This window comes from Porites lutea, chromosome 2 (genome assembly GCF_958299795.1).
Source record: "Porites lutea chromosome 2, jaPorLute2.1, whole genome shotgun sequence".
In the NCBI taxonomy this organism is placed as follows: Eukaryota; Metazoa; Cnidaria; class Anthozoa; order Scleractinia; family Poritidae; genus Porites; species Porites lutea.
Genome location: NC_133202.1, coordinates 2,321,315 through 2,393,116, shown reverse-complemented (window position 1 = coordinate 2,393,116; position 71,802 = coordinate 2,321,315). Strand labels below are relative to the sequence as shown.

Genomic DNA, 71,802 nt, shown 5'->3' with positions numbered 1-71,802 from the left:
AAGGTTATCATCCAAACTTGCTTCATAACTGGAAATCTTCATTTAAAAGTAATTTAAGTTTTTTAGAAATAGTACTGAGCACTTAAAGGATTACTTAAAGGTACAACGTTATTTCACTTTACCTAACTGAGACCATTTTAAGCTAAATAATTTACATTTTGTACGAACACTGATTTATATCTTGCATATTGAAACAGCTGTCGCGAGACTCGCAAATGAAAACACTTTTTTATACTATAAGGAAAATGCTGTTTAATGCTTGGTACTAGCTAAGGAAAGGTTATTAATCATTTAAACACACAACGGTTATTTCATGCATTCATTTATGTTCATACCTTTTTTGAGATTAGACTAAGTCTGTTTGGGCTTTTCATCACCATTCTTCAAGGATGACATTGTGTGCGTAATTGATAATAACAACACTGTCGAGTTTTATTTTCGGAAATAAATTCTATCCAATGAGCAATACATTAAACGATAAATAGAACTATCTGGGAAGGAGTTTGGTTCTCTCATGGGAGCGATTTACCGGCCTTTGTTTACCACTGGTTTATTTTTTTGTTGGTGAGTACAAAGCTTAACTTTGCACAACACATCGCGGCGATCAGTTGCGCTAGAGACACTTCCTAGTACTAATGTATACAAGAAGAACCTTAAAGACATTTCATCGCGTTCTTTTGAGTTTTTACATTATTTTTCACATATGCTTGGTTTACAAGTCAGGATGGATGGGGAGAAACGCTTTTCTGTGTTTATTGCAGCTGTTAGCTCTACATCGAATGTGCAGTTTAAGGGAGGCTTTGTTGAAGTTACTTGAGGATGAGGCAAAATGCCACGCCATTTTTCTAGGGAATTTTCAAAATCATTTTCTATCCCTTATAAAAAACAATTAATGGAGCTGCGGGTTAAGGAGAACCAATGGAATTAGAGGTACTAACTGAAATCATTGCTCGGATATATTAGCATTGAAATGCAGTTTGCGTGCTATGTACGATAAATCAGGAATCTTCAGTATGTGCGAATACACGGAAAAATAATTGCCCTTTTTACACTGCATTTATTCTGGTCGAAGGACCCTGAATTTAATGACAGTACCACTTAACACCCCCATGAAATTTAAGGTGTACGTTTACATGACTGTATCTTGCGAAGAAAATAAAATATCTCGTAGAGATGTGATCACTTTTAGCACGTCTTGGAGTCTTACTTTAGAGAAAACGAACTGAATAATGCCGAAATAAGGAACGTAAATGAAATAAACGAACAAACAATCTTTGTCTGTAATGGTTCAAGGAACAATTTGCTCTCTTAAGGCAAAGCTGTAAGTATTCTATATAAATGTTTTCGCCCCATTTAAAATTTTTACGTTACTGAAGTTAAGTTTTAGCTTATGGGATATGTTTTCCTTTCAATGGATGACATAATCAAAAAAGCAAAAAGGTGGTCTTTGTTAAACTTTCTGGTGCCAACAGAATAAATAGAAAAAACTGAACTAAGGCCAGGTTAAGCACCAATCGATAAAAAAAAGTTATTCTCTCTCATAAAATTACTCCACTTTTAATGCAGTCTCTCAATCTGTCTAACCCATTCGCTCCTGAACCGTCCGTGGTGCGGATCCACGTCCTCCGTACTACTTGTGACGTAATCAGTTTTAAGGACAACTTTGTCATCTAACATGTGCAGGGGGGAGAGATCTTCCAAACCATGTCAGAATGAGCACGATTTAGAGAAGGAGGTAAAAGGTAAAAACTCGGCAAGTAAAGTTGTCATGAAAATTCCGATGAAAAGGCTTTCCCCTGACCGAAATAAAGAATTAGAGAAGGCGAAGCAAGAAAAGCGACAGAAGATGGGAGGGGAGAAAGTAAAAGGTAAAGAGCGAAAATTCTAAGTTTTGCTTTCTGCGCATGCTCGAACTTTGGAAGCTGATAATTTGCATCTGAGGCAGAAGCCTCCGGGAAGTGCTCGACCTATAAACGGTAAATTGGGCAGTTTTGGTTTATAGACAGAGAGTGGCAGAAAAAAAAAACGGCTCGAATAGCCTCAAAAGGCAAAATTCACGATCAATAAGCGAATGGGTTAATGAAGTTCGTCAACTTCCACATATGATAAAACAACCCTACTCGTTTCAGTGCTTTGGGTCCTGAGATTTACAAAACTCTCATAAAATCTTACTTATTATACTTTAAATAAGGCGATGTTAGGAATCTAGGAGATCGGATTTCTAAGATATATCAGTGTTCTCAAGTTAAGCGAACGCAAGTCAAAACTGAGAATCAATTTTGTACTCTGATGGAAGTAACATGGCTGATTTTACAGTCAGGAATATATATAATATTTTTTACCGATATTTCGGAAGGCACAGCCTTCCTTCTTCAGGGTCTCACATACAATGATGAGGTTAGGCTAAGACGTTACAATTTGAAAATTAAAGAATAGCGTGCAATATGATACTATAATAACACGTGAAAATTTAAATAAGAAAACAGTGAACGTTACAAGTATGTGAAAACAAAAACAGTTGAAGTAGTGATATGAAAGAAATTTGAAATGTAAAACTAGTATTTATAAATGATTACAAGCAGAAGAAATAAAGAATGTATTACATTTCATCTTTTTTATTGATACCTAATGGTTTAAGAGTTTTCCTCTCTCGACGAGGTATGCTTGTCTAGCTTTTCGTACACTGTCTCTATTAGATTTACTGAGCTGTAGTGGAATAAGTGTGATGTCGTTAGCAGAGTGATCATTACTAAGAAAGTGTTCTGAGACTGTGGTAAGTTTAGAGATATTAGATGGGTTGTCAACTGGTCTGCGCTGTTCGTTGGAACGGTCGTTTGATTTTAAACCTATGTATTGTTGGAGCCGTGGTTGCATTGTATCATATAAAATCATCCTTGCTTCTTCTGCTTAATATTTTCAATTATTGCTGATTAGATCTCGCTATAATCATGCAGTACTACCGTGACGAGAAGGCCGTTTGAGTTTGTTTTTCATAGTACAGCCGGAATTTCTCGAGTTTACTGTAAGACTGGCCCCGGTTGTTCAAAAGTTGGATAGCGCTATCCATCGGATAAATCTCTATCCAGTGGATTAGTATCAGTAAAACCAATTGCACTGGATCACTGCAATCGACCTTAATTGACTGTGGCCTGATCTAAAAACATCCCATTTTTTTGTTTTTCTTGGTTGGTACATTAAAATTTAGTTAACGGTAAAAATTTAGGCTTTTCATAATCGACACTGTTGGTTAACTCTAGAAACAATATTAATTGAAAGGGACGAGCATTTCCGCACACCTTTCTATTCCGCATTTTAAATTTTTGTCTGGTGTAAGCAAACTTCATAAACCGCACGTAAGGCTCGCAGACAGGGTTGTCGGAAATTGAAGTTCTGTTTGCATTCCTGTAATTTATACGCGTATCTCACGGAGAAGACAAGGCAAAGTGTTATCAGTCAAGAGTTAACAGAACAACCAATTTAGAAAGACATAATAATGGCTTTAATTTTAGGAGCGGTTAATTAAATGCTTTTTTATTCCTAAGTTATTAAACGCGACAATTTTGTCTGGGCTGCCATTCATCTGCGAAATAAAACCATGGAGATCTTTTCTTAAAGAAACCTACAAACTCGACGTTGCCGAGCGCGCTGGTCATGCGAAAAAATCGGGTAGGAAATTTAAAATAAGTACAATATTTTAACAGAATAGAAAGCTATGAACAAATAGAAAAACAGGATTTACAGCTAACTTAAACTCTACTTGAAACGACGTTTTATTAACATGAGGACATCTAACTTCAAATTATTTGGTACTATTTGCGTGTAAACCGAATGGCGATGAAATATCCCGGTTCAAATTATGCAGTAGGATATATACCGTGAGTTTTGAGTAACTACATATTTTATTTACGGCATTTCATATATTCCTATATTTCGGTAAACTGCGCAAAACAATAGCAGAGTCAAGAAAACAATCACGATCTAGGTTCACTTTCTTTCCATTACGGACTGGCCACTAACACACGTTTCACCTTACCAAACGTGTATTTTAAAGACAAAATATGAATTTACTTTCTGTGCGCAGTTGTTACCAAAATAGCTTATTGTTGTCTTAAATGTTAAGGCGATTCGATTTGACGTTTCTGACATTTCTTCAATACACAGTTTTATTACATCCATTTGGAAATCACAGGTGATCCTTGCAATCTGATTGGCTCAGAGTGATGTGATTTATTCACGAATCGCACTATTTTGTGCTCTAAATCGCATCTTTTTTTCAAGCAATGAGAAAGTAGCACTTAAACAAAACAACCAATCAGATTTCAAGGATCATTCACAGTAACCAATCAAATTGCAGGAAAACAAAAAACAAATAAAGGCAATATTGTGTGGCAAACTTTGTGCAAGTTTTTTGTTGCCAAAACTTTCTTTGTACAAAGGCAAAAATGGACGAATTTAATTACTTACAGTTTCTTAATGATGATAGTGAGCTCCTTGAGGCTGAAGAAGTACTTTTAGGAGAGTTTCCGACATTCAGTGTCCAGTTTGACGAATATTTTGATAATTTTTCCTCCACATCCGCTCTGGATGCGTGCGATCCCGAGTCCAGCAACAAAGAGACAAATCCAGAGCCAACTCAGAAAGTACAAAATGTTGATTCTACAAGGTTCCCTGAAATCTCAAGCGAAGAAATTGAAGAGCTCAAGGCTGTTGCCGTCAACAAAAATACCTCCCGCTCGACAAAACAGTGGATGAATGTATTCAAAAGTTGGTGCCAGTCTCGTCATCTAGAAAATGTAAACATAGAAACAATGGCGCCGGAAGAGCTTGACAACATCCTGAGCAAGTTCTACGCCGAAGTAAAAAAAAGGGACGGAGATGATTACGAGCCGGAATCCCTTAAAATCATGCAGAGTGCCATTGAAAGGTATTGAAAGGAGAAGAATTATCCACTGAGCATCGTACGATCGAGGGAGTTTCACAACTCACAAGAAATCCTCCACGCGAAGGCAATTTCTCTGCGACAACAAGGAAAGGGGAAAAGACCAAACAAATCTCAGCCTCTCACTTCGGAGGAAGAGTCTTCCCTCTGGCTAAAAGGTCAGCTTGGTGATTTTAACGGAAAAGTCTTGACCAATGTTAACTTCAAAAACTTGACTGAGCAACTTGGATTCAGAGGTCGCCAGGAGCACTATGACGCCTACGTAGAGGACTTCGTTATAAGACAACAAGAAGACGGCAGCGAAGTTGTAGAATTCCGTGAAGGTCCCACTAAAACACGAAGCGGTGGTCTAACAATATCGCGAAGAACAACACCACAAGCTATGTATTCCACCGATGGCGGAAAAACTGATCCAGTGCGCCTTTTCAAGCTTTGGTTATCCAAGCGACCCGACGGAATGAAAGATAAAGGGCCACTGTACCTGAGCGTTATAAATCGTCCCAAATCAAATGATATCTGGTACATCAAAATTAGAATGGGCGAAAATACCATCGGCAACATCATGAAATCCATGGCCTCCTGTCTTAAGACGAACAAAAAACTGACCAACCACAGCATGAGAAAAACGTTGGTGTCCAAATTGAAAAAGTCTGGTCAGCCGCGCAACGTTATTTGTGAAATAACAGGCCATGCACGTGAATCTTCGTTGGACGACTACGATGAAATAGACGAGAATCAACGGAAAGAACTGTCTCACATAATTAGCGGATTTAAAGTAGTGCCAAATGAAAACGGTCCCAACGACGTTTCCAATCAAAACAGTACAGCTGCAAAGGCACCAACAATTCAAAACACAGTCCAACAGCCAGTCCTACACCAACGAGCACCACTGGTTCCTATTAATCGCGCCCAACAGCAAGGTCAAATGCACCAGGCCATAGAATTCCTGAATCCTGATTTTCAGGCTGCTGGTTTAGCAGGATTTCCGCCAAGTTGTCCCTCACAGTTTCAGTACCGCATGGCAACGTTGACTTGTGCTGGTAATACTTCTGCTTCATCGCAGAATTACACCGGCTGTACTTTCAAAACGCGATGCCTCAGCCACAACCGCAGAAGAAGCGAAGGGCTTATATTATTGAGTCAGACGACGAGGATTAAACTTTGAAGAAGACTATTTTTGCAGCGACAAGATTTTAGAACTGCTTGAACATTTGCACGAATGAAGTTTTTGCGCTCCAATGGGTTTTTTGTAAAGTGACATCTGTCATTTTGTTTTGTTGACATGGCAAGTACATGTAAACGCGTTTCCGGTTCCGCTTTTTACGAACCAGCCTTTTGGACCAATAAATTCCAATAAATGCAGATTTAAAAAAAATGAGTGATTTCAAAATGGATGTAATAAAGTGGTAATTGAACTTCGTGTCGTGCAATTTTGGTCTGAAATCATACGCGTGATTTCAAATCGAACTCGCGCTGCGCGCTCGTTCGATTTCGAAATCACGCGTATGATTTCAGACCAAATTGCACTCCACTCAGTTCAATTACCATTATAAATTATTCGCAAAAGAAAAGAGGAGAACGTAGGATAAATGATAGATTATTTCCATTTTCTTTCCGGTCAGTTATTCGTCTAGTAAAGTTTGCAACTTTAAAACATCTGTCCAAAAAAGGCACGTCTTTTTGCGTCGCTGAAGTAGCTATAAATTTGCCCGTGTCCGTATTCTCTATTTCGGACTTCTTCTTTGGACATTCTGCTTTTACAAGGGCTATTAACCCTCGCTTACAAGGAACTTACGTTTTATTTTGTTTTATAAATATAGATATAGATATTTTTGTTTTTGTTTGTATTTTTCCCTTTTTCTGACATCAGTGTATTTCATGATTGAGATTATATTGTAATTTCTGTCATTATCGGGTCGGCAGGTTGATAAATAAAGGCGCAAAGAACAAGATAAGAAAGCTCTCGTAGACAGGCATTAACTAAAACATTGTTTTGATTGGTTTATGTGAATTTAACACACTGGAGGAGTGAAAGTTAGCCAACTTACCTTAGCACCAGGGTTTTTTTTCTCGCGTGCGGCTTCTCGCTCGTTTTAGCCCTGTCAGACGCCATTTTAAAACGTGGGTGTAGCAGGGAGTTATGGGTACGCAACGTAGAGGGTGGCCTGAGAACTAAAAGGAAAACGTGTACAAACAGGGTCATCGGACTGTCCACCTTAGAAAAAATCTGCTGTGTTCACAATAGTATGGCGAGCATATAACACTCAGGCAACCTGCCCGGACAACAAGTGTGAATTGAACAGAGCCTTACATACAATAGTTTTGAAGAATGACATTGTAACGGAGAAAAAACTGAAATTTGGACACATACCGGTAAAACAATTCATTAAAGATAATAAGCTCTAGACAAATGTAAAATTTACGTGGAAATTATCAACAAGAGCTGACTTGGCCAAACAATTTAAAATATTGGCCTCATTCATTTCAGCTTCGTTGAGCCTTGTTGGCTGGCCACCATTAAAATAACAACCCGAGTTGAAATTAAAATGTCGGAAAAACCGTGAATTGGCACGTCAACCGCTTGCGATAATAGAAAAACTTCAGTTACTGTCATCTTAAACGACAGTTAATGAGAACTTATATTAATATCGGTAAATATCTGCTTGAAAACTAGTTCACTAACCAAAACAACCGGCATTTGATCGTTAGTGAGTAAAACTGATGTATAGGCTTTCAAAAACACAAGTTTTATTCCGGAAATTGAATTTCCAATACTCCTTCGATAAACACAGTCAAGCAGAAATAGCCTCCTTTGTGAGAATAAAAAGTTTAATATAAAAATGCCTGAATAGATGAAAACACCAATTTTAAAAAGACAATTATCTCGGACTAAGTTTAGTAGCATTAACAAATTATCACGATATGAAAGAAGTAATAAAACGTTCAAATTCTGTGCTCCATCAACAACTAAATTTAGCGAAATAACATGAAAGCAACTAAGAACATACATTGTGCAATCTGGAACACTTCATCCTTAGCGCAGCGAGCAAAGAAGATTTAAGGTATTGTTGTCGAAACCTGTCGAAAAATCGACTTAAAAGGTAAGGAGCACGTTTTTCCTGGTGAAAATTGGCCGCGATTTTGAACAACACTGTTACTGACAAAAAAAAGGTAATAATCAAAATTTCAAGAAAAAAACACCTTCTAAAAAGGAAGAAGTTTGATTTCAATAAAATGCACTCACTGTAATATTTCGTCCACAATCTAACGAACGTTAAAGATACCTGTGTGAGTTTTTCCAGACAAGTGGGCATAAGAGCTATTTTACTACAGAACTACTACTGCCTCTGCTAGTACCACTGTATTTAATTTCTAACTGTTCTCATATTCCTTTGCAGGCGTTTTGTAGTGTATGTTTTTAATCCACATATAGCCACTGTATTCTTCTTAAATTAGTAACGTGTTTCGTTATGTTATGATATGTAAACTTAGTGATGCCTTTTTGGTATGAATTCCAGCTATTGAGATAAAAACCTAAATTGCATTTTGGTTTCAGCCTACTTATCTATTTCCTGCTCGGCATAACTTGGCACCAGATATGTATTTCTTAAGAACAAAAGTGTCTAAAAGGACAATAATGTATTTAATCACTTTTCAGAAAACAAAAAAAAGCTAACAAATACACATGTTGAAGGCTTTCGTAAGATGAAGCTTAGCATGACGTTTTGAGCCTGTCATTCAGTCCTAGGTTAACTTAGAATTTCATCTTTTGTCTTCTCAAACTACCAAAACCTGAATCTTTGATGAAAACATTTTAGAACTTTTTAAGAAAAGTACTTCTAAAACTATAGAAACAACATAGCTTGTTAAATGGTTTCACTAACTACGCTTAGTGGTCTCACTGATAATTTCAGAATTTGCAAAGTAAAAGGTTCGATAGTTTTTGCTAAAATTTAAAATGGTTTACAAAGTAACATTTTTTAGCTGCATTTTTCTTTAACTTCTCTGCCTTGTAGTGGAAACATTGAATGCCAACCTTCGATCTTTGAGCGGTGACGCCAGAAGCGACTGCCACCCTCGTCAACCAATTACATTTGTTTTGAAGTTCGTTTAAAAGTAATCGCGAGGAATAATCTAGATTCACTCGATACGACCACAGTTACATTGCTAGGACAATAATAAACTTAATTAAATCAGAGGAAAAGAACAAGGTATTGTTTGCAAAGAGAAGAAAGAGAAAAATCCCATCGTATTAAAATACCGTGACGATCGAAATTAAAAAAAAAAGAGTCGCTAAAAGTGTTTTCGATAAAGCATGTTTCGCCTAGGTACTTTTTTTGTCTTCTCGGGCTAATACTACAATACAACTTCCGCGTGACATCAAAATTTTGTTATAAAATATATTGGCTGGGAACAAAATAATACAAAAATATATTGTTATGAACATTATGACGTGGTTAAGATTTCGTCTGTCTAAGCCCACATAGATACAACACACGTGAGCACTCGTAAACATGTATTTTTTTTTTACTGTGAATCATCATTACGTTCAGGTAGGTTGCCATTCTTTTTTCTCTCCAGTATTCTAATTCACATTTAAATTTTAGAAAAGTTCTTTCCGCTACGCCAAGAGTGATTTAGAAATGGAATTGTAATCTCGATTGTTCAATACAAAATTATTTTTCCTAGTTGTTTCGATGCCTACAATACCTGTCTTTTTCTAGACGAAAAACAAACTTCAGGGAGTCTCTGAAAACTTGAAAATAGACTAATTTTTCAAGCAGGGTGTAGCACATTTAACTAGCGAAGAACGTAACTCTGTGACTTGTGTTTGTTGTAGATAACGTTGAACGAACAAGGAACAAACCTGAGGATACTCTTACTCCTCAAAGGTAGGCTAGAATCTTAAAAGATAATTAACTTTTCCACAATAGCTTATTAATTTTGCACAGAAGCAAAAACAGTGTAATGACATATATCCTCGGGCACAGTACTTTCTTATTTAAAGAACGAAATTGAAATGTCATGAAACGGAAGACAACTGATTGAAATGGAACAAACACTGTCGACGTTAAGTTTATTACTTGACAGAAAGATAAAAATTTCAAACTCTAATTTGAGCTTTGGGACGATTCTGCTTCGTTTCAAATAAAACTCAAGGTACAACTTGAACAAGCTTTTTACGGTGAAAAATATGGTACTTCTGGAAAACATCCGTTTATACCTAAAAAAAAAAACCAGAGGATGAAAACACGGTGCTCTAAAAATCTGTTGTTCCAATCTCAAAGTTCCTTCTGGATGGAGTGGAAACCTGGTTCTCCATTTTCGCGCTACTTAACTTCGGTTCCAGCTGGACTTTTGAAGCATAACAGGTAACGGCAGAGACTGGATTCAGTAGAATTTATACTTTGACAGAATAATATTCTTAAATTATCTATATACCTAAAACTACAGCTAAGTTATATTAGGTGTATTGTCTTCGTTGGAAACGGCCTAACAAATCAGAATGACATCTGCTCTTCCAAGACTGGAATGACCAGTGTCTTCACTCTAAGTGCGGTAGCCGTGTGGACTTTTTTGCGGAGTTTTCGCACCTTGATTTAACTACAAACAACGCGCAAATTGCTTGTTGCAAAAGCTGACTTTCTCTGATCACTCTCAACGCAACGCTGCAACGCCGAGTGAGCAAACTGACGTTAATATTCGATACGACGTTGCCATGACGTTGCCGGTCTGAAATGTATAAAATAGAGTTTTGTTCAGCGACCTGTGTCTGTGTCTGAGTTTTCATCACAGGAATACCAAGTAAAATCCCCAGTATTCCTCCAGAAGTTGTTATTTATTTCCCTTGGTTATTCAAAAATTGGCTGTAAATCAGCTGTTTTCTTCACTGTTGTTTTTAATCATGAAGTGGAGAATGTATTAGGGCAAGAATATTGACACTGATTTAATCAGCATCGTAGCAGTGGGTTGGAGGAGAAAGACAACACTTTTCAATTTGAATGATATTACACTGCCAACTGAAAATACTTTGGCTGATACTTTTCCTTTTATGTAGCTGAATTAGTACACATATCACTCACAGAAAGCGAACAGGCGCATAAATGAGCCAAAACGGATAACAGATTACACAGTGAGCGAAATTTTGCATATTATCCGCCCTGCAAACGAACATAATCTGAAGTACTTTTTTTTCAATCTATTACAATGTTTTCGGTCAAAACGGATAGTTCTTTGCATACTAAAGTAAAGATGAAATGAAGAATAAAGATGAAAAGTCTGCGAACAAAGAGATACCATCTGTATCTAAAATTCAGTAAATCGTTATCATTCTTCAATTGCAAAAATTCAACTGGGACGTGATGGATTTTTCAGAGTATTCAGGCGAGATGACGGATGTTTAAACCCCGCGCGTGAAACGAGTTTAATACTTTCCACACATTTTAACGCATTTTTTATTTGATGCCTAGCGCAACGGGATAATTCTTTACAAAGGGCTAAAATACTACTCGCTTATAATTATGAAGATATACATGAAACCAATTTCCTTTATTCAGCTTGGTCATTGTTTACAGCAAAATGTTAAGAAATCAAAAACTTAGTTAAACATAAGAGGGTCACATAGATGACAGCGTTAAAACTAGAAAAATAATTCAAGACAGGAATCAAACATGCGAAAAAGATGCAGTGAACCAAAACACAACATTTGCTTTATCCGTTAGATAAACAGCAATCTAAGTGTATAAATCCCTGCTGTGAAATGCATTAGCAAACAAACTTCTTTCAAATGGACAATTTACACATGGTGACGTATCTTTGAGATCTAACATTAGACTTATTTAAATACATTACCCTTCATTGAAAAAGGCTAGCGAATTAAACCAGTACCAGATACGGGCCGAGTTTACACTCCATGCGGGTCAAAACATCATCTACGATAACTGCTTCTTGACGAACAAGGTAAGTACAGAGAACGGGCTGTAAACTTGACTTTAAGCGGCAGGTCAAGAATGCGAAGGTCCTAGCCATTTTGCCGAAAAGGTTTGGATTTCATGTTATGAACTACGTACACCATGAAAGATACAGTATAAGAGAAAGGGTTCAAAAGGGAGTGGTAGGCTAGCGACATGGGCCGGTACCGTCTGTCAAATATTCTAACTGCTTGGAAAACCGCTTAGAAGCACTCGCATAGAAACACAGACAAACAGGGAAAGTATCTACATGCTGAAAAGTGAAAAGTTTCCCTTAATTTTCTGAATCATTCGACCTCGGACACAACGATTTTACCGCAAAAAATGAACGAACATGAAAGACGTGCAGTTGTAGTTAAAGTTATCGTCCGATCAAGCAAATGAATTAAAAACAGCATGATTTAAAGGGAAACGCTTTGTGATCACTGAAATGTATGACAAGAATGCTGTCAACCCAAGGATATTCGTCATTTGAAAGATAAAAGTTTGCTTTCAGTTGTCTTGCAATATTCAATAGCCGTGAGTGACATCATAATGTTGCCTTTCAAATGTAAGAACTCTTTACAAACATAACTTTTTGATAAAAGAAACAAACGAACAGCTGAAAGACTTGCAGAAGGTAGTCTGAGTCTGTGGTAGCGAAACAGGAAATCTGGAAGTAAATTTACCATCAGAGCGAGATTGAAAGCGTACAATGTCGTTGTTATAGGGCTGGCCGGCTACGTCACATCATAGTTACGGACGCGTTAAAGACCAAGATAGAACCTATAAGAAAGAGTTTCGCACGAAAAAGAGCTTAACATTTAATTTTTCCCAACAAACAAATTAAAAACACAAAAACCTTTGTTTCTAAAACGATATGATAATTAATTCTTATTAATTCATGTATGTGGTTGCTGTGCAATGTAAGTCACAGTTTGCTGTGGAGGAGGAGGGGGGGAAGATGGTGGGGAGGGGTTATTTGGGGAGGGTGAGATGGGGTATCTTGCGTCAAATGCTTGATGCTTAAAACTTAATGCTTTAAACTAAAAAGCAAATCATCATTTTAATCCAGAGAAATCGACTTAATTTAGCACCTCTTTTCTTTGAAAACTAGTCCACGAAACGCACAATTGTAAAAAACGCGCTATCCCTGTTCGCCTTGAACACTCTAAAGCACGTTACTGTAATAAATAAAGTGAAGAGGATTCAAAAGTTTTATTTGCCGTATCATTTGTTGACATTTAGATCATTATTATCTTTTTTTACATTTCGCAAAATTCCTTGTACGTCTCTCACCACGCTTCACTGCCGCGGGGCAATCGTGAAAATTCCGTTTATAATACAATGTCGTTAAAATTCCTTAATTTCTTCAATAACTGATCATCGTAGAAGCCACAGTCATATAAACGATAAATTTTCAATGTCAAAGCGATTATCAGAATTTGGTTACTCCAATCACAATCAGTTGCAGCTAGGATTGAGTATATTAAAGTAGGAGCTGGAACCAAACGCATTACTCCTGCACATAAGTCCTTTGTGGGGTGGACAGCAGAGTTTTCAAGATCAAAGCGAGGCAGCTGTAGAGCGTTGATGCGTGGGTTCAGTTAATTGTGAACAAATAATAAGGCACTCCTTTACAAATGTGGTCTAATATACTTTCATACACTTCTTCACAAGTTATGGCGAGACATACCACTTATTAACCGAGAGTGAGGTCATTACTTGAGGGAAAAACTTCGGAGGTCAATACATCAAGGCCGAGGTCTAATATTCCTTGTAATGACCGATCGGACGAGGTTAATAAGTTATTTATTAATTGGCCTTGTTGGCGCTATTGAGCCTGCGATCAATTAAAACCAATGACTAGTCAGCGGATAACTTAATAAAACACGTCGCCTTAGTGAGTTATACATTTGAACCCGCGATACAGTCACGTAAAACTGGTCAGCGGATAACCTATTCTGGTAGCTGTCAATTGATCAGAGATAACATGGATGTCCACGATCAAGATAAACACAGATTGTATTTGCCTTGGACAGCTAGCTGTCTTGCCCGCTTAGAAGCCAATCAGAGCAGGCGTACTATTGTAGCCATATAATGTTTAACACGCTAACTTTTTAATCTGTGGACGAATTACTGTGGTGTTACCATTCGAATCAAACCTCTTAGGCAGATATTTTGCAACGTATTAATTGCTTTGTGCGATTTTCGAAGAAAATGTAGTGAAATGCGCTGGACATTCTACAGGGCCTTGTGAACACGCACATACTGGGCATGAACATGTTTTGTTTGAGTCCGTAGTCCGGCACGACCGTCTTCTACAGTTTAGCAGATCTCAGCATTCTTCGTCGTAGAAAACTGATTTAATCTCGAAAATAATACAAAATGGTGGGAAGGTTTCAAGGCATCAGCCAGTAAAGCGCGGGACAGAGCCAATAATCAGAACTGAAAATGGAATGAGGATGCTGGATCTCTTCCATGACTTTTTGAATTAACTGAGTTTTTTTACGTCCATTAAACTTTTTTCTCATTGCCCTCCATTTTGCGCCACTCGAAACACGAAGAAAATTCTCTTTCTTTCTTGACTAAAACTTATGATCTGATATCTATAAAAGTAGCCTACAAAAAAGACTATCCGGATTTACCTTTTATCTACATGTTCTTGCGATAAGACACTCCGTTTATATCTACAACTTCACCAAAATAGTAATAATTTTGTACCCAAAATAAAACTACTTTTAGGTGCCCGAGGCCTTTTTTGCTTGAGCATGTGAAAAACGGGCGGCGAAATCGCAAATATAAGATGTCGGACCGGCACGACGACAGTACTTATTTCATGGTAGATATTTTGAAAACAGATCTCTCAATCCAGGGTGGAAAAAACATAATCCCCCTTAAAACTGGATTTATATACCGCACCTTCGGTGAGTGAAATTAAACTAAAGAAAGCAGCTAAAAATGGTCGATTTTGAAAGAACGTCTTTGAAATTTCAACATAAAAGCTACAAAGGGTAGCTGTATAACTATCGGCATAATGAAATACATCATTGTTCACATTTACATTTACTGTTGACAAAACATCTATTTATACAACAGGAAATCTTTTTTTACCTTCGCTCATCGAAAAATGCCTATTGATTTTGTTATTCAAGATGGTTTGTTAGTGACTCTTCAAAGATTATTGAGTGAAATTGTTTTTTAGAAGCGTAATTCATCACAATGCATAACTGGAACATATTTATCTACCTCTTACAATAAGCTAAGTAAAGAAGATAAACAATGGAAAGTGGGGTACTTCCATGAAGAAAACTCCCTTAGGTAAACGAAAGCCACAATTTCGCATTTGAAATTCTTGCACTCTTGACTAAAGAAGTGTAGTGTTACAGCGGAGGGCAGAATTAGAGAAAAATACTTGAGACCCGACTCCGGCCATAGATCATAGTCACGGTGAATCCTTTTTCTTATCGCGATTCCCAAATTATTCTTTGAGGTAGACCCAGACTGGCTGTCGCATTGATAAAGAATGTTCTATAAACAAGTCATTGATTTCCTTCAACGGTTCACGTCGTGGTTACACCCCAAACAGTTGGATCAACCATATTCTACGATTTCTCTAGCAGCACTACCTGAAATTTAAGTGGCTAAGTGGTGTTAAAGAATTGGCTGTTTCAAATGTATGTAATGGTTACTTTAAAAGCCATAAAAATCTCTCACTAAGGCAGATTTTGCTCGAATGCCCTTCATGAAAAACTGATAAGCATTTTACCATAGAGCATTTTTTTTGTAGCATAATTTTCCTAATTGTTTTGATACGTGCGGATAGACCTTGTATCTTCATAAAAGATGAAATTCATTCATTTTGTCGCCTCTAAAAACTATTTATACCCACATCATCGTGATGCTCTTTGATAAGTTAGTAATGTACTGTGACGTGTAAAACAGCACGAAAAAAATTAGCGATCTTAACGTAGTATCTTAGAAAGGAAGAGAGCCTTTTAACAAGCCGCTTATCGAATATGCTATAACACATTGAAAAAAAACGAGAGACTCTATATTATAAAACTAGCAGAGATTTAGCAATAGGATTACAATCTCCACGAGTATTAAATTTGAGGTCATAGATTAAAATAGTTAAAATGCCATCAAAAGCTTCAAATTTAAGTTTAAAAGAGGGAAAAACGTAAACTATATTACTGAAAAGGCTTCCGAGATATGAATTCTTTTTACCCAAAAAAGACTTCGGAGATATTCATAACGAAATGGAAAATATTAGAAGAAACGGTTGTCTCAAAAACGGCCAACTTTTTTATTAAGCATCATTTTACTCATTTATTTAAGGCACCATGAATTTTCCACCTCAATACCTTACATAGCAATACTTTTGCGATTCGTTTTGGAGATTTAAAATCATGATACATCCGCTCCTCGGATAGATTTGCATTTAGATAGCTATGCTAGATGCCTGATTCACAAAGAAGGCCGGAATTAAAAAACAAAAGTTATGACTAGCATTTCTGTATAGCAGGATATATCAAAATGCAAAACCATTAGAGACATTTTGTTTTTCTTAAAAAGTACTTTGGCGATAGCGAAAATTCTAAATGAGCAATTGTGAATTAATTTGAAACTTCTGAATATACACTGCCGGGTGCAGAGCTTGGTGGCTAATGAATTTTAATTAATTCTCTCTCCCATGCCGAAATCTAAACATCGCTGTTGCATTACTACAAACAAACAGCCTTAAAATAATCTTGAAACAACCACCTTGCTTTTTACGAGACAGCAACGCCGTGCAGCGACAAAATTAAATGTATTCCACGGTTTACTCCGCATGTGGCTCGGCAATTCAATTCCGGTCGAGATTTGGCGTGATTTAAATCGTCCTCTCTTCCCATGATATCTTACCCTGTAACTTACTCCCGGAGTCCTGGAGTCAATACACTACAAGCTTCTCAGTCTGCGCCGTAAGTTCTTTAACGTGGTAATGTTTGGTTCTCAATATTGACAAAATACAATTTGGTATCTTCTTTGATATCTTTTGACTTTTGAAGTCAAATAACATTGACAAAGACTTACTGATTTTTCTTTCTATTTAGCGTCATAAGACAAATAAAGAAGGCATCATTAACTTCTAAAATATGGGCGGGGCAAATTATCCCATTTGTACCATTTAGCACCAAAACAATCATATTTTTTGTCCGTGGGCTGCAAGAGTTAATCGGGGGCAAAAATGTCGCTTTCAAGGAAAAACGTATACAAGCTTATTGTGTTTGAAATTGCAGTTAGGAAGTCGGAAAAATATCAAACTGACGAGACTCTATAAATAGCGATAGGGATAATATCGATTAACCCATCTGCTGCTTGACGCACGTTTGATAAGTGCGATCATTTGGGAAATTCGAATTGGTGGGAACAAGCACATATGCTAAATAGCCACTGGTCTTTGTTTTTGTACAGTCGGTACACACGGACTTCACTCACATATCCAGCAGGCAACCGCCGCAAGTAGAGCTCTAAATCAACGACGGATCAAAGCGAAAAAGAGCAGATTTTCACGAAAGGTTTTATAAGTGAAAGGTATGGACATTGTACACGCACCATTTGCAATTTCAATTTTTTTCAAGACTGGTTAACAGATGACACGAACTTCTACACTAATGTTGTCTTGTGCAATCAGGGTGCCGCAGGTTTTCAGTAAGCTTGTAAAAAAGACTCTTAAGCTCCGCGCCATGCTCGTGTTGAAAGATTTCACGTCCTACTTTGCTATTCAGTTTTCGACGCATTTCGTGACTATGCGAACGAGCATATGAGCAGAACACGAATAAATCGCAAATGCTTAGAGTACTAGGCGCTTTTTCATTTCAACGCAATTTTCTCTCAAGTTGCTGCGCGGAAGCAAATTAACTTAAAGCAGGTTTTTAGCCCATGCTGGACAGATGAACAAACGCACCGTGAGCGCAAAGCAAAAGAGGCACACAGGGTTAAACAACGTAGTTTTACGAATTCTTTCCAATTAAACAGTGGTTTAAAAAGGTCAAGATTAGACAGATCTTCGGCCGGAATTTCCGCAATATGTTACACCCCGCTCAGTAAAAAAGCTGTTTAAGGTGAAATAACGTGTTTTAATGTGGTAAACATGTTTGCCGAACAGGATTTACATTAACAGAAATAATGTTTGGTAAAGTAAACCCACCTATCCAGCAACAATCAATGCAGTGCTAAATGTCTGTCAAGGGAAAGATTGGATTTCTATGAGCCTAAACTTATCGTACGTAACATCTTTTTCTGATATAGATTTTCATCAACTGTATATGCACGAAGCATGACCTATCCTCCTTTTGGGGGCACGAAAGAAATGAAAATTCACAACGGACTTCACAAAGCCTTGTAAACTTTTCAGATTTCAATGAAGTCCTTTGATTTACAAATATGGCCATCCGTTGTTTAAAGGCTGTGAAAAAAAAAACGGTATTTCGCTAGCAAGTCCATTTACTTTAATTCTTGCAAAAACTTAATGGGAATAAAATACTCTTGCATTCAATTTAGTTTCAAGAGTACCAATTAAGCAGGGCTTGAGAACAGCCCCAGTCTGTAGTCCGAACGAGTAGTTTTGGTAGATCATGTTTACTGGCTTAGCAAGTGACTTTTAAAACTCACTTGGCCAAAGGGGAGGGGTCAAAGCAACTCATTCTCTAACAAAATCATTAACCAAGACCAGCAAGAAGTGGCCTCGGACAAGCAACATGTAAAAGCTGCTTACCCAATTAAGGACAAGCTTCAATTCAAGTTTTTTTTTCGAATCCTGATTAAGTCGCCATACTTGATGGATCAAACCGAGGCAGCTTTCTTTCACATATTCCTTCAAGCTAATGTAAATTTTGTCTCGACGATCGATGTGCAGCTTGTGCAGCTGTGTTCTTCTTTGTGCAAATCATGATGACAATGCAAACTGAACTGATGCCTACATCTCCGGTTAATGGAGAAAAAACTTTAAGTTTTTTTTTAATCCGCGAACACACGTTTCAGAGTTCGATAAGGTTCGGACCTCATATTTATTATAAACCATACGAGAAAGCGCTTACGCCCACAGAAGGCATACAAATACAAGCAAAAAAACCACAACCAAACAAATTTATTTATCGAGGAAGACACTTCGTGACAGTTTAACACACCCAAGAACTGATTAGAGAAGTATTGAATGTAAAAGGTCATTAAGGGTCAAAAATAGCGGAAGACCAGTATGCACTGAGAGTCTGTACGAACAGAAAAATAGGAGAACACATTCAGTGGACAAAATTGTTTAGACACACAGTATTAGCTCTTGACTTTGCAAAGGTCATCTTTTGACTTGAGAAGGCAGTTTAGACTGATGCGCAATCAATAAGGTACCTCAAGGCTTATTCCGTGTGTTTACGATATCTCCGCACGATACCACGTTATTTGTCGAACTCGCGGGAAACTCGCTGATGACGTTTGCTTTCTTTTTCAATTCAACAGAAAACATCGGTGTGCCCCGCAAAAGCATTACTTTGTAAACGCAATTTCCTTAAAGGTTAATTTTAACTGACGCGTTTTTGGCTACGCACGTAAATTTTAATCACGTAAATAAAAGAGAGGCAAGAAATAAAAAGTGCTGAGCTTAAACTAGAGGTTGATCGAGGTTCAACTTTTACGATTACGAGCGACCTTTCATGCATTGCTTCCATTTTGTCTGCGAACGTAAATTTTACGCAAGTACGCACGTAAAAATTACGCGGCACTGGAAATCATTTTTCTGCTGGAGTCCTTCACTTAAATTGTAAGCGACGCCCGCAACCAACGTATGACATATATTGTAGATAATTGGGCGTCTTCAAGTCTCTTTTCGCTTATATATCTTGTGCTAGTCAAACACTGTAATGGAGTTCTCAAGCACCGCACTTTAATTGGTGCAAGTAAAAACAAGAAAGAACAACTCGGAGATGACTATATCTGTTGATCCCGGATACCTTACAATGTTTTGCCTGTAAACTTTGCTAATAGCGTTTGCGATAAGCGTTCAAGCAATGGTTACTGCAGACCTTTAAATTTCAGTAAACTTATATTCACATGCTGTGAAAAGTGATTTCATTTCAAAAAGCATAAGAAAAGTTAATTTCTTCGATTGTACTTTTAATAAAGAAAAGGGTAAATTGCTAATAAAGCCGAGAATAAACGGTTGTCAATCTCTCGTTTCATTTATGAAAATACACTAACTCACTCAATGTAGTGTTTGCATTTCAAGGGGGCAATGACCACAAGTTTGGAAAGTCTACAACTCTAACATTCCATGCTCTGAAACCTGCAGATAAGATGCACGCGTTTGTGTTATATGTGTTGCAATAATAAACTTCTTTTTTTTTTTCTGTCATAATCAGATTTTTCCAGGATAATATAAAGCCAATTAGACGGTGGCCGGAATTAGTGCTGTGTAATTCTGCTTCAATCAAGGTAAGAATTGAAATATCGGGCCAGCCGACCAAGATAACCCCGTTTTCCAAAAAGCCAAACCTTAGCATGAAATATCAACTTTGTTTTTTCTGTTCATTCCCCGATGAAAAACGTTAGATTTGTAGATAGCCATTTAATGGAACACTTTTAGTAGTACTTTCACTTGATATTGTTTTTATTTTCAAGTTCTTGCAAAATTTGATTAGCATTTTTTTTTTCAAATGTGGGCTTTGAGTTATCTTCAACCCGGGCTCTTCATCAAGGATATATTTATTGGCGCAGGACGTAAACAGTTCATTGGCAAAACGGCAGTAATTGATCCCTTTGTTCAATGTATAATTGCTCTCCTCAATTCCTAAGCTTTTGTTTTGCTTTATCAAACTGCTTACGTTGATGAGAAAATTAACATGAAAGCGCGTACTTCTTTTGATAGCAACTCAAGCGCTCCGTGCAAGCCTCAGAGAAAGGATGTCTGGGAATAGTACTACAAACACAACCAATGCCTCACCAGCGATGGCCACCATCGTGGCTTCGGCGACTTTCAACACCCTTGTTATGCTGCTAACCATCATAGGCAACATTCTTGTGTGCTTCAGTGTGTATTATTTTCCACGTCTTCGAAGGCCGACTAACTACCTGATAGTTTCATTGGCCGTCAGTGACCTGTTGGTGGGTTCTCTGTCCCTTCCGTTTAGGATCGCACAGACTGTCAACGGCGAGAAGTTTCCTAATAGTCTGGGTCATGCCGGCTGCCAGTATTGGATATGGATTGACATGCTCTGCTGTGGTGCGTCCATTCTTAACCTGGTTAGCATCAGTGTCGACCGCCTGCTAGCGGTGAAATGGCCGCTCACTTACCATGAAAACATGACTTCTAAGCGAGCCCTTTTGGTTATAGTTTGCGTATGGGCATACGCGCTCCTTGTTGCCTCCCTTTCGTTTGTAAAGTGGGGAGGAAACGAAACTATCGTGATCGCGCCGCAGTGCTCCATAAAAACAAGGGTTTACATTACTATCGTGGCCTTCGCGGCCTTTTTCGTTCCTCTCGCCGTTCTCGTCTTTAACTATGTCCTGGTGCTTAAGATTGCCATCGGCCACGCTCGACAAGTGCAAAAGGATAAAGACGCTATTGCAGTCAACTTTATCTCTGAGCGCGACACAAACGAAGAGACTAGTGGTATTGCCAATTCACCTACCTCGAGCACCAAGGCAATATCAATAGGCAAGCGTAGCTGCGATCCGTTAACAGACAGCAACAAGCCCAGAAGATCGTCAGGTTTGCAGATCATGAAGCAACTCAAAGCAACCAAGACACTCGCTATTGTAGTAGGGGTATTTATCCTCTCCTGGTTTCCTTTTTTTGTTATTTTCCTGACCTTTCAGTACTGCACAGACTGTTTCACTCCAACCAGGATTCCACTGCAGTTAAAAACTGCTATAGTAGTAACCTTTGTCTACGTCCTGCCCGTTAGCAATTCAGCAGCGAACCCGATAATTTACACTTGCTTCAACAAGGAATTTCGCACCGCGTTTGTGCGAATACTTTACAAAATCACACGGAAATCGGAAGCAAAACTCTTGGCAAAATCAAACGGATTTATGGATACAACATATTCTTACTGTCCGTAAGTGCAGTAAGATAAATAGCGTTAAATACTTTATTAGTCTTAACAGAAATCAGTGAAGAGCAGAAGTGATTTACTGGTCTGTGATTTTCAGTTTCGAGAGCCGCTCTACACATATCGCATTTTATACGACCTCCGTTGTTTCTGTTGTCAAAATAAATGTAATATACACAGATTCATGAGCTACTAATGCATAATTATTGCAATGTGATTTACGTTTGAACAACGGACCTTTGATGGAAACCATGAACATTAACGAGTACTGGTGTTATGACATTACAAACAAAAAGCAAACAGGCTGTTAGAATTTCAGAGGTTAAAAAATTAAGCACGATATCTTTCTGTGTAAAGAATCGGGACAAGAAATAAGCCATTTTCTTTTAGAAAAAGAGGATTCCCTAGAGACTTGAAGCTTTAAGAGTTTGTAATTACGCAAAAATATACTTGTGAAAGCTTTGTCTTCCTTTCAAACTCGCGATTAATGCATTAGAAGGGAACAGCATTCTGCTAACGCGACGCGTTCGGTAGACGATTTTCACAACTGCAAAGAAAGGTTCCTTTTTGTTTTCTTTTAAGTTCTTTGTACTTGACTGTAATTACATTTACGTCTTATCATTGTTGTTTCAGTGTTTCTATAAGCGATTGGACAAAGACCACAGCAAGAGTTTTCTTATTAAGGCTTACCGGATATAATTAAAATTAAAGACCCACTTCACTATCAGGTTATTCGACCTGTGTTTCATTCCAATTCAGTATAGGGTTTACACATTGGCAGCCTGGTCTAAAGCCAAGTTTGCCCTAAAATGTGGCTTCAGTAGCTACTTGCTTTTCTTTTTCTTGTTCATGTCGTTTAATCTAAAATTCCCGCAAACACTTTATGGAGCAAGTAACAGTAGACAAGGAGGCACTTAAAAGCATCTAAGAAACGCAACGTTTGCCACGATGCATGTGATAACAACTAAAACTCTTTTTAAGATTAAGAAATTAGTGTTTCGTCTACGGACGACAACGCAATCAGATTTCGGCAGATTAGTTATCGATTACCTTGATATCGTGAATTGTTTATTTGGGCTGCATGTTTACTCAGTACTTTATCGCTGAGAAAGATTTCATTTACTTAAAACTTAGGGTTCATTTATATAGATATATTTTTTTGTTGGATTAACGTTTTTTTTCTTGGTTTTTATCTCTCTTAATTTTAATTCTTGGTGCATGCGCAGTAATCTTATAAAATTGGACCGTATTTCGTACATAGCGGCATAAACCTTGTTCGTCTTGAATACCGCCGAGTGGATATAACTATTTAAAATGATTTTCAACCGTTTTTCAAGGAATTTGGCAAGGTTAGGGAAAGAAAGGCACAATTAGTCGAGACTGGGAATCAGATGGTTTATCATTCGCGGTAAACATCTTTGCAGCAGAGAGCAACGGAAGTCTTAATTATAGATGTGGATGTTAACTTTTCTATCCATCTAAAGGGACTGAACGATAAAGAAAGCGATCATATTTAAAAAACATACCATTACAAAGCCTCAGTAGATGATAAATAACGTACAGCGTGATGTATTTGTATGAAACGCTGTAAATCAGCGGTAGCCTGGCTTTCACTAGGGGTAAAAACGAGTGATAAGCATCATTCACAATAACAGCCTAATTCTCTTCTCGACAAATGTCATGACAAATTCTCTTTGGTAGTGTACATGTATATGGCTTACAGTTTTTTTCTAGACAGTTGCGTATTCAGTTACAAATACATTGTGAACCTGTGATATCGGACAGCCAATTTCTATACGTCCGTGGCGTTTTCTTGACAAGAGACTTGTAGAGCTGGAAAAATCGATGAGCTTGTCCTTAACAAGCCTCGTTGTTTAATACGTCAGCTTTAAAACACGAAGACTTGTCAACAAAAAACTTGCACTTGGAATATTTTTCTATCTGCATTACCAAAGAAAATTTGAAAAGAAAAAAATTGCCAATGTAAATGAGGAATTAAAAAACTCTATTCTCTCCTTTATTAATATATTCTACTGCTATATCATATATTTGGTGAAATTATTTGGTGTATTCGCAGGTTATGGTAGGACATTAGTGATAAATGTTTGTCGCTAGGTCCGTGCCGCAAGACTGTATGTAAAGATTATCAAGTAAATATTAAATAAACGGCAAAAAATAATTGGAAACTGATCAGAAACAATCGATGAAGTTTGTATTTGTTTACAAACTTCATCGGACTCGCGTGTGCAACTGTATGTTCATACCCTGTGAACCTTGTTCTTCAGTTGATGGTACTAATTAAATAATCATGCATATTCGTTTCTGAAGGCCTGAATACGGTAATCCTGTAGTCTTAGTTATTAGTTTAATTGCAGTTATTTTAGGCTATTTTTTAGCGATCAGTTGAAATTTAAGCCATTGCTCAGCAATTAATTTATTTCGCAAACAGCGCTTTTCAGCTTAAAGCATACTTTATCAGCGGGTGCTGTTTGTCCGGATCTTACGCTTTAGTACAGATTTACCTTGAAATTTAGTGATGCTTACTTAATTGCTCTCCCACGAGAGCCAAAGATAAACGCAGAACAAAAAACCCTCAATTTTCATTTCGTAAAATGAAAAGTAATAGTATTACGTATCAGAAAGTACTGCTTAGACTAGCTTTAATTAGAATGGTTACACAGCCTCATGTGTCGATAATTACTCTGGGAATAAAACGGTTTTTAAATGTTATTGTACAAGCTTGTTGCCGTTGTGAACATGGGCTTAGTGCTTTGAAACCAGTGACTATGCATTTGGCTACTAGCAGCTATTATATAGACATAGTAAGAGGACAGCAAGAGGTGATTTATCCCTGTATAGTTAGAACGACGTATATACTCTATTTGTAAAAAATTAAAAGTTAGTATTCAGAAAAATGGGTGTGTCATTTTAATACTCAAAGGGAACTGAAGAGTTTGCAAAGATTTTCCCATCATGAAATCGTATTGCTATAAAATTTTATCACTTTAAAAAGCTAATACTATCTAGAAACGCCTTATTCGTACAGAAACGTTTTCTGATATAAACTTTTTTGGCGATTTGACCTGCTTTAATTAGACTAGTCCAGTATGGTATATAATGCTTGGCTATGTTTCTTACGGTTAGATTCTGGAAGTGACTCCGAGGTAGACGCGCGTACCCTGGCTCCAGAGGTCTGTTCTCGAAATTCCTAGAATGATTTAACTGACCGTGCGCACTGTTAAAGAAAAAAAAATCCTCTGGTACCCAGGCTAGGTAAGACAGACGAAGAAATGAATGTTTAGAGGTTACGCGTGCAGTCATTCGGTATTCGAATACAGAGTTTGAGCGAATAATTGTCGTCTACAGTACTTGCGTTAATTGAACTACCATACTGACTCGCGAGCTTGGTTCTAAGAAGTTCTTTATCTCACTTGGGGTCTTTCGCCGCAGGTCGAAAAGCCCACAGACTAATGCGAAATGGAACGCGTATCAAAAGAACAGCATTTTATCAACTCTAAAAATGAAAGCTTTCCTAGCCGACTTCACGGAGCAATTAAAACGACAGTTGTCTTCAAAGAACTAGTTTAAAGGAATCTCTAGAATAAGTAAAAACAGACCGCTTTTGATATTCTAACGAATTCAAACCCAGCCTAACGATGAAACACTGTTTGGTCGGAACCATGGGCGCTTTCCATTCAACCCAAAATTTCGGTTGGGACATCAAGTGGAACGGACCATTTCGGTTTGGTACGACCCGAATATTCGGAACCAGCTTAGTGAAGGTGGTCCACTTTGACAGGTCTAGTCATTTCGGTCGGTCGGACCGAAATGTCCCTTTCCATTTGACAGTACCGCTCTTTTGTATCTTGCTTACAAGGACAATAAGCAAACGCCAACGGCTTGGGTCGCTGTGCAATCGGAATGTACCGTTCCATTGGGCACGTGGAATTTCCGAAATTTCAAACCGGAATTGCCCGAGGGGGGGGGGGGGGGGGGAGGGGAGGTACTTGGGATAACTTTTGCTTGGTATGTGCCGCTGGCCTCTCGCAGCCCCTACCCCATTATAGTCTATTTTGTGGCCAATTATAGACCCCATCTTAGTCACGTTTGGGCAAATATGTAATTTTCGCAGTCCCAACTTAGTCACTTTCTATTTTTATGAATTGACCCATTTTTTTTGACTGGATGAAGAATACTCTTTTCATCTACAATAAATATGAAGAACTGTCTTACCCCAAAAAATCCGAAATGTGCGACCCCATTGTAGTGACTCTATTGAAAATGCAACCCCATTATAGTCAATCAAGTCATGAAAATGCGACCCCATCCAGCGGCACTTCCCCATTAGCCTGAATTGCCATTAGCCGGAATTGTTGTTGAATAGAAATCGAAAAAAAATCTATTACCGGGTAAACGTTTTCGGCGTTAGCAGTCATGGCGTATCAAAAATTTAGGTCTCTTGGCGACGTTAAAAAAAAGGTTGGAAATGAACAGCGAAAATCCGTCTTGGAAATTTTATCAGTCATTTTATCGTAAATCGGAAGAGTCCATATGTGTAAAGTATGTGTCACTTCTTTACTTCCGTTTGTATTTGTCTAGTAATGACATTTCAATTGGTTGTTAATTGAGTTAAATTAATTAATAACCAGAAAATCTAATTACAAACAAACGCACCTTCAATATTGTCCATCTGGCAGTCACCTCTGAGTCAAAGAATGCATGCTCTTTGTTAATCGCATTAAATGTGGCCCTCCCTTGTCTGAAAAATGATGAAAATAATGAGAAATGGTAAGCTCCAAAAACAGGAAGAATACACGAAAATCGTCATTTATTATCATGTATTTTATGCTGTAATTGAATTATTTTCAGATGATATGAGTAACCCAGTATGAATCGGACAACTTTTCAAGCAGTTGTTAATAAGTTCAAGGACTTGTACTGGTCCAGTTGGTCCGGCATGGCGGTCTACAGCCTGTATTTTGACCCCAAATTTTGGTGAGCTTGTACCAGATTTCTTTGATCAAGTTCATTTTCGAGCAATTTTAAACTATTATTGGATGAGGTTTTTGTGATATCCGGAAAAATCAAGGTCGAGGTAAGTGTTATCGGTCCAGCCGAAAGCCGAAGCTGATAACATTTACTGAGATCTTGCTTTTTTCGGATAACACAAAAAAGGAATCCAATAATTGTATTGTTATACATCGTTTTGGAAAAAAAAGAAAAAGAAAACGACAAACACACCGTTACGCGGAATACAGTTTGACATTGCTCTTAGAAATCACGCATTTTGCGCGCGCAAGCTACAGATTAGTCACTAATCTAGCAGATAACGAACTACTGTTCTGACCTATTTTGTAGGTTGCGCTGATTTCCAGAGTTAACTTTAGGCTTTTAGCCAATAAGAAGATACAATTGAGAAGATAAGAAGATACAATAAGAAGATATAAGTGCAGTACAAAGTACAATAATAAAAATAATTCACCGAAGAATTCAACTTCAAAAAAATTCGCCAACATTTATAACGAATTGAACGAGATGAAAGAAACGCAATGAAATTCAGTTTGAAACAGCAAGAATTCACAGAGCCAGGTGATGGGCTCCTGCTTTAGCTCCCTAAATTCGCATCCTATAAAATCTACCGGAGGCTTAATGCCGACCGGAACTGAGCCCGGGTTCAAATAAAACCCCCAACCGGCCATTTAGCAGGATCTTTAAAAAGCTGGTAAGAGCATGTTTCCAGTTATAAAGACCTTGTCTGTTTCAGTTCAACCTAAGGGGCGGACTATTAGAAAACTTATGGGGGGTGGGCGAGGTACAAAAAAGTATTCGCGCAAGGGAAAATTAAATGAAAAAAATTCATGCACGCCAATTAATCCTGAAAAATATGCACGCTACGGCCTAAAAAAAATTCAATCAAGGAATTTGATAACGAAAAAAATATTCCTGCGGTTCGAACGGCTCACGTATACGGCAAACGGCAAAAGTCAGATTCAAGTTGAGAATTTCTCAAAATAGAAAATGAGCAGATAAATACAGCTCAAAACAATTCTTATGGATGAAAAATTGCCTGAAACTACAAATTTAGGTGTAGAAATAATGAACAGTAAACGACAAGTAAAGAGGAATCTTAGTCACGTGGGACAAATTGCCGTTTGACGTAAACGTGATGCTTAACCTCTCTGTAGTAAATGCTATCCACCAAATAAAAAACTAGCTACTTATCCACAGGGCACCCAGTGATATTTCCAGTGCATAGCGCTGTTCAGCTTTTGATCTGAACTGTGGCCAGATGATCACGTCACTCGGGCGTACGATTAGGGGACGTTTCCCGCGCGCGTGACGTGGTCTTCCTCTACACTGTACCTCCGCGCGCAATCACTTGGCATATATTTGACAAGTTTAGTGGTAATGATTAGTCACATAAATTAAATGAGCTGCTACTGCAAATATATAATGTAATAATTCAGGTCCTATCATTTGCGACTTCTATTTTCATTCAGTTCTAACATACTTTAGCCCATTAACATGGTTATTTTTAAATGTAACATAAGATATGTAATTTTATCTTTTGAACAATAAAGACACTTTATTTATTTATTTATTTAACAAGCGAATTGAAGCATGGAAAGGGAAAAATAGAGTTAGTCTGCTACACAGCCGTTTTCAGTGTTGTCACGCAACGCTCCCAACGCTCCTCCCTGGGGAGAAACGTTGTGTGATGACACTTAAAACGGCTGTGAAGCAGACTAAAATGGAGTAAGCCTTCCCATGATCTTTTGTGCTCTTTTGTAATTCAGGCCCCAGTTGTAAAAAAGGTGGATAAAGCTTACTCATCCACTGGATATAATGGTGATTTATCTGGTGGATGTGTTATCCAGCTTTGGAGATACGCAGCAGGTGCAAGGCAGTTATGAGTGACAAAGTCACCATGTACATTTTCAACTGTAGACATAAAATCGTGAAAAAATGAAAGTGGTGATGGATGTTTCAATACTTGCAGTGAGAGCAGGCTCTCTAATATAGGGTAGCCACTGCAGCCTCGAGATGAGCTACAGTCTCAGACAAAAATAGTTGGGACACTTTAACCAAACGCTGTTTTTTCCCTTCTCGAGCTCCCCTCGTCCCTCTCAAAGTTGTTTATCGCGGTTTGGTCACCAAATCTTGTACACCAACATTGAGGGGACAAGGAGACCCCAAAGTGTCCCAAGCATTTTGACTGAGACTGTAGCATGAAGCTTCAACACAAAAGCCTGCATATTGTCTGCAATTTCCATTGAGCATTAGTTTACTACCCTATTCCTTTATGTATTTGAGTGAATAAAACGAAAATTGACTGATAGCTCACATGAAGTTTCCCTCCCATGGCGATTTATTGATTGGTTGAGACGAGTACCTACAAAAAGATAACAGTGCCAGCCAGTTTTTATTTAAAAAACACTGTCACTGCCCATGGCTGTAATAACACCTAAAAAAGTGCATGGCACGCAGTACTGTACATGTTCTTCCAAAAGAGCATTCATACAGTGGGGCAGAAAAGGCTTAGGTGCATAGGCCCAGTCCAAAAAATTACAGGAAGCCAGGTTTTATAATAAAACATTTCAATAAATTCAATTGATTAATATTGATTCTGATAACGACTTAATTGAATATTGTTTATCACTGATTCTTATCGCCAGGTGATGAACTAAGGTGTTATCTACATGAGTGATGCTGTTGGACACCAAGAAACACTGGAGTAATACAATAAAACTAAACTGCATTAGTGTTTGCAATTTCTTTTCCCAATATTTCTCCTTGCAAGGCTTGACACACCCAAAGCATGGATTCTTATCAGCATCCGATGCCAAAAACTCCAGAACTTTCTTATATTAACTTCATGCCCAGCCCAAAACTATGGTCGTGTTAATTTGCAGGGGTGCTAGATTACAAGATCCCCCCTCCCCCTGTCCAAGACCCAGCAGAGTACTCCAGACTTCAAGTGACAGGGATGATCAAAGGATTTTCAGTTCCGGGATTTTTTTGGGTAATTCAAAACAATCTGAAGAATCGTGGTCAGTGCCCGCGTATTACGGCCGCCTAGTCCTATTAACTGCTTTTATTTTTCGTGTTATTTTAATGCTTTCTGGAAATTTTTAAGGTTGAGAAATTCGGCATGAGATTTTTTGGGGGTTTGATTTTTGCTCCCATTCGATCATCCCCGTCATTTGCAATCCGTAGTCTCCCCGCCGGGCCCCAGGAAATCAAATACGTTCCGTTTTCAAATTAATCAACCGATTAATTTAACGTAAGTGTGAGCGCGATATTTTTCCGACAGCTATATTTCATTGACCTTCTATGACGCTAACTGTAAGAAGAATTTGCAAGGTGATAACACCTCCAAAAAAAAAATCTATAACGGAAAACATGCACAGAAAGAGGCAGGGCAAGCAGTTCCACTATACATTGTTTACAACAGCTGATACAGAGAACAGCATTAACATGACGTCTTTATATCGGTCATCTGTAATCGACTGTAAAGTGAAACGAAAATCGGCAGCAAGATAAGCTAAAAATAACAAGAGGTATAAGTTTACTCACTGTAAAACAGAAATATGTACCCTTTCGCCCCTCACTTGAACCGAAAACATCCAGCAAAGTTTGCTCTCTTTGCTACAAATCGCTACAAATCTAATGTCACGGTCAGCGGTAAGACGCATGGAAGGCAATCTAAACAGTTTTCTTATTGGTTGAAGTACTCATGACGTCACGTAGTAAGATTTTATTCCCGCCATTTTGTCCTCTCGTGTGTTCGAAGATTTGGCCAATGTAGATTTTTCGAACGAAAGAGAATATGGCGGCCTCAAAAATTTCACTCGACAAAGACGCCTTTTTTCGACGAATCAAAAGGATTTACGACGCCTGGAAGGTAAAAATTTGGGGGTGTTATGTGGGTCAGTGAAGTCGTTGTATTTCGTCACGACTTTGTCTTTTTAATTCGTTCGATGCGCTGCGTGAATTTCAGAAAGAGGAGACGACGGAAGATAATGGTACAAACTTTCCAAGTGTTGATGCAGTTGTTATAGCAGTTGGACAAGATGAGGACGTTATTTACAGTAAATCGACAGCCATCCAGGTAAAATAATAATTCCAGTGTAAGTACGGTTTGTGGGTTTTCGTAGTCACATGTGAGCTTATTGAGTTGTATCATAAGTACGTTGTACATGACGTATCTACCCAACTTTTAGTAGACGAAATGGACATTTTGCAAATATTTTCCATGCAATGTCAAGCAGTCAGTTGTGCAGTTTTCTTTATTTTGTCAGCATGCAAAATTTTGCTTGCTGTGATTTGTCGATATTTAATTGGGCTTTTATGACATTTTATCAAAACCAGCGGTGATTATCATTTTTTTATTCCTGTTGAGAGATGTTATAAATTGTTATAAATGCACCATAGTCCTTGTGAAGATGGATCAATTGGCTAAAGAAACCTCACTTTATACCAATGCCTGCAGGCTTAAAAAAAGTGTGCGTTTTTAGTAGACAATATAATTTGACAACTCTTTCATATTTCCCTCCACTCCCTCTGCATTTTTTCAAATCATAAATAGCAAAAATTCTGCAAAGTAGTCCATATAAAAATCTGTCTATTTCATGTTGTTTGTCTTTGTCTAGCAATGGTTGTTTGGGTATGAACTGGCAGATACAGTCATAGTGCTGTGTGAATCTTCAATTCACTTTCTTGCAAGCAAAAAGAAAATTGACTTCCTGAGGCCTCTTCAAGATATGCAGAAAAAATTAAGCAGTTCTCCATCAATAGAGCTCCATCTGCGGGACAAGGTGATAAGCTTTTTTGTACGCTGTGACTTTTGAGTGACCTTTTAGTATTGCATAATTTACTACCCTACACCTAACTTGATGTTTCAGTGGATAGTTGGTGCCGATTTTATATCACTTAGTATTTTTCTGGGTCCCACAGCGGAAACAGAAAAGGAAACAGGAGACATTTCACAATACCCCCACTGGTTTCCCCACAAAATAACATAACATCTGAGTATCGAGCGCAGAAATTTCTTTTTGATATCATGTCTTTCTTGTTGTTTGTGCTACAAGGGAAATTTGCTTCAACCAATCAGAAGCACTACCAAGATCATGTAGTGTCATGTCACTAGTATGGAATTTCTGTGTTTGTTCCTTAGACATCATTTCAACAGGAAACCAGGGGTGGCTTTGCAAAATGTCGCCTTTTTTCCAAGGTTAACTTTCAGAATTTTGTTCTCCATTCCTTAAGTAAAATTATATAACAGCTAAATAATATATATACAGGTGTAAATGCTTATACAGTATTGTGTAGTCATGTACTTTAAGTAATGTAATGAAACAGAGCCATATTTTTATTTTACAGACTGATCAAGACAAGGCAAATTTTCAAAAACTTGTCAAGTCAATTAAGGAAAGTAAATCTGTAAGTAGTTGATAAATGCAGTCAACAAAAAAAATCAACATTTTGAACAGACTTTGGCTGCTTCAATGTACATGTAGTACAAAGATTAAGCCAGATTGAAGATAACCATTTAATGATGACTAATGAATTAATAATATTGTACTACTAAAGAACTTGTTAACTGATCTTAGCTGTTTTGTCAACCAGGAAATAAACTTAGTGTTCAACTAGTGCCTAGTGTTAATTTTTAGTGGACACCCAGTTGCCCATAATAAAGTGGTGCATGAAAAACACAGAAACGTTGCTTTTGTTAAGCTGTTAAATAGCTTAGTGCCTTGTATTTGCATGTAAAACAAAAGGAGAATTTCACAGTGCTGGAAAAGTAACTCAGGGCCTTATACTGCCACTCCTACTACTTGAATTCTTAGCTTGCCAGGGTTCTTTTTTGCTTGTTTGTGTTAATATTTTGGGTTTGCTTTTTTTTGTTACAATGTAGTCAGTATACATGTATCAAAGTTTGTATGTCTGGTATAAGCTAAACTGTTCTTGTTGAATTTTACTGTCAGGGGAAAACAGTGGGTATTTTTGTCAAGGATAATTTCCAAGGACAATTTTTGGATGAGTGGAAAAAAGTGTTTGAAAGTGAATCATTTGAGAAGGTTGGTAACAGCATTTATAGTATATCATCTCACAAATGTTCAGTATAAATTTTGGTGATAAACAAACTAATAAATATTGGATGTGTTATTTCATGGCCATTTTTTTTTTCACATGCTGACCTCTTCTATTAGGCTATTTTACAGTTGTGTGCTCAGTGCCATGGCCGTTGAATAAAAGGGAGGCTGGAGTCAGTCTCCCTCACAGTTAATTTTGTCTTGTCAGAGCATTGCATGACAAGACAGAAACGGCTGCATGAGAGACTAGGCTGGAAGTGAACTTTTTTGTTACAAACCTTTTGCTCTTCATGTGCAAATCATGTTATTCTCAAGGTATTAAGCCTATGAACATAATCATTTGCATGTGAAAAACAGGAAGGTTTGTAGCTAAACATGGTCTCGTCCAGTCTATTGACAGGCCATGGCATTCTGCAGGTAACTGTAAAGTGGCCTATTCATGTTCTGTCTTTTTCCCTGCATCAGAGACTACTCCAACTATGAAAGGCTCCCATAAAGACAAAGCTGTGTGTGTAAATATTACCTTTGAAGTAAACAATCAATACAGTGCTTTCGGAGTGTGAACAACATACATTGTAAACCCAGTTGCTAGGAGAGGGGAGGATAAGCAGAGGTTGGCAGATACCACCCAGACTCCAAATTTGGATGAAAGGCAAAAAAAATTCATTGGCCAAGAATTTGAGACATAGTGTGTCTTGTATGTATTTTGTTACTTTTCTACACGAAAAAGCTGAAACTTTGTATTGTTATTTTACAGGTTGATGTCAGTAGTGCTGTTGCATATGTTATGTCTGTAAGAGAAGACCAAGAACTTAATCATGTCAAGGTCTGTACATTATTTTGAGTATGTTCTGATGGCAGTTGGATAGAAAACTAGATAAATTGCTAATATTAGAGCCTTATGCAGGAGTAGATTTAATAAAAAGCATGTACGGTAAACAGACTTAAAGGGTAATCCCTTTCCAGTGACAAACTTTGATTTGAGTATCAGCTCCCGACCCTAGTGGTAGTCCACTAGGTCATGACTTATACTGTAAAACCCTACATGTATCTCCAGACTTAGTTTTATTGGACAATTTATTTTTTGCTCAACAAAGTTTTGAAAAGATACTTGCAAGTGAAGATAAGACAGTAAGGTGTATGCGGGCATGTACATACAGTGTATACTTACATCTAACAATTTTATTTCTGTAGAAAGCTGCTCAAGTCTCATCGGACATTTTTGTTAAATATTTCAAGAAGCAAATCATGGAAATTGTAGATGATGAAAAGGTAGGATTAATAATAAAGGTCCTTGTTACAGGAGAGTAAAATACACTTTTATGTGGCCCATAAGTGTATAAGTTGTATTCCATTAAAAATAAGTTTTGTCAACATTAGTTTTTCAGTTTAAAAGATTTGTATGTGATATTTTTGTCGGTTGTTTTTGTAGAGGGTCAAGCATTCAAAAATTTCTGATGGAATAGAGGGAGCCTTGGAGTCCAAGAAATTTTTAGCGGCTGGCATGGATTCTGATCAGGTGAGAATTAGCACAAAGTTGCAATGATATTCTACATTTGAATTTGTTTTGTAAAGAGGTTTGCCGGTTCAATTTTAAATAAAGGTTGTTGTTCATGGGTGCTCTGGAGTAAACGGAGTTTTTTTTTTTAGGTTGAGATGTGTTATTCCCCCATTGTACAAAGTGGGGGAAAATTCACCCTCAAATTTAGCACAGTCAGGTATGAAATATCATTACCAGTATATTTATGTGAAAACATTACATTAGAGTTGCTCTTTCTGTAAAAAAATATAGTTGATGACTATCACAAAAGCCAAAATAAAGTAGTTAATTTGAAAACGAAAAATGTGAAACAACAATTTCATTAATTTTTGCCAACGTTAATTTTAATGCGATAATGTCATGTCATAATTTTTTTCTTTTTCTTTTTCTAGTAATGATGAGAAGCTTCATTATGGTACAATAATCTGTTCCCTTGGTGTTCGGTACAAGTTCTACTGTTCAAACATTGTTCGGACAATGTTGTATGAGCCAACAGAGGTTAGTTTCTCAACAACTGTAACTGATTTTTTTTTTCATCTAAAGCAATAATACACATTTGGAAAGTCAACTTTTTGGTTGGGCGTTAAGAATTGTTATTTCTTTGTAACTTTTAGGAACAACAAGACAACTATAATTTGCTGTTAGCAACACTGGATGTAATTTTGGATAAGTTAAGACATGGTAAGTTGTAATATTTTTGAACTTTACACTAATCATCTGTTGAATGATATTTTGTAGGACACAGTTGAACCTCCTGTAAGCAACCTCCCAAAATGCCAAGATATACTGGTTGCTTCCAGGAGGTCGTGGCTTATTAGAATTGACCAGAGCATATGTCTTTCAGGAAGGGTCTGTTCACTCTACCTTTTGGAAGATAATATATCGCTTGGGCATTTCAATGGGAACAGCAGAGCATTAAAATGGGCTTGGTTTTTCCTTCTGACATAAATCTTGCTCTGGCACATACAGTGTGAGAGCAAGATATAAGAGTATGCGCAAAATTGGCCAGCAAACTAAACCAAAGCACATGGCCAGTTGGTGAGCAAAGCCATCCGCATTTGTTGTATAAAACTCAGTGATCACAAGAGTGAATTCTGTCATTTCTTGTACACAAAATATTTACACCACATGCTGTAATTTATCTTTAGACCTACAGTTCAATCAGTAACTGACTGTTCAAGACAATTTTACTAACAAACTCTTCCGCTGAACCTTATCAAGAAGCCGTCTCGAAGTAGTGACCTACCAACGAAATTTGAACAAAGTGTTTTTGACCAACTCAAGAGTCTTGTCGAAGATATTAGGAATCCCTCCATATTTAAGCTTAGTTGCTTTGCAGAAGATGAATTGGGCACTTCAATAGCTTTTGTATAACTATATTCTTAATCTTTGCTTTGAATTGTCATTGATTTTATCTCCCTTTGTTTTAATTTATGACCTCTACTAAACTGCAATCTAATATGTTTTAGTCATGCAGGCATCTTTTCCAGATGTTTTTCAATATTAGACTGTTGTTATCTCGTTAAACTTTGCCTTTGAAGACTGTGATTTCTTAGGCAACATTTTCTCATTTGAACTTTTTTATATGGAGACTTAGACTTGTATAACAATAGTGTAGTAAATGAGTTGACCCACAGATAGCAAAGACTAGTCAAGATGGGTCAGTTCTTAAACAGTTTATATGCATCTAGTTGCATGCAATTTCTAAGTAGCATTTGTGTACTTCCATGCTGTCATGAAAAGTTCTTCATTTAGTCTGAGAAGTGTGACATCAGAGAATCTGTTTATTTTTCAGGAGTAAAGCTTTGTGATGTTTACAATGCAGCACTTGAACATGTTGGTAAACAGAAGGCTGACCTGCAAAACAGTTTCGTGAAAAATGTTGGGTAGGAACAGTTTGTGTCAGTTCACTCTTCATTCCTTAAAAAACTTTTTAAGTTTTCATGTAAGGCTATGCTGAGGTTTAATACACTCAAAAAAAAATGTTATTTTACAATTGAGTGACATTAATTTTTTTATACATGTACCTGGAATTGAACACATTTTCCTTTCCTTAACTTAAGTATGTGTTGTTCCCTTTCAGGTTTGGAATGGGAATTGAATTCAGAGAAGGCTCTTTGCTAATAAGTTCAAAAAATACCCATGTAGCAAAGAAAGGTAAGAATATAATCAAGATTTACTCAAATGAGCAGATCTGTCAAGTAACTGCGAATAGCATAATAAAATAGGTAATAAATAATAAAAATAATCAGTGAGCTGTAATAATGTTGGTTGATTTTGACCTACTTTGTTTGTTTCTTTTTTGAGATTCATTCATTTGGCAGTAATCATTATTATGATAATTGACAGAAGCAATAAACTGTTGGTTAGGTTTTTCAGCCCGACTTTCCTCCACTCTTGATCAGTGATTTAGAACTCAGTTTGATTAACAGAGACCTAAGATACACTTGGTTTCCAAAACAGTTTTTACACTTCTTCCAAAATTTTTAAGGTCAATTATGTACCAGCTGTAGAGAACTCTACTGGAAAAAAATGGTAAAGGCATACACAAGCCAAAGGCCCAAACGGTTGGAGCTTATCCCGGTTGAAGCCCCTAGGAGTATTGTTACTCCCCCCTGGACAGGATGCTAATCCATTGCAGGATTAACCCCTAGCAGTATGTCGCCGGTAGCCATTTATACACCTGGGTGAAGAGAGACAAAGTGGATTTTAAAGTTTCTTGGCCAGGGAAACAACGTGAAGGGTGAGGCTTGAACCCCAGACCTCCAGATCCAGAGTTCGCAGTGTTAGCCGCTGGCGACACATGCCTCCACACATATCGACATACAAACTAACAAACGTTTTTAGATCCAGAAATCTCAAAAGATGCTGACTGTGTTGGAGACTTACTCAAAATGGGCTGTCCACTATCCTACAAGACCAAGGCTGTACAACTTAATTTTGAAAGAAAGGGACTGTCAAAACTACAGTTTGCTGTTGTAAACTATTATTATGATCTACTTTTTGTCAATAGGTATGGTTTTCAATGTAAATGCAGGGTTTTCAGGGCTGGTTAATGAGAGTGCTGACAATAGTGAAGGCAAAAACTATGCTTTGTTTATTGGGGATACTGTTGTAGTCAATGAGGTAAGATTCTTCGGCATATAGTGTACTGACTACTTCCTTTGTAATTAGTTTTTTATTTAATTTTTTTTATTGAACTCACTAATTGAAGAGCTTGGTTCACGGCTTTCATGGGGCATAATTAATTCCCTCCAGATCCTGAAAGTTTGTGCCACATTTTCAGAATTTGCTTGAAGCAGACATTTATCTGTTGTCAACTTTATTTCTTCCCAGGATGCTCCTGCTTCTCTGCTTACTGCGGCTAAAAAGAAAATTGCAAACATTGGTATCTTTCTCAAGGTTTGTTTGTCTTTTGTTTGCTTTGCAATAGTATTAATATTATCTTCATGGATGTACAGCCCTCTCACAAGCTATTTAAAACACAATAAGTACAAAATAAAGAAAACTTGGCAATTTGTTTTGTTTGTTTGTTTGTTATTGCATGAAAGTAGAGCTGATATTATCTTCATTAATTTTTCTCAATTTTGCATAGGATGAAGAAGATGAAGGGGAAAACCAGCAAGAGAATGGCGAGGTATGGTGTCTAAAAATAACTACATGCTTTGGGCAATTTATAAACTTGGTTCATTACTGTGGCATTTACTGGTCGGCACAGCTAGATGAAAGTATGTGGAGGAGGTAGTGACATAGTGGTCAGGGTCAGGTTTTCTTTCTTTTTTCAGGCTGAGGAAGATTATCTTTTGGGTCGAGAAGGAAAAGGCGCCTTACTTGAAAGTAGAACAAGAGTAAGTGATTTGTAAATGTTGCAAAAAGAAGGAAATAGGGTTTAATAGATTGCTCGTTAACAGGTTTTCTTCCTCACTCTTTAGATAGGCTGTAATATAACTGTATCAGGCATTTTCTCCAAACTGTTCTCTATGCATTTCTTGTAATACTACTGAGGAGATTTTTTTCATAATCAAGACATCAGTTACATACAGTACCACTGTTTATAGTCACCTTTAATATAATCTTTGCTGTAATCTTTAAACCTGATTATTTTAATAACCTGTGATATTATGAGGAGAGATTACTTTCTCCTCACTTTTAGGGAGTACTTAATGCACGTTTGACCGTGCAGTTTGCTTTCTTTAAAACTTTAATTTCCTGAATTTTTTCTGCAGTATTCTGAGCTGAAAACGTCTGGATCGTCCGTAAGCCATTTACAATGAATTTTTTAAAATAAGATTTATAATTATTAAAAAGAAAATTTTTGAAGTTGTTCTTCTTAGGTAAAATCAAGTTAAAATTCAGACCAGACATGCCAGACGTTGACATACATGAAACACAGCACTGTTATATTTAAGAAAAGAAAAGATTTGTAACAATAAATTAAATCTTTGCACCTGTTAATTAAAACATACATTGGTAACCTTCACAGTAGAGTAAAATAAATGAAGTCAACTGTAGTGAAATGTTGTTTTGCATTCAATTTTACTTTCTGATTAAGCACATTCTAATCTAATAAAAATTGAAATAAATAATTTCTACAATATACTAAGTTAAACTCTGCATAAAATTTAAACTTTTCACTCTCAGTAGTGCTAACACAAAAACGTCATGTGTTAATATACAATTTTTGATTTACAAAATACCAAGGAACAAACTGTACCATGCAGTAGAATCACCTTAAAGGTATAATGGTCGCATTGAGAGATTCTGTTGTCAGAGTTCAACATGACATATAATGTATCTCCATAATACACACTGGGAGTGAAAGGTTGAATGTAAACTCTTAAGAAATAAAATATGAAATAAAGTTAACAGTGCAAGTCAAACCTGTGATAGATTCAATGTTACGATTTTTCTTCTTGTCGATATAGTACTTTTGAAGTGATCATACTATTTATCTAAAACAGACAGAAATGACTGCAGAGGAAAGAAGAAAGAAGCATCAATTGGAATTAAAAGAGCAGCTACATGAAGAAGCAAAGGTTTGTGTGATGGTTTACTTCACTGACAGACAACAGGCGCGGATCTAGGATAAATACTGATTGATTTCCTAAACGAGTGCCAAAGGTGTAAGTTTCCAGGGGTTGGGGAAGGGGGGGTCCGGGGGCATGCTCCCGGGAGTTTTTATTTTGGATTTTAACTCCTTAAAGTCCTGTTACCTGGGTTTCTGAGTCATTTGGACAGGATATTGACCTGTTCCATTCTCCAGATGAAGCCCTACAATTTAGCGATTATTATTATTATTATTATTTCTAATGCTGGAAAATTCCGGAAATTAGAAAAAAGATTTCCAAAGCATTTTCCAGAAAACATATACTTTTTATAGAAAATCGGACCGATTTCCGTAAAACAGTGGAAACTGGTGTATGGATCCGTGACTGGGCAAAGCGACTCCAGGATTATTTCTGGAATTGTTTCACAATGAAAAGAAAATAATGTTGTGGGCCATTTAATCAAGTTTTCCTTGTATCTTTTAAGGTCATTACTAGTACATGGCCCCTAAAGAAATATTAATAGTGTATTCTTGTCTGTTATAATTGACACCTGGATTCAGGAACCTCCTGAAGAAATTCATTTAGCTAGAATTAGCTCCAATAAAATTAGAGAGTTCTTTAAACAGAGTCTCGTCCAACACTGAACTTCTTTGGCTATGTTTAAAGAACTCTAATTTTATTTGCATTCAGGAAAGGCCAGCTCATCTCTGTTTTCCATTTTATTTGCTTAAATAGAGGCGTCTTCTGGAGTCAAAAGGTGATACCAACACACTTGCTAAGTGAGTTTGACTGGATGCTTTACATTCGTTTTTTGACATCTTCAGTCATCACCATCATCATCATCATCATCATCATCATCATTATCATCATTGTTATAGTCGTCATCATCATTTCAACCACACTGTCATTATCTTCATTGTCGTCCTATTCATCATCATCTTTGTCATTATCATCATCATCATCATCATCATCATCCCTAACCACGCTGTTATCATTACCACTACTTTTAAAATCTTAATCATAAGTGTCTTTTTTGTCACAATCAGTCGATCAACGTTGTAGATAAACAGTTTATTTTCATTGCCAGTTAACATCTATGATCAAGTTTGTTTTTTCATGTTTGTTTGTTTATTTTATAACTCATGTGTCCTTAAAAAATCTACTTACAAAGAAGAACTACACGGACATTGTACTGTTGCTTTCTTCAAGGGTGGTTTTTTTGTTGTTGTTGTTTATTGTAATTTATATCTTATCTTGTTTTCAGAGTAAAGCCATCGAATGTTGCTTACAAACACGCCTCATTGGTCCCCAGAGAAAATGAAGTGAGAGATCACAAAATATTTGTGGGTAAGCAATTATTGGTGTCCAACGTACACGCTCCTGACACTCGATATTTTTCCATTACATGTAATTGTTTTGTTCTCTATTTTTTCTTTCAACCAGATAAAAAGTATGAGGCTGTAATTTTGCCCTTTTTTGGAGTCGCTGCACCGTTTCATATATCTACCATCAAGGTGAGGGTCCCACGTGAATATAAACCTAAGGTATCTGGTCACCTCGCCACCAACTGCAAACCATCTCGCCACCAAGGATAAAACTTAGCTTTACCCAGTATTTGGAGTATTTTAAAAAAGCATAAAAAGTTCAACGCAAAGAAAGTCAGTTAGGATCGAAAGATTTGTATCTGAATCGACTGCAAATAAGCGTGACGAAAAAGTAAATCTTAGGTAAGTAATCGAAGGCATTAAACTGTGTCAATTATTTGCGAGTCATTCGTTGGTGGCGAGTCGACTTCTCTGGTTGCGAGATGGTTTGGTGGCGAGATGACCATAAACCAAACCGTAAACTGCAGCTTGTAACCCCCCCCCCCCCCCCCCCCCCTAGTTAAAGGCCCATTTACTTGAAAACAGAAAAATACATCCAATTATAAGCCAATTTTGATCATCATTGCCATAGCTTGTTTTGAAGCGCCTTTTCTATTCCGGTTATAAGCCTCTCCGATTATAAGCCCTTCCGTTTGTAACCCCTCCTAAACCCCGTTACAAAGATGTATAATCCCAGAGCTTATAAGCGGCAGTTTACGGTACTTGCCAACTTGTCTGAGTCTCGGACGTTAAATTTGTAACCTTGGAGAGCAAGGATTTTCTTAGATGTCCGAAATCCTGTTCTGCAAAAGACTGGTGGTACTCTCTGACAAAGAGAACGTTAGAATCTTAAACGTCCCAGAGAGCCAGCGGAATCTGGAAGTCAGAAATTGCATGTCTTTATTTTTTGGAACTTTTGTGAATTTTTTTCTCGAAGGTTCCAGTAGTTTAATGTTCTCGTCCATGCGTGATAGACTTGATTTAAGTAAGCACGAATAAGGTTTGCTAGGCATAATTTTGCGACCATTCACCGGCGAACTGATTGTCGACTGCAGTCTTAAGTGAACAAGTACTTTTTGAGTTAAGAATTGCTGCTGCAATTTAGCCTGTGAATACGGCCACCTATCATGCTGGGGACAAGCGTCCAAACGACGGGGAGCGATGAGAGGCAGCTGTATTGACAGGCTTCTGCAGTCAGCCCAAAAAATGCACTTTACTTCCAATGTATTTAACACGAAAGTACCAATTGGGGACATTATTTTAACGTCACCCACTGGAGACGGGACCGCCACTTTACGTGGTCATCTGAGCCAGACAGTGAAAATTGGTCCGGCCCCAGGAATCGAACCCGCGACCTCCCGCTCTGCAATCAAGCGCTCTACCGACTGAGCTAATCCTATCTCGGTCATAAGTACAGTTTACTCAGCGTAACCATTGGCGTGAAGTGAAATACTGTCAATACAAATAGGGAAGGAATGAAATTTTAAATAAAACGATGTACAGGGTTGTGAAACGCTATTTATATTTATTTTATTTGTGCTTCTGTGTTCCAGAACATCAGCTCCAGCGATGAAGGCGGATATACTTACCTTCGAATTAACTTGTTTTGCCCGGGAAGGTAAGTGAGAAAGGGGCCATTATAGCGAAAAATCTCCAACAAGACCTTTAAGCGTCAAAACTGTAAACCTGCATGCATCTCCCATCCACTCTAAGTAACCGCAGTAGTTGTTTTCTTCAAAGCCAATTTTTCAGTGGTGTTTCAAGAAACCAAAGGCGGAGAACATAGTCTGGCCAATCACTACAAATGTCCGCGCATTCCCCTGAACCAATCAGAACTCGAAGTAACGTTGTTAGCCTGTGTCAAGCGTCTGGGAACGTTGCCCTCAGCAAGTCATGAATTCACGACTGGTCCTGGTTTTTCCCTTGATCTGTCAAGCAAGTTGGGCAAAGTGTACAATGGAAAAAAAGAAACAAAGCATTCGTGAGATTCCTTTCGTCCCTCAATTAAAAAGCGTTTGTTTGTGGTTTAGCTCTGTAGGTCGATCAGAAGGAAGCCTTTTTGCGCAGCCTGAAGCTACATTTGTGAAGGAAGTGTGAGTGTTTTGTGTTGAAATTATCTGCTCATTTGAAAGCATTTTCGTCGTCACCTGGTTGAATAAGCAGAGACCATATTTTTGTGCAGGAAAACAAAAAAAAAAAAAATAAACGTGCGTCCTGTGTGAAAGCCGGCGGGGACATGTTCACCCAATATTAAGTGCATAGCTAGTGACATGTACATGAAGTGTTAGGAAAACTTTCTACCATGGTAGACAAGTCTCATTTGTTGAGGATTTTCGACAAAGTTGTTTGAAAAACATGACAGAATTTTGTTGTTATTAGAATTATTGGTATTAATTTATTTGTATTAGATGATTGTTCCTTTTTTAATCTGACGCTCTTTTCTTTGTTTTAATTGATTATTTCTGTTACAGTACATATCGAAGTTCAAACTCTAAATCGGCGGGATCGTTACATCCTCCAGCTCTTAACCTTACCACGGCATTTCGTCTGATAAAGGAAGTACAAAAGAAATTCAAAACAAGAGAGGCTGAGGAAAAAGAAAGACAGGTCAGTGAGTGACGTGTAGGCCCGGCGCTATCTTGGCGGTATGTAAAACTAACACCGAAGCCAGCGGCACACATTTGAACGCACGTTAATCAGCATCAAGTATTGAACTTTGTTGATTGTTGTTCACCGACATAAGAAGTGGGCTGTTTTCTGTTAAACATGTTGCAACTTGTTGAGCAACAAATCGCTGGCCATTTGTCAAGAAACAATAATTGATGAACGATGTCGAAAGTTAAGTCATAACACTAGACCAAGAGACATTATTTTGCGTTATCAGAAGACTTTTATTAGACGGAAATTTCAATAGTGGAAGTTGTATAGACTTTGTTGCCAATAAGTTTAATGTATGTACATGCACAGCCCTCTAACTTAATTTCCAACGTACAAGAGAAGGTGTTCCCACGTTGTCAGTTTTCTTTGCTAAATCACCTGAACTAACTCTAATAATGTTTTTTTTTCCTGACTTACCAACCTACACTTAACCTTTTTATTTCAACTGTCACGAGTTGGAAAAGATGCACACTTCTACTTTGTCAGTTAAAAGGCGAATGACCGATTTTTTCTACCCTTCAAATCGCATATTCATGTTGGGTAGCTGATTGGTTGATCGTGTTTTTGTTTTGTATTTTAGGGGGTGGTTCAGCAAGGCAACCTCATTTTAAACCCTAACAAAGGAAATCCCAAGTTGAAAGATTTGTACATTAGACCCAGTATCACCCAAAGACGATATCCGGTGAGTTGGTGTTTATTTTCGTTAGTTGCTTTTCCTTCAAAATATGAATAAAATGAATAGCAGAGTTAAAACGGGAGATGAAACTGTTGCTTGATTATTTGAAATCTAGCACCCGTCTTTCTGCCTGACTTGCAAGCGCCAAAAAAATAATCAGCGGCTTTGTTTTGTAAGTGTAGTAATCGTTTATATTACGTAGTTTATCTGACACAAAATATCTGGTCCAAAGATATGGTTTCTTTAGATCTGAACGGTTTTTGTTCATTCTAGGGCACTCTGGAAGCTCACACTAACGGTAAGGAAGTGTCTTTATATATGTAGGTTTATTATTTAGATTTAGCTCAGGACAAAGCTTTCAATCACGCGTTGTTGTTGTTATTAAAAGGACTATCCTGTGCTTGTGTTAGTGAAATCATCATCTCAGCTAGAATTTTGCAAGTTGTAGTTTTTATGTCAGTCCTTATCCCATTTTTCATTTTACCGGAGTGAAAGCCTGTGATTCGGTTTCGTTTTGTCTTCTCGTCGCATTGGTCTTTATTTTTGTTGTTTTGTATGTTATGTTACACGCTCACTTTGGTCTCCCTGTAGGTTTTAGGTTTGGTATGTATCGTGGGGAGCATGTGGACATTTTGTACGGAAATGTAAAGCATGCTTTCTTTCAGGTAAAATTAGTAACCTCCTCTCTTTGTCTAGTTATTGATTTATTGATAATATGAGTTGGCAGGTCCCTTGAAAGCGCGGGTCAAACGTCAATGTTCACGTGAACCGAACCTACTCCTCAGCTAATGATTGAGAACAATAGATTTTGCTCATTATCATAAGTGAAGGATTATTTTAGGTTGAAGTTCGACGTTTGGACTGGACTTAACTATAAAGGCATTTTAGTAACCTTTTTGTTTTCTTTTTCCTTTTTTGCCATCCAGCCCTGTGATGGAGAAATGATTATTTTGCTTCACTTCCACCTAAAGGTTTGTCAGAGTTTCTGCATTTATGTTTAACTTTTTACCCTAAAAACCGAGGTACGCATACTCCAGTTGGACAATACCCCGTCTCAGAACAATTTTACCTTAATCTGCCCTTTTACCCAAGCTTCGATTGGTTAAGTTATTCTTTACATAAAGTTTAAAATACGTGTACGATTGGATAGTGTAAGAAAACAGCCGACTTTTTGCGACGCCACAATTCCACTATTTTCCCCGCGAAATGACGTCTGAGAGACACGCGTAGAAATTCCATACTGATGACGCGTCACTACCCAGATCTAGGTAGTGCTTCTGATTGGCTGAAGCAAATTTTCCACGTAGCAAGACCAATCAGAAGCACTACCCAGATCTGGGCAGTGACACGTCATCAGTATGGAATTTTTACTCTCGTTTCTCAGGCGTCATTTCGCGGGAAAACCAGAGGTGTCGTCGCGAAATGTCAGTTGTTTTCTGAGGCTATCAATTGCATGGCTTGTCCTATTTCATTCCAGATAGGGTCTAGAACTATATCATAATTGCCCTTAATTCCAGCTACAACTGTATCCACACTGGCTAATCGTATTAAACTGAATTCCTTGCGTTCCTTGTTATTAAATTTACGTTCTTAAAGACGTTTTGTATTTTACTGTCAAAGATTTTTACTTTGTTTTGTTTGTCGTCAGCATCCTATTATCATTGGGAAAAAGAAATACAGAGATATACAGTTTTATACAGAAGTGAGTGCTGTTAATTGTAGTGAAGATAACTGCTGTTGATTTTGAAATTTCTTCCAATTCACGAACTGTGTATTTGCCCCTATATTATGTTATTTCTTTCGTAGGTTGGCGAAATCACGACAGATTTAGGAAAACATCAACACATGCACGACAGAGACGATCTTCAGGCTGAACAGGTCTGTTATCATTTCTAATAATAGCACCGCCTAGTTAGCTTAGTTGAGAGAGTGCGGGTCAACTGAGCGGAGGGTCGCGGGTTCAAACCTGAACCGGACAAACACTCAGGGTCTTTAAGTTACAGAGAAGGAAGTGCTGCATTTGTAATGACATATGCATACGGTTAGACTTTCTAGTCTTCTCGGATAAGGACGAAAAACCGTAGGCCCGTCTCACATACCCTTTCACTGTTCTGATTCTTGTGGGACGTAAAAGAACCCACACCACTGTTCAAAAAGAGTAGGAGACGTAGACCTCGGCGATGTGCCAACCTTTCCTGGGCTCGGTGGGTTATCTGTTAGGAGAGATCTTAATAATACAGGGACAACATCACGATCCTCCTTCAGGTGTCGTAATGGCTACCTTAAAACAGTGTATGTATACGTTAGAAAAATTGACATCAAAAACAGTGGACTAACTTTTCTGTAAATTGTTTCCTCTTTTAGGCTGAGCGAGAGTTGCGACAAAGGTTAAAGGCCGTGTTCAAGAGTTTCATTGACAAAGTCGAAGGAATTACTCACGGACAAGTCGAGTTTGATGTTCCGTTTAGAGACCTTGGGTTAGTATAGCCTGAGAAAAGAGCCGACATTTTGCGACGTCACCACTGGTTTCCTAGCCTGCGAGCAAGCTCTCCTATTTGGTTCGCTTCGCTTGCCCAAATAGGAGAGCTTGCTCGCAGGCTACTGGTTTCCCTGCGAAATGACGTCTGAGAAACGAGCGTTGAAATTCCATACTGATGACGTGTCACTACCCAGATCTGGGTAGTGCTTCTGATTGGTCTGCCGCGTGAAGCACTACCCAGATCTGGGTAGTGAAGCGTCATCAGTATGGAATTTCTGCGCTCGTTTCTCAGACGTTACTTCGCGGGGAATCAAGTGGTCGCTCTCCGAAATGTCAGTTATTTTCTCAGGCAAGGGTTACTAGAACCGACGATGTTGACGTTGTAAAAGAGAAGTCAGTCAGTCAGCTGCAGTTAACGTTTACGATTTGTTGTTAAGCAAACGCAGTTTTGAGTGGGTAAACACGGCGGGGTCGGGGTGGGGAGAGAGACCTAAAAATGTTGCGGAGAAGTTCTCGACAAGAGGTCGTCGGTTCAGGAATTTTTAGTGCATTTTTTTCAGCTGTGCGAAAGACAACATCTTTGTGCATCATGACTAACTTTATTGGTGTTTATTTGGCTAGGTTCATGGGAGTACCCTCTCGAAGCACAGTTTTGCTACAACCGACAACACACTGTTTAGTGAACATTACTGAGCAGGTACGAAATTAGCCGGCTCCCACTGAGACACTCATTTTGCTCGTCACGCAATCCTCCCCAACGAACGTGGGGGAAGAATGCGTGACGAAGTCCTGTGAACATCTGCGAGGGAAGCTAGTGCGACATAAACCTTTTTGTTTAAGCTGCATCAGTGCTATAATGGTCACAGGGCTGAAAATTTGTCTTTTAACAAGAAAAAATGTCCGGGCAACCATTATTTTAGCCTTACGTACCAGAAAAGTTGTCGGGCATAGATTATGTTGACTTTTGATTTTCTTTTTAAAAAAATGCTATGCAAATCTTCAGCTTTAAAATTATAGTGTTTTGTATTTTATCTTCCCGGAAATCATGTTCGCCCACAGGCAGGAATAAGTTGGTCACTAACAGTGCTTAAAGCTGACCATATTTATTTATCTATCACAACAGTTTGAACTTTGTTGGACTAAATAGATTGCCTAAATAAGACCTACCGAGCTTACATAATGCGAACATATAAAATGAACATAGTTGGTTTTCTTCCCTTTGGTTTATTATAAACGGCACGCGTTTACAGCGTGTTTAATACTAGTCGTTTTTCTCTTAACAGCCAACATTCATCATTACTTTGGACGAAGTAGAACTTGTTCACTTCGAGCGTGTTCAGGTATGGCGCTTACTAAAATATAGCGCAATATTGTCAGTCGTGGCGCACCCGCGAACTGGTGCCGCGAAAATATCGAAAAAGATTATAGTTTCAAATCATTGTGAAAAGAAATTTGGAGGGTGACGCATTACTGCTCGTCATCACTGCAAGCCAATCGGACGTAAGACCATCACGCTTGTGACTTGCGCACTTCTTAAGGTTACCCATAGCCTGCGAGCAAGCTCTCCGGGGCGCTCTCGCGGCTTCGTTTTCGCCCAAAAGCGCCCCGAAAAGCTTGGTGGCAGGCTACAATCCGAGAGTTGATTCCCTTGTTGAGTGTGGCGGAAATGAATGTGGCCATTTTTATTTCTTTGTTAATTTTAGATACAAAGCATCGCGTATGCTGCCAACTTAAGAGTCGAAAATATTGAATTAAGATCTTCGTGTGGTGTTGTCTACATAGTAACTTTGGGAGCTATTGGGGATATAGCTAAATAGAGTAGTTTTTAAACACGACCTTTTATGATGCTTTTGTGTATAGAGATACGCATTTTTTTGACATTTCAAATCTTTTTATACTTCAATCCTTGTTCTATTGTATTCATCTTAACTTTTTAATCCTTCTTCCCATGACACTGGATATGTATTTTTATCTCACGAATAATAAAGACACATTATTATTATTATTAACTGGGTACCCATGTTACTGAAGGATTGAGAAAAAAACACTGACTGTCTACGACTGAATCCTGCTGCTTTCTTGTGCTTTTTAGTTCCATCTGAAGAACTTTGACATGGTGTTTGTATTCAAAGACTACAAACGAAAAGTTGAGCATGTGAATGCCATACCTATGACGTCACTGGATTCTGTCAAAGACTGGTTAAAGTAAGTCTTTTGCTTTGCGTGCGAACACGTTGCAATACAGTAATTTGTAAAGTTGTTTTGTTTAAGATGTTCAGATAGCTTGAGAAAATTGCCGGCACTATACCCGCGAAATGACGTGTGAGAAACGAACGAAGAAATTCCGTACTTAGTCGCGTTACTACCCCGATCTGAGCAGTGCTTCTGATTGGTTGAAAATTTGCTTCATGCAATCAGAAGCACTACCCAGATCTGAGTAGTGACGCGTCATCAGCATGGAATTTCTGCGCTCGTTTCTCAGACGTCATTTAGCGGGGAAACCAGTGGTGGCGTCGCCAAATGTCGGCTGTTTTCTCAGACTGTACTTTTAAAGGATAACTTAAAAACTGTAGCTATAACCCGCAGTCGCTTTTGTTGAGGAGCGAGGACATCCCGATTTCGGTTCCCAGGGGTGACCTCATATCCTTGTTTCGACTTCTTTCCTTTTCGTGTTGCTTTACATAGCTTTAAATACCCTTAAAACGAAGAGAGGGTGTATGAGAACCACCTTCGGCCCCTGGTTTGTTGGTTAAAGGATGAGTATTTCGAGCTACCGAAGTAAAATAACTGTTATTACCTGCTTTTTTACCTTTTCGCAGCTCATGTGACATTAAATACACAGAAGGTATTCAGAGCTTAAACTGGTCCAAGATCATGAAAACGATCAACGATGACCCTGAGGCTTTTATTGACAATGGCGGATGGAGTTTCCTTGATCCTGAAAGTAGTGTGAGTTAACTATACTACCAAGACTGCTTGCCATGAAAAAGTACTAATTGCCCCCCCTCTCCCACCGAACAAAAACATAAGCCTATGTCCAGATGAAACTGGAGCACATCAACCACGTTCATTCAACCCATAATCCCTTGTTTCGGCGCTATTGTTGTTGTTGTTGGTGGTGGTGGTGGTGGTGGTGGTGAGCGTGAGGGTGTTGCTGTGTTGCGACCATCACCCATCCACTGCTCCCACCCTTATACATTAGGGAGCTTTAGTAACGACCACTTAAGATGTTTTCGAACTTTGTCCAGATTATTCCGACTCGCTGAAAATGTCATAATCAAATGTAAGTGATTTTCCCTAGAATTGAATTCTTGGGGTCCTAAACCAAGTTTAGAAGGAGAAACAAAGATTCTTCAACTTGCGTTTACGTCCTCCGTAAAACGTCACATGAGGGAGTTGCACGTCGTAGGCGTGCTGTGACGTCAGAAATGTACAAAGAAGTCTGATGCACGTGCAGAGTTGTTGTTTTGCTTATTTTGATGTTCTCGTCGCCGTTGTCGTTGCTAAAGTTCCGTTCACTTCAATGTTATTTCAGGGGAGTGAGAAGGATGACAGCGAAGGGGATCCAGAGAGTGATTATGCTCCTTCAGAAGACGACGATGAAGACGAATCTTCTCAAAGCGAGTACTCTTCAGAGACAGAGACAAGCGAATCAGGGTCTGGTAAGGAGGCGGCTTGGCTCAGTATTGACATTTTTATTATATTGTTGCTTTAGTAACAACGTATATAATCCTAGGCACAAAGAAAACGACAACTACACGTATATATATAGTATAACAAAACCATCTTTATTGTGTACCGGAACAAGTAAAGTCGCATCAAGGGGAAGGCAAGACCGAGGCCGTTCCCCCCTGATGCGGCCCGCGGGTGGGAAAAAAAAGGGTGAGTTATCAGGTCTAAGGCGAGGTAACAGTGATATAGCCAATAACAAAACTAGCGCACATGATTAGGGGCAGAGTTAAGGCATAACTAACAGATGCTACCTATTATATTGCCATTGGACGGTATCCAATACCTCCCATTTTCCTTCTTTGTAGACTTTGATGAAGAGATGGGCAGCGAAGAGGAGAGCGGGAAGGACTGGTCCGAATTAGAGGAGGAAGCTGCGAAAGGTAAACTGGAAACACTTCGATTTGTAATGGTAACAGGAGTGAATGGAGTCCAATTCGATCTGTAATCGTACCAGTGATGAACAAAATCGGAGTCTGATTTGTTTATTCACGAGTATGACAGTACAGACCGAATTGGACCACACGAAGTTCTGTTACCAAATAATCATAACTATATAAAAAATTTGTCATGTTTCAAGATTTTTAAAATTAAAAGACAAGATATTCCGAGCGTTTTTTGCTAGTAGTGAAAAAAAAAACACATTCAACTACGCGCGCGAGCTACACTGTTCTGTTGGTGCTGAAATCAGGACAGTTGATAGCCATCAAATTTGAGAATTTTGTTATAGTTATGATTGACACTTAAAGATGTTTTTCTCTACTAAAATTGCCATTTAGATTTAGAACACTGAGTGATAAAGCCATCACAACAGGGTTAAACTCCTACTTCACCCATTAAGTCCCATCAGTTTCCTCCTTACAATGTCGATACATGATCGATATGTTAGGTTATGGGAATTAAGAAAATCATCATTTAAGGGGAAATGCACTGATCTTTTATCAAATTCTCTCTACTATATTTTCATGAAAATCTATGGGCTCCAGTTTGGAGAATTTGTATGTGGTCATTAGCCAGAGAATGCTACATCCCAAGTAGTACATAAACCTCCCACAAAAGATAAGTGAAAGTGCTTTGAGGCGGAGCCTATAGTTTTTCTTCCTTATCCGAGAAGACTATATGGTCTAGCAAGTTTTAGATGTAAAAAGGGCGACAACTCTCCTCAGTAATTTTAAGTGTCTGAGTGTTGATTCGGCTGGAGACCGACCCAACCAGTTGATCATTCTCACGTACCAAAATGTGTTTTTCTTTCACCAGCCGACCGCGAAAAAGGACAAGAAGAAACGCCGACCAAGAAAAGGAAAAAGCCGAGTAGCAAACACGATACTCCACGCAGCAAAAAACGGAAACGTTGATCAATACCAAAGTAACTAAGCGATTCCAACCAATTCTTGCCTGGAGCAGGGTGAAGCAACTTGCCAGGAAATGATGTTTTGGCGGTCTTAAGGATGCCCGTGTGCGTAGAACTGTTTTAGAAGATAAAGAGCGTTTTATGGCCTACCGTAGACCCACACTGTTGGGCGCGTCAACTCTGTGCACTCTAATATTCCATTCACAATAACACTTAGGGTATTTCTTTCGATTTTGTTTTATTTCGGTCATTTTATCTTAATGTCTCTACCGGTGTTACAAGGCATTTAGAATATTTTCTCTCTCCAGGATTTGTTTCTGTAGTGAAAGTGTGAATGAGAGGAATAGTGACAGCCTGAGTTTGTATCACGAAGGATTTGCGCGGGTGAAAAGAGGTCGGCAGGCCGTAGGAAAAGGGAAAATTGGGGAAAAAATGGACCCTTCGTTCTTAGGTCTTTCTCTTGTCCCCTGTCTAAACGTTAGGTGTTTTGCAAATTCAATGTAATTGTTGTGATGGCTCACACAAACAACGCTCGCTCGATTGCCAAAAACAGTGCCTTAACGGCAGGCTAACTTGATATCAAACTTTTTTTGTAAAATGTGCCGTTTTAACTTCTAACTACAAGTTACCCAAAGCTGAGATCACGAAACAACTTAAAAATCCTTTAAAATCCTAAAAAATATGAAAACTAGACGACACTTCGGACAGATTAGGAAAAACTTGTACAGTTTATAAACATTGCCAGAAGAAAACATTGTTCAATAACTTTTATTTCAATGTGTAGTTACCCAGGAGGATTGAATTTCTAGCACTTTACTAAGAATCATCTTGTACAGCTTTATTAACAGTTCCTTAGAAGTATACAAGTAATTGGTTGTAGCTTTTTAAGTGATTAAAAAAAAGTTAAAATTAGGTCTTCGTCAATTGTTTGAAAGTTTGGAACCACCGTCTAGTACCACCACAAATTTCAGTCTCAGTAACTTTCATTTGATTATTACAGTATTGGTTTGCACGTGACGTCAGGGCGGCCATGTTGGTGATCAAGAACACAAGCATTTCTCTCCTCTGGGAACTAAACTCTGTTTTCATGTAAATTCTTCGAGACAAAATTCTACTGTTATGACCTCCAACCTGGCCGACTTGTCACGTGGTTGCAAACCAAGAATTGTATGTCTTGCTTCATAAGGACCTAGACACAATGAAAAGGCGTCGTGTATGGAACACTGGAATTATTGAACCATTTTGCATTTGTAGAATCTCGTCAGTATATGTGCGACACTAACTACACGCGATAAATATCATCGCGGTGTGTCTATACCATCTACAACATCGCATGCAGTAGCGAGACGCAAATAGCCTGTCAAATTTCACTCATTTTTTTACTTTGACCGCCTTCTTTAAAGGCTACTTGATCAGAACCTCCAGATAAAAGCCCTGCTTCTTCCGACCCACAAGAAGGTGGGTCGCTCTCTGCCATAATAACCATCTCTATCTCATCTCCAGGCTCTTTCCGATGATTTTTACATATGATGCGTGAAATGATTTACCGGAAACTATGACAGACAGGACCAATAAGGGGCAAACCAGCTACGGTTTAAGATAAAACAATTTACTTAATGAAGGAGAGCGTTAATTCAGCACATATTCAGTTAGTGTAGCTTATATCACCAACGCTTTCCTAGAAAACAAGTTCTAACAATTAATGTATTACGGGAATTACGGAGTATAAACTCACAACCATTGTTACCTTTCTCGTTTTGAACAGGTCAGACATACTGGACTCAAATTTATAGTGTAAGATCCTCTGCCTGTCTTCAATTCATTATCTCAGTTCTTTTCTGGTATGCTATGCGATAAGAGACCAGAGAACTGAAAAGTAAATAACGATAATTGACAACAAAAACAAACAAACGCCATTTGTTATTTTAAACTTAACTGCAAAAGTATTGTTTTTATGATTTCAAACTACGTAACTATGTAATTAATATATTGACAAGGTTCTGAAAGGTTCTGAAAGAAACCTTCTAAAGCTCTTTTATAATGTGAGAGAATTTGAGATAATTAAAATTTCCAGCTCCTTTTAATTAAAATGTTTTTCTTTTTTCTCAATAAAATGCTTGGTCTAATCTTGGACAACACTGTATAAAATAATAGATCTCAGCAAACGGTCTTAAGTTGAGCGTATATTTCTTTGTTGACTAAATTTTCTTTATAGGAATTCGCTACATACATCATTCATTACTTTCGTTATACAAAGTCGTACTACACTCGTCGTGTGTGCAAATTTTGTCAGCAAGTACCTTTTCCCATAAAAAACGAACAACTCCTGGAGATAAACTTTAGTGGAACTTTATTTATCAGAGATCTTTTCGGTCCTTTTTCAATTTGCAATCCTTTTTCTCCACTGAATCACATCCGTAGCCGAAGGCAAACATAAAAATAGCGTAAGTGTAATTATAAACAAGTTATTCCTAATCAAACTGGAATATTTTTTAACGCTTCCTTCGTTGCAAATGACTGTGCGGTTTTCCCAATTACATGAGGGTACGCCCTAGCTTAAACAGGTTGCTGACCCGGCGGCCGTTTCGTCTGTTTTTAAATTAAGTCATTAATAACTGTCTAGGTACTATTTATGGCGTACATGTATTCTCAGACCAATACAAGTGATAATTTGAACTGACGAAACAACTCAGATTTTGATGTTAAGATTGCAAGCCTCTATTTTAATTGAATTTTAATTTTAATCAAAGTTTTCTCTACATGTTGTCGTAAACAAAAAGCCTTAACGTTGCTAAGACAAACCGCAATCGAAGACAATCATCATTCGTGTATGCAAGTATATTGCACTCTCTCTCGAGCGCCGCCGTTATTGGTGTTTGTATTTTGAAAGCCCTTTATTAAATTACAAAAGAAATGTGTAATATCACGCGAACATGACTCAAACACAATTATGCGAACATTGAAAATCTAGAAGAAAATATCTGTGATGCAACGTTAACCGAACAAGCGTATCACGCCAGAAGGTTTTCAGGGACGGATCAAAACGATCCCCGAGCTGTTGTAAAACGTTGCAACTTAAATCTGTCGCGAGAGGCAAACTGGAGGACAAGCGTTTAAAAGAGACTTGGATGGAAGGAATTCTAACAGAAAAATACTTCAAGTCTACTCGTCCAACGACTCAACCATCAACATCACCGACAAACATTTTCCCTGCCGCAGAGCCAACACCAGACTGGAACAAAGCAAAAGAACTATGGGGAGTAGCGTGGCATATACACTGGATCGGTCTGGGAGTTGCATTTAGTGTCTTGGCCATCATCTCTGTTGTATCGTTGGTGCAAACGAACAAGCACCGGCGTGTCGGTCGTAAACCCCTTGCCGTGGCAATAAATGCACTCCTGTTGGTTTTGGGGATCACACGCGCCGTATATCTCTTTGTGGATCCGTATGAATCAAGACAGAACGGAGTAAAAATGCCTCGTTGGGTTGCCCAGTTGCTTTACAACATATCGTTTCCTTGTTTATCCTCAGCGTTTTATTTAATCTTCTTAGTTTTCCTTGAAGTTGCCAAAATTCAAGTGGTATCTAAGAAGCTTCAAAATGCGCGCTTTCTCGTCATTGTCGTATCTGTACATTTCGCCATTGTCCTGTTTGCAGAAGTCTCCGGGATCATCAAACCCGATTTCGCGGTGCCATTCATCGTTTGTCAGCTGTTTTTCATTGTCTGGGGCTTGCTCCTTTCTGCAAGCTTTATTTTTGGAGGTCTCAAAGTGATCTGTCGTGCAAGGAACGTTAAAAAACAACTGACAACGCTCAGAGAAAAGCACCAAGAGAGGTCAAGTGTTAAAAAATCTCAAAAGAAGTTAGGAACCAATGCCTCTAAAGTGGCAAAAATAACTCTTGTTACCAGCGGCCTAGGTCTTGCTTGGAGTATCATCCAGTTATATTCACTTATAGATGTATATCATTTTTATCGCGATACTTTACGACCTCCACCACCTTGGCTGTGGTGGTCGTTCCAAACCTGTTTTCGCTTGGTTGAGATCGCTATGGCCTGCACGATAGTTTATTGTGTTATGCAGCCCTCACATAGAAATGGCGCTAGTTCCGCTAGAAGGAAGTCTACAGCTCGTGAGAATATTCTCAGTGAAAAAGGTATTTCGGAGACAGTTTAAAACTGCGTCTTCCACAAGAGTGCTGGAACACTGAATCTGCCTTACACACACACACAAAAAAAACAGAATGCAGAATTTTGTTTTGTCAAAGGTAGACAAAAACTCACCAGTAACCACTTAGTATTTAATGACCACTGCATATATCCACATGTTATAAACTCGGAGTACCAAAGGTAGATAGGCTCAGTAACTTTCATATGAAAGAAGACATGTTAAACTTCATTTACGGACTTGGAAGTTTGATATTTAAACTGTTTTATAGCAGGTACTGCATATAATAGCTTATAATTAACGGTTCGCCCTGACCTTGGGAGCTAAGCGAACAAGGAAGTATACTATAACTGCAACGCAAGCTTTTCCACTGAGTCATTACAAACTGAACAGGTTATTTGCTAAACATGTATGTGTTCTTATGATCAGTTGAATGAATATTTAGCAGTAAACGTAACTCTGACGAATCAATTCGCCCCGGAACCTTTTGAGACTTTTTTTGAAAGATCGTACGTAATGCCTGCTTCTAAATTTTGACCATCTTCGTCCTATCAACAGTTTACCCTTTGTAGTGAAACGTAATATATAGCAAACTGCATTTCGTCACTGAAATCCATTAGGTAAAAATGTTCATACTTATCGCTTATTGGCCTCTTAACGTAACCACGAGCGTTATATAGATGATGATCGAGCTATCCACGTGCGCGTTGACCCGGTATCTTTAGGTTAAAGTTGTTCAGTCACAACCTTGCCCTAATAAAAGTAATAATGCATACAGTGCTTTATGTTTAGCAAGTACAGTATCTTCTCTCCGATACATTTCTGGGTCTGCAGTTTCTCCAAAGTTGTGATTGTAGTCAACATATTGCTCCTCACGTGTCAAGTCATGTGTACTGTCTCCAGCTCAACTTCATCAAAAGTCCCGAAATTGTCAAGCAATCATACCCCCGGCTCATGCATGCGGAAATCTTAAAAAGTTGCGCAATGAACAGCATTTTCAAGAAGTTTCGATCGAAAAAGAGCTGTAAGTGGCACGAAATGTCAATTTTCCAAACTGAGCTAAACAAGGGAAATCTATAAAGGAAAGAATGTTCAAAATTTAAGTACGGTTTAATTATTTTAGTTGTCATACGACATAATAATCATGCAAGCGTTCAGAGACTGTCCGACTTAATTGCAGATCGGTCGAGAAAACACTTTTTTAAGCTCTAATTTCTAAAGTTCCTTTCTGTTTTTATTATTTGTTATTTTTATATTTATTTCATTTTGGTTTTTCTCAAGCTAGTTTCCAGTGAGAAAAAATCGGCCGTATACGGGGTTTAAGGAAGTTATTACATGCCGCATAACCAATATATGTACACACCCCTGATTATGTGGTTAATAACAGCAAGCATGCATTTGCCCCCGGGAAAATGGAATTTTCTCGCCTGCACGCAAAAAGCTCGGTCATGCTTATGGCGTACGATGAGTGAGACGGAAGCTATATCATACGTTTTCCTGGTGCCCCTGTGTTTTTGACACTTCAGTGGACTCAAGGAGGTTATGTCACAAAGATATTGTTGTTTTAAGTAAATTTTGTGCTGAAGTCATTACTTAATGTCGTTGCCCATTCAAGAAATACTCCCGCAGAGTATCACAAAAAATCATGCAGCACCGGACGATATTCATTGATTTTTTTTGGTGATTTTTTCAGGCCGCAAAACATTGACTCAACTTGAAAATGTTGGGCCAACTTTTTCAAGTTTCAATCCACTTCCCGATCCATGCCATCCATTACAACAGACGTCAGGAAACAGTTTCCATGCCTAAATATGGACCATTGTTTTTGGAATTCAATACATGTGAAAAAGGCCTGTGGTTAGGATGCCGGAATTTTACATAGTGTTTCCGGGTTCAGTTTGTCTTTACTATCCTTGAAAAGTTGTTTGCATCAATCATTTCATTCTAATTGCATGATATTATTGCTACCTAAGCTGAAAACAAGTGCGAGACGGCGAAGACTTGTTTTCATCTTTCTCATGGAAAAGGAAATTCAATGACAAGAAAAATTGCAATCAAAACGGAAATCCAGAAACGGGTGGACTTCCCTGAAGTCTGCATTTCTGATACGCTTTGTGATTTTTCACGGGTTGATCTTTTCCCTTCTCTTCTCTTTGTTAATTTTAGTTCAGTTTTTTTTATACCTTGTTTGTTTTGTATCACGTCTGCATGTTCCTTGGCTGCGTATTAAGTGTACACTTCTCTGTTCAGTATTATAAATAAAGACTTTTTTAGAAAGACGTTTGAACAAAGACGATTATTAATTAATCCTATTTATAACACCTGTTTACAGCGTTAGCGGATACGTGAAAGGGTCGTAAATCTTTCTCGCCTTTTTTTTATAAGTGATACTCATGAAATGCTCCATATGTGTCATTATTAAAAGATTGCATCCGTCACTGAAAGAACAATATTAAAGACAAAATTGATGTGCAAAAAAAGGGTATGAAGAATTTATAGCGATCACTGTATGTTAAGAAAAGACGCTCTCACTCATTTTTCGTGTCTTTGTTCAACACTATACACGGTTTTTCCGAGGATTTTTTGGAATGCTTGTTAAGTTCGCTATTTTATTCAAAATGGGAAATTATGAGACTAAAGCCCTATTCACAAGCACGAAACATTTTTAGCTTTACAACGTTTAACAAAATGAATTTTACTGAGTAAAAGAAAACTAAATCGAGTTCCAATTTGGACTTGTGCTTTCATTTGTATCAAATTTCAGTGTACTAGATTTGTAGTTGACAAAAATCATTACTGTAACAGTAGCTATTATAAAGTGAACATCTTTTTAACCAGCTTTTAAACACGTTTAAGCTTTGGTGTGAATGAAGGGGAGGAAGGGGGAGGGGGGGCGGGTAGGGCGGTGGAGGCAGATTTTGCTTTCTGCGCTAAAGAAGACTGACATCCAACCACTTTTTGAAACATGCAACTTGCCATCAAAGAATAAAGTAAATGCAATCAACCCCAACCTCATCACATTTCGTTTACTAAATTGTAGTACTTTTAGAAAATAAAAAATAGAAAATATTTTTAACAGCTCGAAGCTTACAATGATATGATGAGTTGTAGTAGTCACATAAAATTAGTTAAATTTTGATTATCTGCTAACAAAAATCTATGTTACACCGCTTCATAATCTGTTTTAAAAATGGGTTTTAAAAGTCCCATTTTACCTGATCTCCTTTTAAATCACCCTCCCTCTAAACCAAAAGCCTATTTTATGCTTTTTCATTACTCTCTGTCTCTACAAAGTCCCTATAAAAATAATACCCCTATCGTAAGAATCTATGCCTATAATTAGAAGATGCTGACAAAACCAAATGGCATCTTTCATTATTTTTTCCTTTCGCAGTTTCGTTTAATTTAGCGTGGTTCCACTTTCACCGTAATAGCTGAATAATGGTGTTTTGAGTCTCAAGCCTCTTTCAATTCTCCGCAAAATCTTAACACAATGCTGACCTCCCCTAAAATCATTCTTCATCATGGTTCTTAATAGATCTTTGTATTAATCGACTAAGCATGCACTTTATGGAAAAAAAATTTTCAAGCCTTATACTCCCTAAATAGATATTTTTTCTTAAAATAAGATAATGAAGTCGTCTTTTTCCGGCTTAAGTAAAGGAATTTTGTAAAAACATGTTTTCTAATCTATTCAGAGCTGATATTTTTATCAATTATTTTAATTCAAAGCTTAGTACAGTAGTGCTTTTTCTCTATTTTTTCTTAACGTGCGGCAGTGGCGTTGCAGACCGTGTACAAACTGAAACTTAACTTACGTTAAATTCCAGCCTGAGATTCGATGCTTTCTACAGCTCGAAAGGTAAGGTTTGTATTTACAAGGGCTTTGTGAGTTTTGGCAAACAGTCCCAAAATGCAAAATGGTTCATTATTCTTTGAAGAAGAAGTATCTAATGACCAAATCAGAGCTTTTGTCAGGTGCTAGAGGGTTTTTAAGCAACCACTTAACGTAGCTACAACGTAGACGGCAGCGTGGACGTCAAATACACAATAGGTTTTTAATCAAAGTATCAACTCTGCATCTTACCAGTTAAACGTTATGTATATTTTTTGTTTCCAACGTTTGTTTTCCTGTTTCTTAACTAGACGTTTTCTTCATGTAGTTCGGACCCTAGCTGAGCTCACTAGTTTATTTCCATAGACTTGCCTCTCCAAAGTTTTTTTTGGAAAAATTTTTTAAAAAAATAAACTAGGAGGAACTGTTAATGATCGTTCGTGCCGGTCGTTTATTCAGCTCAGCGAGAAACAGCAACAAAACGGATAAAAAAAGAAAATGAGTTGGAATTTCTTGATGGCTTCATCATTGTTCATTTATACCATGACATGATTGGCGGGCAAAAAGTGCTCTGTCGCACTTTGTAATAATCGTCGCGCACTTTGAAATACCTGTCGCACTTCGTAATAGAATAATCTGCGAAATCGCAATTTGTAATAAAACTTGTCCCTCTTTGTAATAAACTTGAAGTGGATGATGGGAGGACAAGTAAACCAATAATAAGACCCAGTAAGTATCATCATCATCATCAACAACAACAACAACAACAATAATAATAATAATAATAATAATAATAAAAATAATAATAATTACTCTGGGCATCCAGACGTTTGTTCTGCCATATAATAATAATAATAATAATAATAATAATAATAATAATAATAATAATAATAATAATAATAATAATAATTAACAATTATTCCTCGAGCCCGAATGGACTCTGAGTCAATAGCCCATGGTTCTCGTTTTATTTCTCGCGCGGTCAAAACCGAAAATCCCCTTCCACGGTCTTTTTTTGCTCCGAAACCAAACGGAAACTCTTGCTACGCAGGCTACCCATGGCTCCATTCCCTTCCCTCTGGCAGTGAAGTGGGTTTATACAATTGTACTGATATGGGCCTTTCTGTATATAATTATTTTGCAGTTAAAATTGGGAAAAGCAATCATCAAAGGGTGATAGAGGACGCCATCGTCAAAGGCTTGCAAATTAATCTTTATTTTCTACTTCCCGAATGTGAAACATTTATTAATCTACCCTAATTTGTATCGATTGTGGACAATGTCGAATCCTTCGTTGAGTGGAACCACAAGCTCGGCCCAATCCACGACTCAACCAGCTGCCGCCGAGCCAGGTCCCGATTGGCCCGTAGCGAAAAAGCTTTGGGGAATCGCTTGGGAGTTCCATTGGGCTGGACTGGGGACTCTCTTCAGTATATTAGCAGTACGCTCTTTCCTGATTCTAGCGCAAGTTCGAACCAGACAGGGATTTGGCCGAAAGCCCTTTTTTGTAGCCATAAACTCTTTGCTTTTTACCTTAGGAACAACGAGAGCTTTGTTTTTATTTCTTGACCCTTACTCCTCGGCAGAAAATGGTATTGAAATCCCACCCTGGATATCGATGCTGGTTTTTGGCATAACCTATCCCTGTTTGACATCTTCCTTCTGTTTGATTCACTTGGCTTTTCTTGAAGTGGTAAAGATCCAGCTTGGATCTAAAAGGCTCCAAGATGTTCGCTTTTTAGGTGGTGTCATAACAGCCCACTTTGCTCTCGTCATAACTGCAGAAACGTCAGCTGCCTTAAGACCAAAGCTTACACCATTACTGATTATATGCCAGTCATTCTTCATCCTATGGGGCTTTGTATTGTCGACAAGCTTTATCTACAGTGGCTTAAAAGTAATTCGGTATGATAACAGAGTACAGAAGCAACTCATGTCTATCGAACTTGGCGAAGGTGCTTCTCGAAGAGGAATGGAGAAATCTAACAAAGGAATATCTAAAGTTGCTAAAGTCACTCTGGCAACAAGTGTTTTGGGATTTGTTTGTTGTGGAATGCAGATATATTCAGTGTTTGGTGTTTATGGTTTGTATAGTAAAGCTGTTAATCCGTCTCCTTGGCCGTGGTGGGTGTATCAAACGTGTTTTCGGTTGGTTGAATTCTTTATGGCTTGTACAATAGCCTACAGTGTGACGCAGTCTGCAGACTGAAGAGGGTAATGATTGCCGGTTGAGGGCCCATAATGTAACCGCTAGCGTTTTTTTGGGAGGATTTGGTTTCAGAAGTGACCCTGAAAGTAGTATAGGAAATGCTGCCATCCCACTCACCTCACTTTTTTTCTACCTCATCTCGCAACGTCGCTCCCTTGTTCACTCATTTCGCAAAACTCGTTCGTTTCGCTCACTTCGTTCAATTCGTTCGCTTCGCTCACTCATTTCACTCAGTTCACTCAACTCACTCGTATTGCTCCATTCGTTCACAAGAATCGCTCCATTGCTCGAAGATGTAGAAAAAAAGTGAGGTTAGTGGGATGGCAGCATTTCCTATACTACACTACTCTACTCTCTCTCTCTACTCTATGATTAGATAATTATTTATTTAGAAACATAAAATATAAAATTGATTTAAAGAAATAATATAAACTTATTATAAGAAGCCATGACAAATAAGTTAGATAAACAACTTCAGAATATGTCTTTAGATAAAATAAAACAATTAGTAGCGAAAGAAAAAGAAGGACTTAGGAAAGATTATAAGGAATTAGAAGAAAAGAGAAAATTAATTAAAAAATATAAAAAAATGAAAGAATTTAGAAAAAAAGTTAAACAAGGAAAAGTTATAAAAAAGAAACCCCCCATCGTTTTGACGACCCCTTCCAAAAAGATAAAAACATTTGAAGATTATTTTGAGGAATGTATAAAAAATAAAAAGATTCCTAAAGATACTCCTTCTTATTTACGAAAATCTCTTGAGAGAGCTATAAATGAATATGACCAAGGAATTGAAATAGAGAAATCAGCTTTAGATGAATTTGCTAAAAAATATATTATCAAGGGAGAATCTGATATTACTCCTTTTCAGTTCTTTAGAAATAAAAAACATATTCTTAAAGATTTTTTTAGAAATCATAGAAATATCAAAGTAAGGTTTGTTTTAGTTTGTATGATGGAAAAAAAGGAAGGTGATTATAAATTAAGTTTTAAAGTTCAGGATAAAGCATATTTTCATTCTAATACATATATTAATTTTAAAACAAGTGATGTAAAAGAATTACTTAGTAAAATTATTAGAGAAATTATTGAAAAGATAACTTTATATCAACAAAATGGTAGTGGGTGGTATTTTAAAGAAGTTGTTCAACTAGAAATTCATACCACTGAATTTAACCCAATGAAAGGTTCTTCTTATATTCCTCTTCCAGATTGGATTATGAGAAAAAAAGCAATTGTTAGTATTCGAAATAAAGATGAGAAATGTTTTCTTTGGTCAGTACTTCGTTATCTTCATCCAAGAGAAAAGAATGATTGTCGTTTGAAAGATTTAGAAAAGTATGAATTTTCACTTAACACTAAAGGAATTACTTTTCCAATGAAAGTAAAAGATATTACCAAATTTGAAAGTCTTAATCCAGATCTTCCCGGAATAAATGTTTTTTCTGTAGATGATAAAAAAACTATTTATCCTTTGAGAGAGGTAAAGAAAGATTGTAAAAATACTATTGATTTATTTTTGTATGAAGAAGATGGTAAATTTCATTATTCACTAATTAAAAACTTCTCTCGCCTTATACGTAGTCAAATTACTACAAGAACAGATGAACCAATCCAAATTTGTAAGAGATGTTTTAGTCATTTTACAAAGGAAGAATTATTAGATAATCATATCAAATATTGTAGTAGCAATGCAACAGCGATTGTAAAAATGCCTGAACCAAACACAATGCTATATTTCAAAAATTATTACAAAAAACTTTCTATTCCTTTTGTAGTTTATGCAGATTTTGAATGCTTTACCAAACCAATGAATAGTTGCAGTCCTAATCCAAAAGACTCTTATAATTACAACTACCAAAAACATGAACCATCAGGATTTTGTTTTTATGTAAAGGGGGTAGTTGATAAAAAAATTAAACCAATTATTTATACAAAAACTTCTGAAGATGAAGATATATCAAAAGTGTTTGTAGAAAAACTTGCTGAAGTAACTAAAGGAATTTATAACGATTTTTATCAAAAACCAAAACCTCTTAGACTAACTAGTGCAGAACAAAAATCATTTAAGAAAGCAGTTAATTGTCATATTTGTGGTGGTGAATTAAAAGAGGATAAAGTTAGAGATCATTGTCATTTTACAGGTCAGTATCGTGGAGCAGCACATAATAAATGTAATCTTATGTGTCGTAAACCAAAAGTATTACCAGTTATATTTCACAATCTTCAGGGATATGACGCACATTTGTTTATAAAACAGCTTGCTAGATTAGAAGGAGATTTAAGTTGTATTCCATCTACAGAGGAAAAATATATTTCTTTTTCAAAAAATATTAAAGTTGGTGAGTACTACTCCCAAAAACTTGGAAAAACATGTCCAATAAATTTTGAAATACGATTTTTAGATTCATTCAAGTTTCTTCAAACATCACTTGCCAATCTTGTTTTAAATTTATCAGCAGATGACTTTCATAATACAAAACATGTATTCAAGAAAAATGTAGATTTACTAACTCGTAAGGGAGTTTATCCTTATGATTATGTTTCATCACTTGATAAATTATCAGAAACACTACTTCCACCAAAAGAGGAATTCTACTCCCAACTTTATGACGAAGATATTAGTGATGAAGATTACCAACATGCAATTAAAGTCTGGAATACATTTGGGTGTAAAACAATAAGAGACTATCACAATCTTTATTTGAAATCTGATGTATTACTTCTAGCAGATGTATTTGAAAACTTTAGAAAAACTTGTCTCAAACATTACAACCTAGATCCAGCACATTATTACACATCTCCAGGTTTAGCTTGGGATGCATGTCTAAAAGAAACAGGTCAGCAATTACAGTTACTTCATGATTATGATATGTTAATGATGTTTGAGCGTGGTATTCGTGGAGGAATAACACATATATCAAAAAGATATGCGGAAGCGAATAACAAATATATGAAAGATTACAATCCTGATAAGGAGTCTAGTTATATACAATATCTCGACGCAAACAATCTTTACGGTTGGGCAATGTCTCAACAACTCCCAACACATGGATTTAAATGGATGAAAGATATAACAGAAGAAAAGGTAGTGGAAATTCTAGAGAAAGCAAATCATAGTATGTTTAATAAGGGGAAAAAAGGTTATATATTTGAAGTTGATTTGGAATATCCTCCTTGCCTATGGGAAACACATAATGACTATCCTTTAGCACCAGAGAAGATGATTGTTAATGGTGTTGAAAAGTTAATTAGTCATTTTAAACCCCGAGAGAATTATGTTGTGCATTATCGTACTCTTAGACAATGTCTTGAGTTGGGTATGAGACTAACTGCTGTTCATAGAGGAATATCATTTTATCAGTCTCCTTGGATGGAGCCATATATCAAAAAAAATACTGAACTTAGAAAGACAGCAGCCAACAATTTTGAGAAAGACTTTTTCAAATTAATGAATAACAGTGTCTTTGGAAAGACAATTGAAAACATAAGGAAAAGACAAAATATACATCTTATTGATAATCGTAAGAAAGCTGTCAAACTATCAAGTCGACCAAACTTTGATAGAGCAACAATATTTGATAAAAATCTTATTGCAGTTCATATGAAGCGGACAGAAGTGTATTTTAACAAACCAGTATATGTTGGTCAGGCAATTCTAGATTTATCAAAAACACTGATGTTCAATTTTCATTACACATATATTAAAGAGAAATATGGAAACAATGCAGAATTATTGTTTACAGATACGGATTCATTGATGTTTCAAATTAAAACAAAAGATTTTTATAAAGATATAAGTCCTGATATTTTAACCAAGTTTGACACTTCTGATTATCCTCCCAATCATGAATCTGGAATACCAACAGGAGTAAATAAAAAAGTTATAGGAATGTTTAAAGATGAAGTTGCAGGAAAACAGATAACACATTTTGTTGGATTGCGACCCAAACTTTATAGTTTTAAAATTGAGGAGGAAAATGAAGTAAGAAAGTGTAAAGGGATAAAAAAAAATGTTGTAAAAAAGAAATTAGACTTTGATGACTATGTTAAATGTCTATTTTCAGGTGAAAAAGAAATGAGAAGTATGAAAATAATAAGAAGTGAAAAACATGATATATATTCAAAAGAAGTTAACAAAATAGCGTTAAGTAATGAAGATGATAAAAGAGAGACACTCAAAGATAATATTCATACTTTAGCTTTTAGATAAAAAAATAATTTAAAAGTAGTAAAGTATTAAATAATAAATGGTTTATACAGAGGAGGAAATAAAAAAATATTTAGATATACTTCATAATTATAAAAAACCACCTATTCAGCAAGTTAGTAAAAAAGCACAATGTTTAAATTGTCCAAATACTGAATTTTTTACAATAGATTATGGCCAAAAAATCTGTGAAAAATGTGGTACAGCAAACGGTCATGTATTAGGATTATTTGATGTAAAAGATTTGGATAGACTACATTATAGAAAAAAGAGTATTTATCATAGGAAATACCACTATGAGAAAAAGGTAAATGAAATTTCTAAAAGAATAAACCTAACTGATGAAGAAAAATGTGAACTTTACGATAATCTAACAAAAATAGATAATCATATCATGGAAATACTAAACAAACAATACTTTAGAAAAAGAATGATAAATATTAATTATTTAACTAAAAAAAATGTGGAGGAGATGGGTTGTGAAAAGTATAAACTTATTAAAATTAAGATTAGTCCTCAAACTTTAGAGATTTATGAAAAATGGTGGGATAGTTATAAAGGGATAAACTCACCATTCCAGCGTACTCAAAACGGGTACGATGGCTAAAAGTGCTACTCCTTAATTTAATATAAAATTAAATTTTATTTAAAGAAAATAAAATATAATATAAAATGGAAAACACTTTAGAAAAAGTTTTTATAAATAGACATCTTGGAATCAAGTTTAACTCTTATATTGATGAAAAACTAAGGGTTTGGTTCAAAGCTAAAGAAGTAGCTACTATCTTAGGCTACTGTGATACTGATAAAGCTATTCGAAAACATGTATCAGAAAATCACAAAAGAAAAGTTATTTCGAACCAACCCGCCAAAACGGCGGGTTGCTCTATGACTTATTTTATAGATGAACCAGGTTTTTACGAATTAGTTTTTAAATCCAGATTACCTACTGCAAAATTCTTTCGTGAGTGGGTATTTACTAAGGTATTACCATCTATAAGAAAATATGGTTATTACAAAATGATGGATACAAGAATAAAACAAAGAGTTATAATTGATGGTGTAAAATACTACAAACATCCTGTTTTTAGCAATTATGCTGCAAATAAAGATGGAGATATTTACTCTCTTAAAAGAAAGAAAATAATAAATAAAAATAAAGATTCTAATGGTTATCTATTTTTTAATATTTGTAGTAAAAAACTAGAAAAACCAAAGATATATTCTCAACACAGATTTGTTTATGAGGTTTTTCGCGGACCAATTCCGAGATTTTTTGAGATTGATCACGTAAACTCTTGTAAATCTGATAATAGAATTAAAAACTTACAACTACTTACACATAAGCAAAATATTGAAAAAAGTAAAAATAAGGCAATAATTTCTACCTGTATTGAAACTGGAAAAGAAAGAAGATTTATATCTATCAAAAAAGCAGCGATTGAATTAGATATTAATGCTGGTAATATTTCAAATATTTGTTGTAAAAGAAAATCTTGTAAATCAGCAACTTCAAAGAAAGATAATCAAAAATATACTTTTAGATACTTATGATTAAATATTAATTTTAATATTTAATCCATATTAAATTTATTTTTATACTTCTCCACAAAGTTATCAACAATAGATGGACATTGATCAATTATTATTTCATCTAATATTTTAATACGATCTACAAACTCTTCTTTACTCCACTCATCGCCTCTGAGTGCTGATCGTAATTCAACAAGAACTTTTTCATAAGTGGTATATGCCATTTTTGTTGTTTCTATCTTCTTTTTAAAATCCTTTTTTTTTGCAACCCCACCCACAATTATCCCTACACCATTGATTACTCCAAGAATAATAGGATTGAGTGTCAACCCTCCTGAGATAGTGCCAACAGCAATAAGAGATAAACTAGAAATAGTAAAAAAATTATCTAGAAATTTATAAGATTTATAAGATTTTTTATAACACCAATGTTTTTTATGGTAATGTTTATAAAGATCTGTAATAGTTTCTATTTGCTCTTTTGATAAAGATTTATCAATATGATTAAATTCAAAAATACTCTTTTTACTACTATTTCTTTTCATTTATTCTTTACATTATATAACTTCCACTTAACTTTTCTTGAAGCATTACTTTATGATATTGATCAGAGTCAGTGTCGTAAAAGTTTGTGGAGAACATTATTTTATTTAACACTCCATCTTCAGTTGTAAAATCAAAACTTTGATTAATACTTTTATTAACAGTTGGTATAGTTAATGTTGAGCTGTAGTTACTTATTGAAACTTTTGTGACATTTGAATTAAAATCTTCTGCCAGCCATACAACAATCCTTTGTCCATCAAAACTACCTGGAATGGTAAAATTTTGAGTTGTTTTATTGACAGTTAAAGTTACTTTATTGTTTGATTTATTATAATCCAATTTTACTAAAATATTATTATTTACTGTATTTTGTTTAATCAGGCTAAAACTTCTATTTCTCCAATGATAAAAAGAAATGCATAAACTATATTTTGTAATACCAAAAGGAAAAGAAAAACTAATATTATAATTTTTAATATTTAAACCTTCTTTTCTTATATCATCTAAGGTTCTATTAGGTATACCAATATCTCTTAAAGTTTTACCACTAGTAGATTTCAAATAATTAAAAACAACGCCAGATACACCTCTACTTAATTTGTAATTATTTGCATTAGTAAAATCAAAAACTTCTTCAAAATAATTTCTGTACAAATTATTTATAGTGTGAGGAGCTAGTTCTTTTACTAATGCAACTGTTGCAGCACTATTGTTATTGCTTCTATCGAGATTAATGTTTAATATTTTTTTATTATTTGCATTAATATCAACATTATACTTAACTTCTGTTGGTTTGATGTCAAATGCGGTGTGATAGTCGTAAACTTTATCTGAATCGATATTACTAAATGTGCCCTTAATACCATAAGCAACCAGGTAAACTCCTGAAAACTGATTTGGATACGTACCCAGATTATATCCACCCCGAAGAATATCAACCAAAATGTGAAGAAAGAACCTTTTACCAGATGTCAACTTTCGAAAATTAACTATCGTTCTATGGTAGTACATCGTACTTGATTTCCCTTGTGTATTAGTGTAACTATGGGACAACTTTTTTACACTTACATTTCCAATTGATAATCCTTTTGAAGTTCCTTTGTCAACACTTATTTGTGTATTATTCCAAAGATTATAATCAGTGTTGAGTATTTCCAAACACAATGTGTAATCAGTATTTGCAGTTAGTCTGAAAAAATTAATTCCCATCTTATCAATATATTTACCTTGAGAATTTTTAATTATAGACATGTAAATAACTTTGTGATTATAGTCATGAAAATTACCTTTAGAAGGAGATAATTCATCTATCTTTAATATACCAAAACTAACTCCTCCATCCGTTTCATCAGTCCATTGAGACCCACTTGACATGAGATAAGCAAACTCATCTTTATAATGACTTGGTTGAACTGCAGAAAGATGAACTAGATTGTCGACATAACCTTTGTTTACTGCTTCATTGTCTTGGGTTGGTACACCCAGATTTTCTATTTTATTTCCACCAAGGTTGACATCAGCTTTTAAAACTCCACTTATTACAATTTTAGGTGTGTTGATTTCTATTCTCTTAAGTGGTTTGGTTATTGCTTTTGGTAGATCAGTAAATAGCCGACAAGTGATAGCTGTGTGATTTGAATTGTTATGAGTTCTTAGTCTTACTCCTGACATATCATAACTCCAAGACTTGTGAATAATTAATGACCAAGTGCCAGTTCGATTTCCACTTACCCAAAAGTTAGAATTGGAATGAGAGCTGTCTCTTGGAATAAACCAAAGAAAGTCAACGTTTACGTTCCGCGAACCAAATTGAAATTCTATTTTGTTAATATATGTGTTAGCGGTTGGTGTCCACCCTACAAGAGGTTGACCAGGTGTTGATGTTGTAAAAACAAAATCATCAAATGATGAACCTGTGATATATTGTAGATACAAAGTCGTTGGTGCATCTGGTTCTGTTATAGTAAATACACCACCTGAGGCGTCTCCAGAATGATGATCAAGGCGGTCTATTTGTTTACGAACCCATCCGCGATTAGCAGCTTGTTTATCTGTGGTTGGGTCACTGAGGTTAACTATTTTATTGTTGTTTAGATCTAAGTTTCCAGTCATTGCAACGCTACCATCTTTTTCCAAGTAATCAGACAGGTCTGGACTTCCTCCAATATTATCATCCACATATTTTTTTGTTGCTGGTTCACTGTTTGTTGTAGGTGTTCGAAGATTTAGTATTTTGTGACCGCCAGTGTTAAAGTCTCCAGTCATTGCAACACTTCCATCTTTTTTCAAATAATTACTTAAATCTAAACCACTTCCACTACCTCCACTGGAAGAAGTTTTATCATCCACATATTTTTTTGTTGCGGCGTCTGTGTTTGACACTGGAGTTGCAAGACCAATTATTTTATTATTACCAACATTAAGGTTACCAGTCATTGCTTCTGTTCCATCTTTTTTTAACCTCATATTTAAACGGTGATCCACATAAACTTTTGTAGTTGCATCAGTATTATTTTGTGGTTGACCTAAACCTTCAATAAGATTGTTACCCATATTTATGTTACCATTCATTGAATTTGTTCCATTTATTCTAAGAGAGTTTTTATCTACATAACCTTTTGTAGCAGCATTATGAGAATTTGTAGGATCTTCTAAAAATTTAATTTGATTATAATTTTTAGGACTAGACGTTCCCATTTTAAGTGGACCTGTCATTACAACACTACCATCTTTTTTCAAATAATTACTTAAGTCTAAACTGCTTCCACTACTTCCACCAGAAGAAGTTTTATCATCAACATACTTTTTGGTTGCAGCATCTGTGGAGGCTGTTGGTGTTCTAAGGTTAATTATTTTTTTATTATCCATATTAAGATTTCCCTTCATGGGGTAGGAACCATCTGTATCAAGGAATGTGTTGTCTACGTAATATTTTGTTGCTGGATCTTTAGAATCCTGTGGTGCGACAAGATTTGTAATTCGGTAGCGATCCTTCATATCTATGTTTGAATCAACTGTTAGTCTTGAGGAAGTTCCACTGGAATTATCATCAACATATTTTTTTGTTGCTGCGTCATCATAAGATGTTGGAGCGCCAAGTTTAATTATTTTATTATTATTCATACTTAGATTACCAATCATTGTTCGTGAACCATTTCTGTCAAGAAAACGACTGTCTGAGTATTGTTTTGTGGCTGGCTCATCTGAGTCAACTGGATGTTTGAGGTTTAGAATACGAAAGCGGTCCTTCATATCAATGTTTGAATCAACTGTTAGTCGTGATGTTGAGGGAGTTCCACTGGAATTATCATCAACATACTTTTTTGTTGCAGCATCAGTATTAGCACTAGGTGCACCAACATTTCTTAGTTTTTTATTTATC

The 71,802-nt window shown here is 36.9% G+C and overlaps 5 protein-coding genes and 1 pseudogene across 9 annotated transcripts in view; all 6 read left to right on the top strand.

Annotated features, from left to right (window-relative positions):
• The window catches only part of LOC140927379 (probable G-protein coupled receptor No18), a 34,657-nt gene extending 9,804 nt beyond the window's left edge, over positions 1–24,853 (top strand). The window contains exons 1-3 of one of the 4 annotated variants that reach the window (XM_073377018.1): positions 10,232–10,311; positions 20,289–20,361; positions 20,795–24,853. In XM_073377018.1, the coding sequence (XP_073233119.1) occupies positions 20,830–21,990 (1,161 nt within the window). In that variant the 5' untranslated portion in view covers positions 10,232–10,311; positions 20,289–20,361; positions 20,795–20,829 and the 3' untranslated portion in view covers positions 21,991–24,853. Of the gene's footprint in view, positions 1–10,231; positions 10,312–17,161; positions 17,470–17,955; positions 18,161–20,288; positions 20,362–20,794 lie in introns of those variants that run through there. The other 3 variants (XM_073377017.1, XM_073377019.1, XM_073377020.1) reach the window with 3 other exon arrangements.
• LOC140926487 (uncharacterized protein KIAA1958-like) lies at positions 4,749–6,248 on the top strand (annotated as a pseudogene).
• Positions 24,854–30,742: 5,889 nt separating the features above from the next.
• On the top strand, positions 30,743–52,692 carry LOC140927378 (FACT complex subunit SPT16-like). 2 transcript variants are annotated; one of them, XM_073377015.1, is made up of 39 exons: positions 30,743–30,885; positions 30,982–31,092; positions 31,634–31,798; positions 32,364–32,423; positions 32,969–33,061; positions 33,834–33,902; positions 34,271–34,348; positions 34,509–34,595; positions 34,727–34,794; positions 35,009–35,114; positions 35,231–35,297; positions 36,412–36,502; positions 36,700–36,773; positions 37,630–37,742; positions 37,953–38,018; positions 38,212–38,253; positions 38,402–38,464; positions 38,843–38,872; positions 39,578–39,652; positions 40,400–40,443; positions 40,929–41,011; positions 41,108–41,178; positions 42,582–42,646; positions 43,059–43,121; positions 43,500–43,635; positions 44,267–44,368; positions 44,636–44,660; positions 44,954–45,027; positions 45,289–45,333; positions 46,011–46,064; positions 46,169–46,240; positions 46,727–46,839; positions 47,463–47,538; positions 48,125–48,181; positions 48,934–49,046; positions 49,661–49,790; positions 50,377–50,503; positions 50,879–50,953; positions 51,828–52,692. In XM_073377015.1, exons 1-39 carry the CDS (start codon positions 30,811–30,813, stop codon positions 51,923–51,925), a joined length of 3,156 nt encoding a protein of 1,051 aa, XP_073233116.1. In that variant the 5' UTR covers positions 30,743–30,810; the 3' UTR covers positions 51,926–52,692. The 2 variants fall into 2 exon arrangements, with proteins under 2 accessions (XP_073233116.1, XP_073233117.1); XM_073377016.1 differs by lacking the exon at positions 38,843–38,872.
• A 2,349-nt stretch (positions 52,693–55,041) lies between these two features.
• LOC140927377 (proline-rich transmembrane protein 4-like) lies at positions 55,042–56,481 on the top strand. Its single transcript, XM_073377014.1, has one exon. It carries the CDS (start codon positions 55,050–55,052, stop codon positions 56,094–56,096), a length of 1,047 nt encoding a protein of 348 aa, XP_073233115.1. The 5' UTR covers positions 55,042–55,049; the 3' UTR covers positions 56,097–56,481.
• Positions 56,482–61,201: 4,720 nt separating this feature from the next.
• LOC140924831 (proline-rich transmembrane protein 4-like) lies at positions 61,202–62,131 on the top strand. Its single transcript, XM_073374837.1, has one exon. It carries the CDS (start codon positions 61,202–61,204, stop codon positions 62,129–62,131), a length of 930 nt encoding a protein of 309 aa, XP_073230938.1.
• Positions 62,132–63,941: 1,810 nt separating this feature from the next.
• On the top strand, positions 63,942–66,213 carry LOC140924820 (uncharacterized). Its single transcript, XM_073374827.1, has 3 exons — positions 63,942–64,473; positions 64,699–66,116; positions 66,199–66,213. The coding sequence occupies exons 1-3, from the start codon at positions 63,942–63,944 to the stop codon at positions 66,211–66,213; spliced, it is 1,965 nt and encodes a 654-aa protein (XP_073230928.1).
• Positions 66,214–71,802: the final 5,589 nt, after the last annotated feature.

Bases quoted from the DNA above. Each gene is read 5' to 3' on its own strand.
- LOC140927378 (XM_073377015.1), top strand. From the start codon at position 30,811: ATGGCGGCCTCAAAAATTTCACTCGACAAAGACGCCTTTTTTCGACGA. The intron at 34,596-34,726 runs GTGAGAATTAGC...TTTTTTTTTTAG, and splicing joins CTGGCATGGATTCTGATCAG to GTTGAGATGTGTTATTCCCC. The intron at 36,774-37,629 runs GTAAGAATATAA...TTTTGTCAATAG, and splicing joins TACCCATGTAGCAAAGAAAG to GTATGGTTTTCAATGTAAAT.
- LOC140927377 (XM_073377014.1), top strand. From the start codon at position 55,050: ATGGAAGGAATTCTAACAGAAAAATACTTCAAGTCTACTCGTCCAACG.
- LOC140924831 (XM_073374837.1), top strand. From the start codon at position 61,202: ATGTCGAATCCTTCGTTGAGTGGAACCACAAGCTCGGCCCAATCCACG.
- LOC140924820 (XM_073374827.1), top strand. From the start codon at position 63,942: ATGAATAGTTGCAGTCCTAATCCAAAAGACTCTTATAATTACAACTAC. The intron at 64,474-64,698 runs GTGAGTACTACT...ATAAATTATCAG, and splicing joins TTCAAAAAATATTAAAGTTG to AAACACTACTTCCACCAAAA.